Source organism: Vipera berus (genome assembly GCF_964194415.1).
Source record: "Vipera berus genome assembly, chromosome: Z".
NCBI classification, from domain to species: domain Eukaryota; kingdom Metazoa; phylum Chordata; class Lepidosauria; order Squamata; family Viperidae; genus Vipera; species Vipera berus.
The window spans coordinates 30,419-95,801 of NC_138205.1; the positions used below are offsets into that span (position 1 = coordinate 30,419).

The 65,383-nt window shown below is 58.7% G+C and overlaps 9 protein-coding genes across 10 annotated transcripts; 6 read left to right on the plus strand and 3 right to left on the minus strand.

The window, feature by feature from the left end:
- Positions 1–5,762: 5,762 nt before the first annotated feature.
- LOC308677309 (galactose-3-O-sulfotransferase 4-like) lies at positions 5,763–7,884 on the plus strand (the record flags this gene model as incomplete). The annotated part of the gene is made up of 3 exons (XM_081343577.1): positions 5,763–5,893; positions 6,275–6,608; positions 7,033–7,884. The coding sequence occupies 3 exons, from the start codon at positions 5,763–5,765 to the stop codon at positions 7,882–7,884; spliced, it is 1,317 nt and encodes a 438-aa protein (XP_081199703.1).
- Positions 7,885–11,376: 3,492 nt separating this feature from the next.
- On the plus strand, positions 11,377–18,205 carry LOC308678515 (trafficking protein particle complex subunit 14-like). Its single transcript, XM_081345733.1, has 11 exons — positions 11,377–11,982; positions 12,062–12,157; positions 12,236–12,365; positions 12,459–12,545; positions 12,662–12,782; positions 13,635–13,782; positions 13,882–13,964; positions 16,319–16,482; positions 16,721–16,878; positions 17,050–17,243; positions 17,387–18,205. Exons 1-11 carry the CDS (start codon positions 11,596–11,598, stop codon positions 17,538–17,540), a joined length of 1,722 nt encoding a protein of 573 aa, XP_081201859.1. The 5' UTR covers positions 11,377–11,595; the 3' UTR covers positions 17,541–18,205.
- On the minus strand, positions 18,083–19,482 carry LOC308678517 (ragulator complex protein LAMTOR4-like). The gene is made up of 4 exons (XM_081345736.1): positions 19,278–19,482; positions 19,109–19,198; positions 18,921–19,038; positions 18,083–18,809 (listed from the first exon to the last, which is right to left on the minus strand). The coding sequence occupies exons 1-4, from the start codon at positions 19,278–19,280 to the stop codon at positions 18,712–18,714; spliced, it is 309 nt and encodes a 102-aa protein (XP_081201862.1). The 5' UTR covers positions 19,281–19,482; the 3' UTR covers positions 18,083–18,711.
- Positions 19,483–19,832: 350 nt separating this feature from the next.
- LOC308677466 (transmembrane protein 272-like) lies at positions 19,833–22,676 on the minus strand. Its single transcript, XM_081343904.1, has 4 exons — positions 21,637–22,676; positions 21,499–21,549; positions 20,498–20,689; positions 19,833–20,174 (listed from the first exon to the last, which is right to left on the minus strand). The coding sequence occupies exons 1-4, from the start codon at positions 21,716–21,718 to the stop codon at positions 19,951–19,953; spliced, it is 549 nt and encodes a 182-aa protein (XP_081200030.1). The 5' UTR covers positions 21,719–22,676; the 3' UTR covers positions 19,833–19,950.
- A 1,903-nt stretch (positions 22,677–24,579) lies between these two features.
- Positions 24,580–25,882, minus strand: LOC308677339 (metallo-beta-lactamase domain-containing protein 1-like). The gene has a single exon (XM_081343607.1). The coding sequence runs from the start codon at positions 25,829–25,831 to the stop codon at positions 25,184–25,186; it is 648 nt and encodes a 215-aa protein (XP_081199733.1). The 5' UTR covers positions 25,832–25,882; the 3' UTR covers positions 24,580–25,183.
- Positions 25,883–25,956: 74 nt separating this feature from the next.
- On the plus strand, positions 25,957–31,842 carry TAF6 (TATA-box binding protein associated factor 6). 2 transcript variants are annotated; one of them, XM_081343606.1, is made up of 14 exons: positions 25,957–26,136; positions 26,237–26,323; positions 26,434–26,587; positions 27,462–27,518; positions 27,644–27,763; positions 28,321–28,463; positions 28,814–28,891; positions 29,710–29,811; positions 29,910–30,092; positions 30,186–30,260; positions 30,347–30,472; positions 30,649–30,822; positions 30,931–31,137; positions 31,210–31,842. In XM_081343606.1, exons 1-14 carry the CDS (start codon positions 25,981–25,983, stop codon positions 31,588–31,590), a joined length of 2,043 nt encoding a protein of 680 aa, XP_081199732.1. In that variant the 5' UTR covers positions 25,957–25,980; the 3' UTR covers positions 31,591–31,842. The 2 variants fall into 2 exon arrangements, with proteins under 2 accessions (XP_081199732.1, XP_081199731.1); XM_081343605.1 differs by having other exon boundaries at positions 25,966–26,106.
- A 5,424-nt stretch (positions 31,843–37,266) lies between these two features.
- LOC308678471 (2-acylglycerol O-acyltransferase 2-B-like) lies at positions 37,267–41,752 on the plus strand. The gene is made up of 6 exons (XM_081345681.1): positions 37,267–37,440; positions 37,836–38,014; positions 39,651–39,855; positions 39,955–40,129; positions 40,255–40,454; positions 41,231–41,752. Exons 1-6 carry the CDS (start codon positions 37,347–37,349, stop codon positions 41,383–41,385), a joined length of 1,008 nt encoding a protein of 335 aa, XP_081201807.1. The 5' UTR covers positions 37,267–37,346; the 3' UTR covers positions 41,386–41,752.
- Positions 41,753–45,260: 3,508 nt separating this feature from the next.
- LOC308677837 (2-acylglycerol O-acyltransferase 3-like) lies at positions 45,261–48,513 on the plus strand (the record flags this gene model as incomplete). Its single annotated transcript, XM_081344534.1, has 8 exons — positions 45,261–45,297; positions 45,495–45,575; positions 45,743–45,910; positions 46,355–46,425; positions 46,845–47,049; positions 47,570–47,741; positions 47,931–48,133; positions 48,268–48,513. The coding sequence occupies 8 exons, from the start codon at positions 45,261–45,263 to the stop codon at positions 48,420–48,422; spliced, it is 1,092 nt and encodes a 363-aa protein (XP_081200660.1). The 3' UTR covers positions 48,423–48,513.
- Positions 48,514–54,318: 5,805 nt separating this feature from the next.
- Positions 54,319–57,203, plus strand: LOC308679066 (putative N-acetyltransferase 16; the record flags this gene model as incomplete). Its single annotated transcript, XM_081346301.1, has 3 exons — positions 54,319–54,504; positions 55,556–55,780; positions 56,655–57,203. 3 exons carry the CDS (start codon positions 54,319–54,321, stop codon positions 57,201–57,203), a joined length of 960 nt encoding a protein of 319 aa, XP_081202427.1.
- Between the last annotated feature and the right edge of the window lie 8,180 nt (positions 57,204–65,383).

Consider the following 65,383-nt stretch of genomic DNA (forward strand, 5'->3'; position numbering starts at 1 on the left):
AGCCCCCTCAGCCCTCGGGGTGCTTTCATGTCAATGGGGCTTTGGGCTTTGGAGTGCTCTGGTGAATATCGGGCAAGGCCTATCTTTAGAGTTCCTGTCTCTTCTTGGTTCTTATTCTAATGCTCAGCTGTTGGTTTTGTAGGCATAGATATTTATTCTGAAAAACCCATTTGCTCAAATCTAAATCTCAGAGTTGTGCAGATGGTGGTGATTTTGAGTCTGCTCATAGTAAATAAATGAATATGGTAGGGCCAGCTCAGCTCTACTCCTGCAGAGTTTTGGCCCTAGGACACAAAGCTCCAGGGTTTGCACACCCAGCCCTGACCGGCTGCTACACCTTCATGCCCCAAATGCCATCTGCTCCTACCATCCTACCCTGCCCTCAATGCGACAAGCCTTCACACGTTTGCAGAGCCTTAGGCTGGGGTGCAATGGCTCTGGAGGGTTTTCTAGCTCTGAGCAGAGAAGCTGGCCAGGTGAGCACCAATGGTGCCGGTACTGGGAGGCCGAGCCCAACCCCCTCCCCGTGCCAGCCCCTCCAGGGACCCTGGAGCCCCCCTCTCATCGCCTGCTGCTTGCTGGTTGCATTCAGACAAAAGGGCCCTCAGAAGACGAATGTAAGCCACAGAGAAACACCCCCATCCCGTCACTCACCATGACCAGCTGTCGCTGCATGACTGTCGCTGCAGGGAGGGTGATTTTGGGGTACCAAATAGGCAACGTCACGCACTCCAGATTTTCCACTGCCACTCTAAGGTGGCTCCCCTGAACCATGTCCCAGGTCAATCATTCCCAACTTTCCTTGATGGGTTGATGCACAGGGTGCTTATTTATCCCCTTCACTTAAGGGTTGTGAAGATCCAGAAGCAGGGAAGGCCTACAAATCTCTGCTGTTTGATGGGAGCGGAAAAGGAGATGGGACAATTTTTCGGAGGAAAAAAAAATCAGTGGGGCTGGCAGAACGTGAGTTCAGCCTTCCAGACCCACTCTAGACCCACAGCGGCCGTTTCCAGTGTCCACTGCGGGCCTTGAAACAGGAGAGCAAAAAGCCGGCTTTATTCCACCCCACGGAGAACTCATGGGGGGGCAGCGGGTCAGGGAAAGAGACTGAGCAGGGCCCTGCTTCAGGGAAGGGAGGCTGGCGTGGGGGGAATTACGGACGCGCCTGAAGCGACTGGCGCGCCTTTCGAGTCCAAGGGCGGAGCCGGACGGACAGACGGATGGATGGATGCGGTTAGCGGCCGCTTCGGCTTCGCCCGTCCATCCGCCTGTACTTTAGGCCGGGGGGGGAGGGCGTTTTACGGAGCGGGGGACAAAGAGAAGCACGCTGGGCGGGGCAAATGTGATTGGGGAGCGGGAGGCCCACGGAAAGCCGCGGAGGCGGGCAGAAAGCGCGAGTGGCCAAAAAAGTTTGAGACAGAAAAGGGGCGGAGGGAGAACGCCAGAAGGGAGGAGGAGAGGAGGGGGTCGAGGAGAGCCGGCGGCGGAAGCGCCCCCCCCCCCGGCTCCGGATTACTCTCGTCTGTCGGCGCCGTGGCGCTGATCGCACCCGTTCCCTCGCCCTTCCCCGAATGGGTGAACTGGGCAGCCGCGGGAAGGGCAGGGATCGGGCTTAGACCTCCGACTCTTTCTCGGTAAGGCAGACACGGAAAAGTTTGGAGACGCCGAAGGATCCGCGGGCTGAGGGGCTGAGGCGGGGACGCCCCTCCCCCCAATTCGGAGCGGCTGGTGATCGAGCGCGCACGGGGGGGGGGGCTCCCGAGTCGGTGGGACAGCCGGCCGCGAAGACCTTCCACAAGGTGTGCGGAGATTGGCGGGCTGAGGCTGCTCCAGAGAGGCGCTCTGCACGTTCTCCGGAGGCGCTGGGTTTGGTTACGCGTTCAGAGCTCTCGCATTCCAACGAGTCCCACGCGGGGCTGGGTTTGGCGGCTGGTGGGCGCAGGCGTCCAGCCCGGCTGCGAAGTCGGCCTCATCCCTGCTGGAGTCCGGTAGCGAACGGCCGAAAGGCAGGCAGAAGTAGTCCGATGGATGCGGGGGAGGGGGCCCTGGTGTGGTGGGTTGCCAAGCTTGCTTGGGCAAGCTGTAGGCGGCTGAGAAGTCTGCACAACCGTAAGCCTTCCCCGCCCTCACCTATACTGGGGTCAAACCCCACCAATTAAAAACCTGGGGGCTACATTCCGACAAATTCCAGGGTTGACTGCTTTCTGCTCTCTTGATTTTGCCTGAAAATGTCGCTGCCCAGTGATGAGGGGCAGAATAATAATAATAATAATAATAATAATAATAATAATAATAATAATAATAATAATAATAATAATAATAATAATAATAATAATAATAATAATAATAATAATAAAGTTGGAAGGGACCTTGGAGGTCATCTAGTCCAACCCCCTGCTCAGGCACGAAACCTTATACCATTTCAGACAAATGGCTGTCCAGTCTCTTCTTAAAAACTTCCAGTGTTGGAGCATTCACCACTTCTGGAGGCAGGTTGTTCCACTGGTTGATTGTTCTAACTGTCAGGAAGTTTCTCCTGACAGTTGCTTCTCTCCTTGACTAGTTTCCATCCGTTGCTTCTTGTCCTGCTTTCAGGTGCTTTGGAGAATAGCTTGGCTCCATCTTCTTTGTGGTAGCCCCTGAGATATTGGAACACTGCTATCATGTCACCCCTCACCCTTCTCTTCATTAAACTACACATACCCAATTCCAGCAACCGTTCCCTATATGTTTTAGCCTCCAGCCCCCTAATCATCTTTGTTGCTCTTCTCTGTACCCTTTCTAGAGTCTCAACATCTTTTTTACATCGTGGTGCCCAAAACTGGATGCAGGATTCCAGGTGTGGCCTTACCAAAGCATTGTAAAGTGGTATTAGTACTTCACTTGATCTTGATTCTACCCCTCTGTTAATGCAGCCTAGCACTGTGTTGGCTTTTTTGGCAGCTGCAGCACACTGCTGGCTCATATTGAAGTGATTGTCTACTAAGACTCCGAGATCCCTCTCACAGTTACTACTATTGAACAGTTACTACTACTATACCTATGCATTTGATTTTTCCTGCCTAAGTGTAGAACCTTACTTTTTTCACCATTGAATTTCATTTTGTTAGATAGTGCCCAGTGTTCGAGTCTGTCCAGATCCTTCTGTATCTTAAGCCTATCTTCTGGAGTATTGGCTATTCCTGCCAGCTTGGTGTCGTCTGCAAATTTGATGAGTTCCCCATCTATCCCCTCATCCAAATCATTAATGAAGATATTGAAGAGCACTGGTCCCAGAACAGAGCCCTGGGGCACCCTACTACACACTTCCTTCCATGTAGATGTGGTTCCATTGAGGACCACACGCTGAGTACGGCCTGTCAGCCAGCTACGAATCCATCTGGTGGTAATGCTATCTAACCCACATTTTTCTATCTTATCAAGTAGTAGGTTGTGATCTACTTTATCAAATGCCTTACTGAAGTCCAAGTAAATTATATCTACAGCATTCCTCTGGTCCACTAGTTTTGTCACTTGGTCAAAGAATGTAATAAGATTTGTCTGGCATGATCTGATTTTGACAAACCCATGTTGACTTTTAGTGATGACTTTGTTTGCATCAAGGTGTTCGCTGATTTGTTGTTTGATTATCTTTTCCAGAATCTTCCCAGGTATTGAGGTCAGGCTGATAGGTCTGTAGTTTCCTGGATCTATTTTTTTCCCTTTTTTGAAGATGGGAACTATTCCTCTGGTAGTTCCCCAGTGCTCCAGGATCTTTGAAAAATATAGTTCAGTGGTTCTGAGATCACGTCTGCCAGTTCCTTGAGAACCTTGGGGTGTAATCCATCTGGTCCTGGTGATTTGAACTCGTCTAGGCTGGACAGGTGCTCACTTACCATTTTCTTGCCTATATTAACTTGCGTTTCTATTCTGTTTTATATGGCACTGGTTTGGGTAGGTTGGACTGTTTTTTCCCTTTGTGTAAAGACAGATGCAAAAAACGAATTAAATAGTTCTGCTTTCTCCCTATTGCTTGTCACCTTCTTGCCACTTTCACCCACTAATGGACCAATCATTTCCTTAACTTTTTTCTTGTTTTTTATATGTTGAAAGAAGCATTTTTTGTTATTTTTGACTTTGGTCGCAAGCCTTAGTTCATTTTGAGCCTTAGCTTTCCTCACTTCATCTTTGCAGGCACGGGCTATTTGCTGATATTCTGCCTTAGTTATGTGCCCCTCTTTCCAATTCTTATACTTGTCCTTTTTATCTTTCAATTTATCAGAGAGTTCTTTATGCAGTCATGCTGGTTTCTTTTGAGAGCTGTTATTTTTCTTCTTTGTTGGTATTGTACTAGACTGGGCCTTTATTATCTCACTTTTCAAAATTTCCCAAGCTTCTTGAGTTGTTTTCCCCTTTAGGATTCTCATCCATGGAATTCTTCCCATGGTCTCTCTAAGTTTATTGAAATTAGCTCTTTTAAAGTCCAAGACTCTAGTTTGGCTGTGTTCTATTGCTTGTGCCTCCAGAATGTTGAATTCCAATATTGCATGATCACTTCCCCCCAAGGTTCCTGTGGCTTCGACACCTTCTATCATTTCATCTCTGTTTGTGAGAATTAAATCCAATATGGCTAATCCCCTAGTTCCCTTCTCTACTTTTTGGGAGAGAAAGTTGTCTGCTAGGTTTGACAGGAATCTGTTTGATCTTCCACTTGGTGCAGAGTTTGTCTCCCAGTTGATATCAGGGTAATTAAAGTCCCCCATTACTATTGTGATGCGCTTCTTATATACCTTAGTTAGCTGACTAGCAAAAAGTTCATCTATTTCCTCTGCTTGGTTGGGCGGCCTATAGTATACACCTATGGCAATGTCATTTCCCCCCCCTTTTATATTGACCCAAATGCTTTCAAGTTTACAGTTTTCGTCATTGTTGTGCTCTATTTCTGTAGAGATAAAGTTATTTCTTAATAGTCAGAGTCCTGCTGCGTTCCGGTTGTCCCCGGGAGGTACTGCCATCTGTCCACTCCTGCCCCATGTCCCATCCTGCCCCTTGGAAAAGAAGGCCCTGAATGCAGCTCCACAGCGGTGGTGCATTCGCAGAGCACCGTGTTAGGCATCCTGCACAGCTCAACCCCAAAGGCCTGAGCACGCTGTTCCGCCCGCTGTTGTTTTGGGGAGAAGGAGGGGGGGGAATGGACACAGAGGGCCTTGAGACTGAGGAGGAACCTCCCCTCCATTCAGCAGTTTGGCTTTGCTGCGGGCCCCCCACGAAATACTCCTCCAAGGACCCCCTTAGGGATCATGCCATTTGCCCCTGGTGAGGCAGGCATTCCCCACTGCTTCCCCCTCCCCCCAAAATCTGGGAGTGACCAGAGGGGCATCCAGGTGCCCCTCTGTCTTTTCTCCGGCCAGGTCACCTCGAGAATCAGGCCTCGGCTGTGCCTGGGCAGTGGGGGTGGGGAGTTCCAGGCAGGGGATCAGAGGGTGAGGCCAGGGCAGGCCAGGAGGATCTGAACTGGTGGGGTGCTTTCTCCCAGCACCTGACCTCAGCCCAGGTGACCCCTGTAAGATGGGGACAGGTCCAAAAGGCAGCCGCGGAACTTCCTCCCCTGCAGGTGAGCCAGAGGACCGGCTCCCTGTGCGGGCCCTTGGGGGTGGTGGAGGAGGGGGGCACGTGCAAGGCCTTGGCGGGGCTCCCACTGAGGGCCCAGGGTCGGGCTCTGCCAAGCACAGAGGGTCTTCCACCACTGCTGTCTCTCTGTCTCCCGCCCCTCAAGGTGAAGGATGGGGAGCCTTCCCAGGTGGCAGCGGTGCTGCTGCTGCTGCTGTCGGCTGCCTTTGCTTTGGGTCGCGCTGGCCGTCTGCACCATGATTGGCTTCACTGTTCAGCTCCTGGGCATCTCCCTTCCGAAGAGGTAATAACGCCTCCCCCCCTCCCTCCAGTTCAGCCGTGGCCAGAGGCCCAACTGGGCGGGGGAGGGGAGGGGAGGGGGGGCTGGGTGCAGGGAGATTGCTAGGTTGAGTGGGCGGGAAGCCACCAGGCAGAAGGTGGCCAGGCAGCAGGGGAGAGCCGGGAAGAGGGTCAACGCAGGATCGTATTCTGCCCTTGCGGGATTCAGGCCTAGTTGGGTGGGAGACCCCCAGAGGGGAATCCCAAGGCCAAAATGGAAGTGGAAAATCTCCCCAGAGGAGACGCTGGCCAGCCCCTTTCACCCTCTGGCCGAGACTTCTCGAAAGCCACGGGAGGGGAGCTGTTGCCGTTGCTAGCTGCCTCATCCTTTTGCAAACTCTCCCAGCAGGGTGTCCTCACCTCCGCTGCTCCCCCCCACACACGCTCCAGTCCCCTCGGCAGAACCTTTGGGGCTGCGGGAGGAAGAACCTGTCAGCCACCTCCTCTCCTGCCAGCCGCGGCAACACCTGGTCTTCCTGAAGACCCACAAGACCGCCAGCAGCACCCTCATCAACATCCTGCACCGCTTTGGGGACACCAGATCGCTGCGGTTTGCCCTGCCGGCTGGCTACCAGTTCAGCTACCCCAGGCTCTTCCAGGCGCGGCACGTGAAAGGGTGGCGCCCCTCGGGGCCCCCATTCGACATCCTTTGCCACCACATGCGCTTCAACTTGCTTGAGGTGGGTGGCAGGAGTCGGAAGCAGCCAGGCTGGATTCAGGAGGGGGGAAGGAGGGGAGGGGGGCACACGCGGAGAGCGCTTGAGGCTCTCCCTCTAGGGGGCTTTTGTGAGCTGCTGCAAGCAGCCGGGAGCAGCCCCACTTCTGGCTTGGGTTGTGAGGCATCACATCTCCCAAGATGCTGCCGGCTGTGGCTCCTCCAGAGTGGGAATTAGCAGGGGAAGGCGTGGAGCAGGCGGAAAGGGCCGCCTAGGAAGGGGAATGGGTGCCGGGAGAGGGAGTGACCTGAGGGAAGAGGGCTGTGCCCAACGCTTCTTCCTTAGCTGATGGCCTGGGCTGCAACTTCCACCAAGGAGACAGGCCATCTTTTCCGTGGGCACCAGCTATGGTGGGCATCAGCGCTAACCTCCGCATATTCCCCTCCAGGTCCAGAAGGTGATGCCCACAGACAGTTTCTATTTCTCCATAGTGCGGGATCCGGCTTCCTTGGCTGAATCGGCTTTCTCCTATTACCGGGGTGTGGTCCCCGCCTTCCGCCGGGCTCGCTCACTGCAAGAGTTCCTGGCTTCTCCACAGAACTTCTACCGACCTGGTGAGCGTGGCAGCCACTATGCCCGCAACCTGCTTTGGTTTGACTTTGGCCTTGATCCGCCAACAAGCCCCGGCTTAGCCCCAATCCATGCTGCCCTGCTGGGACTGGATCGCATTTTCCACCTTGTGCTGCTAACGGAATACATGGATGAGTCACTGATCCTGCTGCGCGACGCCCTCTGCTGGAGCTTTAAGGACGTGGTGGCTTTCCAGCACAACCTGCGCAATCCAGAGGCGGTTCACCAGCTGGGGGCTGCCGACGTAGCTCGGCTCCGCGCTTGGAATCACCTGGACTGGCACCTCTACACTCATTTCAATCGCACTTTCTGGGCACGTGTGAAACACTTTGGCACCGCCCGCATGGCTGGGGAAGTGGCCATTCTCCGAAAGCAGCGGGCAGAGCTTACGCGGCGTTGTTTACAAGGGGGGGGCCCACTGGAGCCAGGCCACATTGCTGATGAACGCATCCGCCCCTTCCAGTTTGGGCAGGTGCCAATCCTGGGTTATGCCCTACAACCCAGCTTGGCATCCGGCCTGCAGGCCGTGTGTCAGCAGCTGGTCACTCCTGAGCTGCAGTACAAGGACCTCCTGGATGCCAAGCAGTTTCCCCACCCCTACAAGGGGGGCGATCTCAGACAGGGAGGGGAAGCACCTCACAACAGCTCTTGGCAGAAGCCATCTGACTGAAGGTCCCCCGTGCTCTGCCGGACACCCCCATCCACGCAGGATGCAACGGGCAGAGGGGCCCTAGGAGAGCTGCAGGGATGTGCAACGCCAGAGGAATGAAGAGATTTCCATGTTTTGAGAGGCAAAAGGCTGTTGATTGTTTTAAACACCTTGGGATTGTTTAAGACTCGGAGAAACAAACAGGGCAACGTGCCCACTCTGACACCAGGCAGCTTGACGAGAGGAGCTTCCATAATTGGATTTCTTATGACTGGGCCAGGGAGAGCATGAACACCCCCCTCCCCCCCTTGGCCCTTTGCTCAGTGTTTTTCCCCCTCCCACCCTAACAAAGCATCTTCCAAGGCCTGGAGGACCAGCATTCTTGGGCGGGGGGGGGAGGCGAAAGGGCTGGGGTGCAAACAACCCCTGGACTGTCTCACCAAAGTGCTCCTGCTGTCTGGCCACGGAGCGCCTCCCTCTCCGGCCACTGTCTCGCCCCAGATGCAGTGGGGCTTGTACCTGGAAGACCAGGGAAGCTGGAGCCGCCGTGGGGCTTCCTGGCTCTTCTCTCCACGTCCTTCTCTGCATGGGGAGAGGAGGCTGCACTACAGAGTTCCCAGGCAGAGAGGCTCTGGCGGCCGTGCGGACGGCTCACGGACATGGGCAGTAGGGCCATATTTGGGGAACCTGTGCCCAGGGTTGGAGTTGGACCCCAAAGTGGAGGATCTGTGGAGACGTTGCTGGCAAACGCTGGGAGAGAATGAAGCTGCCCTGAAGTTGATGAGGACGCCAGCAAGATGCACAACCAACCCAGGATGAGAAGGAAGATGAGGAAGCAATAATCGTTTCAATAATTAATCATTCAGAGTAACATGACCCAATTAGAAGGGTTTAATTTACGTACAGAATAATAAATTGCAACAAATAAAAGGCTTCCTGAGAAGAGGCCCTTCAGCCTCTTTAGCTTTAGCCCAGCTCTACCCTCAGCCTGGACAGCCCAAAGAAGAGTGGCCAGAGCCAGAAGCCAGCGAGTGGGATGACCTGCTGATGGCCTTAATCCAGCTGGGGCATCAGGGCTCGTCAAGGGTGCAGGGATTAGACAGGCTTTGGTCTGTCCACCGCAGGGCTGTTTCCCTTTTTAGCCTGGACAAAAGAGCCGCAAGGAAGAGGGCACAGCCTTCCCCCCACCCCTACCCCCCTTGCTGCCTTCTCCCAGGAGGCCCTGTAGCCCGGCTGTCCCTTGCGTGGGCAGTCCGGCTGCCACTCAGCGGAAAGAAAAGCTGGATTTTGCTGCCCCTTAAGAGCCAGGCTGAACTATGCAGAAGGGTGGGGTGGAGAAACGGATGTCATCTCACACCACCCTGGGAAGCAAACCACGGGTGTTCCCAGTAATCTCTGGCAGGGCCTGGTGGCTGGCGTGGAGCCTCAGAAGCTCCCACCTCCAGACTCTTCCTGTGTGCCGGGGTCAGCTCTTGCCCTCTGCCACCATCCACGGCAGGCTGCAGGACTAGGCCACGGCAGGCGAAGCAGCCCGAGTGCCGTTGAGCTGGGCCTGCCTGAGCGTGCCCGACTCCCCAGTTGGAGAAACCCAGGGAAGCACAGTGCTACCTTGGTCTTCTTGCTGGATGGGGAGGCAGGCCTGAGGCCGGGGCTGGAACCTGGAGCGTCTTCAGCGCCCCCCCCCCCCCCGGAGAGATCAAGGACCTCAGGCTCATCACCTCTGTGGCTACAAGAGTTCGGATCTGTACCTTTGTTCTCTCTATTGGCCCCACTAGCCAGGCCGGCCCCTGCCTCCGCTGGCTCAATCAGCATTCACACTGTGGAGCTCTCAAATTACCATGGCTCTTTCCAGCATTTGCAGCAGTGACACTGTTTAGATGTTTTTCCCATTATGCAATTACTGTGTTCATTTTCAAAAAGGAGAATATCAGTGTAAAAAATTAAAACATTAATTGATTGGGGTAGTCTGAGCCTCGTTTGGTGTTCCTAATGCACCTTTTATCCTTAGGAATCAAGATTCGGCTCTGCAGAAAGGGACATTTCTGCTTTTGAGAAATGCCAATGGCCAGAGAAGCGACCCATTGGTGGCAGGACTGGTCACCTTCAGCCTGGCCTCCCTCTTGTCCAGCTGCATGGCACCGCTTCAGGTCAGGGCTGGGTGGTGCTTCCTCACTGCCCCCCCCCCACACCTTTCTGAGGAAGGAAATGTGTGGGCCAGGCCCTCCTCTTGCTTGCACACAGGATGGCAGGGTGTTCTCTCACAACTTGAACAATTTACTCTGAATCTGGGCACGGTGATTATGGCAAAGAAAAAAATTTCAACTCTCAGGTAGCACCTCCTGACCCCTGTAGCGGGGTGTGGGGGGGTGAGAACCACATGCCTGTCTCCCAAGATGACTAACATCCAAAGCCCTCCTGGCCCCGGAGCAGCTGGAGAGTTGCCAAGATGAGGGAGGGCCTGGGAGCGGGGAAGATACGTGGTTTGAGTGTGTCTGAAAGGCTGTTGTCAGACAAGGAAACAAACAGCCTTCCTTGCCCCATCCAAAAGACTGCACAGAATCTAGAGCCATTGAGAAAGTAAAAACCTCGAAGTCAGCAACTCTGCTGCAAGTTGCCCTCCCTTAACATTCCGACCGACCGGCAGAGGCGCCTGCGTGTTGGTTCCGGAGTTCCGATGGTCGCCCGGTTCTGCAGCCACGTGACGGCAGTCTGGGCGCTAGGCAACTAGCCCCGCGATTTTTGGCAAATTTTGCTCGTTTCCAGTGTTTACTTTTAACTTCTGGCAAAAAAACGTTCTCTGGGTGTAATGGATTTAGCTTAACGACCACAGTGCTTAAAAAAGTTTGTAAAACTGGGCGCGGTCATGTGATGAAAAGCTCAACGACCACCACTGTAATTTATCTGAGATGGTATAGGCTCTCCTGCTTGAGCAGGAGGCTCGACTAGAAGACCTCCAAGGTCCCTTCCAGTTCCGTTCTGTTCTCATTCCGAGCTTACTGCTAGACCGTAGTTGGAACTGTGCCAGGAAGCTGTGCTGGGCCACATTTATGTAGAAATATTGAAAATTCAAACGGGTTCACAATCCTTTAAGGTCCGCCATGTTAAATCCTGGACGATTGTTTAATCACATTAACAGACAGTGCAAAATAACACGTGCAAAACTAGATTTATTAACGCAAAAGCTGTAATAACATCACAACTACTGTACCCGAATCCTCGGCCGAGGAAGGGACGCGCGGCAAGTCCGCCTCCGGCATCTCCACTCTTCCCTCCCGGCGGTCCGTCGCCCAAGCCAAAGGGGCTCCGGGGCAAAGGAAGTTTTCGGGACCGCTCCGCGCTGGAAGGAGCCCGTCTGCGGGGGCTGCGGGGAGGAGCGAAACGCCGAAGGCTCCCGCCGCGCAGCCGTCGAGGAAGAGGCGGGCAGCCAGCAGGGAGACGCCCCCACGGCTTCCTCGCCCCGCCCGCCGCCTCGCTCTCCCGGAGACCCCGGCCCGAGTCCGCCTCCCGCGCGCCTCGCCTCGCGCTCCTCTCCTTCCGTAGCCGCCCGCCCGCAGCCCGACCAGGGGGACCCCAGCCGCCCATGCCGTGCCGCCCCGGCCCCGCCGCCGCGCGCCCCGCCAGCAGCCGCCGCCGCCGCCGCCGCCAGCGCAGCAGCAGCAGCAGCAGCAGGAGAAGCAGCCGCCTCTCGCGGCCCGGCTGGGAGCTCGCCCGCCGCCTGGCCCGCCCGCCGGCATGGAGTCCCAGTGCGACTACTTCATGTATTTCCCGGCTGTGCCCTTCCCGGCCCGCGAGGTGCTCCTGGGGGAGCCAGGCCGGTACCGGGCCTTGCCCCGGAGGAACCATCTCTATCTGGGCGAGACGGTCCGCTTCCTGCTGGTCCTGCGGTGCCGCTCGGGAGCCGGCGGCGCTCCGCGGCCGCCCTGGGGGGAACTGGCAGGCTCGCTCTCGGCCCTGGCCAGCGTTAGCCCGGCTGGCGGCGGCGGCGTTGGAGACGAGGCCCTCCTTGCTGAAGCAGCGGAGGAGGGCGCGGCTGAGGCGGCCGCCAACGGAAGCGTCTTCCGGGAGTGCAGGGCGCTCCTGACCCACGGCCACGGCACCCCGGGAACGACTGCAGTGGCCGTAGGTCCGGGACCGGGGCGGCGGCGGCGGGGCTCGCTGTCCCCCAAGCAGCGTTCTGACCCTCGGCTCCTTCGTGCAGGTCCCCCCCGAGGAGCCCATCGTGTCCACCGACGAAGTCATCTTTCCGCTGACCATTTCTCTGGACAGGCTGCCCCCCAGCACCCTCAAAGCAAAAGTAAGGCCCCGCCCTTGCCCTCCCCTGCCCTCCCCGCGCCCTCCAGGCGGTCCAGGGGTGATGCCTGTTCTTCCGCAGATCGTGGCAACCGTATGGAGACGCGACCAAGAGAGAGGCGAGGTCCGGGAGCGCGGCTACCTCAGCATCTTGCAGGATCGGGCCCCTTCCCAGATCTTCCGTGAAGAGCAGGGCGCCTTCAAGGCGCAAGGTGAGCCTGACCCACGGGCCGCCTACTGCGCCTGCTCCCACCGCAGCAAGGCAGTGCGGAGCTGATGCCTCCATCTCTGCCCTTGGTTTGCAGTGAGCACCATGCTGACTGTGCTGCCCCCGCCGGAGCTGAAGTGCCAGCAGCTGAACGTGTCCGGGAAGCACTTGACGGTGCTCAAAGGTGTGTGGCTTGGCAGGGAGGGGAGGGTCCCTCTGCAGGTGCCCGGAGGGCAAGATGGTTGGCCTGCCCTCCCTTATGCACTCCCCTCCCCCGCTTTGCCCCGGCTCCCTTCCCAGTTCTGAACGCTGCCTCCCAGGATGAGCTCTCGGTGTGGGATGTGCGGATCCTGCCCAACTTGAATGCCAGTTACCTTCCCATGATGCCAGACGGCTCTGTCTTGCTAGTTGATGATATCTGGTAAGAGGGCAAAGGGTGGGGAGGGACAGGAAGCATTTAACCGACATTGACATTCCCTGCTCTTCAAAACATGCTTGGAGCTGTTTGCTTTTGAACAGCCCAAATCCTGCCATGGCTGAGCTGAACTTCCCTGAATGCCAGTTGCAGGGCTGGCATTTGGATGAACCACAGCAGGGCCTGAGCTACAGCCAGTTTGTCTAGTGGTTAAAGCACCAGGTGAGAAGCCAGGAGGCGCCGAGTTCTGGAGCCACCACAGGCATGAAAAGCAGCTGGCAGACTTTGGGCCAGTCCCCCCCTCTCAGCCCCACACACCTCACAGGGTTGTTGTTTTGTTGTGGGGAAAATAGGAGGAAGAAGGTAGGTTGGATATGTTTGCCACCTTATTTTTAAAACAATAAAGGTGGAATAAATAAATATACTTCTCCCTCACCTTACACCTCGGGTGATCTTGCTCCGTGGGGAGTGGGAGGGAGGCTGCTTTGCAGAAAGTTGTGCGTGGCTGCTGGAGCCCTTCAGAGGTCTCCTTCCTGGGGAGCCCCCTTGGGCTGCCCCAAAGGGGCACAAGGAGAAGCTGCCTCAAGGAAGGCAGAAGCCAGGCACCAAGGTGACCTCAAGGGGTGCCACCTGCGTGCCCACGAGCTTGGAAGGGAGCTTCTTGCAGGCATGGCAGAGCCTGGTGTGGAATCCTTTTCTCCCAGCCATGGTTGGCTGTGGTCAGAGGCAGTGCTCCACTCCCCCCCCCCTGCATACAATTGCTGTGTGCCAGAAAAGCATGTGTGTGCGCGCACGTGTGTGAGGCGGGGGCTGGATGGCAGGTTTTTCTTATGCTGCTTCTGTTCCCCCTCCCCACAGCCACCAATCCGGCGAAGTCTCCATGGCCTCCTTTTGCCAGGTGCCCTCGGCCACTTCCGCTTGGCCCTGCTCCCTCCGGGCACTGGAGGAGCAAAACTTCCTTTTCCAGCTGCAGGCACCAGAGCAGCCCCCTGACAGCACCAAAGAGGTGAGATTCCCCCCCCCCGGGCTCTGGGGGCTTGCCTGGGCACCTGCAGCGCAGAGTGGGAGAGGGAGGCAGCTGTTCATTCTGCCCTGGCACTTGCAGGGCCTGGAGGTTCCTCTTATTGCGGTGGTGCAGTGGTCGACCCCCAAGCTGCCATTCACAAGCAGCATCTACACGCACTACAGGTGAGCAAGCCCTCTTTCAGGCTGGACAGGACACAGCCAGCCCCAGAGTGCCCAGGAGGGGAGGAGGGCCCCTTGGCCTGCCTGGCGCAGAAGGACAAGACAGCCCCAAAGTCCTGTGTAGCGGGATTAGGGCAGCCCAGAATGTTGTTTGTCTTCGCAGCTGCCCGGCCACACTGTCTACGCATTTTGCAGTCATTTGCTATAAGCACCCCTAAATTCTTTCCTTCTGGGGTACTGTCTAACACTGTACCCCCAATACTGCCAGAGGTTTTTTTTCCTCAAGTGGATGATCTTAACATTCAGAAACACTGAACTGCAGTCTCTACGTTTTTGACTAATTATGCAGCAGTGCCAAATTGTTTTGCATGTTATGAATACTCGAGGAACATCAACTCTACTACACACCTTTATGTCATCAGCAAAAAGACAAAGCTTACTCAGCAATCCTTCTCTTATACCCCTTACAAACACTTGGAAGAGAACAGGGTCGGGGTGGGGGCTGGGCCTTGTGATAGGCTGCTTGTGACCGGTCTCTGTTCAGGCAGCAGCACGTTAACCATTGCGCACTGGGATTTACCACTGATCTAGCTTACCATCCACTGGACCACCCAGGGGTTAAGCCCTCACCTGCACAAGCATCTAGGAGTTCAGTATAATGGAACTGTATCATGCAGCTGTCAGCATAAGTGTAATGTAAAGGTTGGCAGATATGAACCTCTCAAGAGCATATATATACGTGTGTAGTGGGAGACATCTGTATTTGGCGGGTCGAATCCCGAGTGCCGCGTAGCAGAGTGAGCGCCTGTTACTTGTCCCAGCTTCTGCCAACCTAGCAGTTTGAAAGCACGTAAAAATGCAAGTAGAAGAATAGGGACCGCTACGGTGGGAAGGTAACAGCGTTCCGTGCGCCTTTGGCGTCTAGTCATGCTGGCCACATGACCACGGAGACGTCCTCGGACAAGCACTGGCTCTTCGGCTTTGAAACGGAGATGAGCACCGGCCCCTAGAATCGGAAACGACTAGCACGCATGTGCGGGGGAGCCTTTACCTTTTTACTATACACACACACACACCACACACACACACACCCCTCTTAGCGGGTAGCCCATTTCAGATTCTGCCATTTTTCTTGGAAGCCCACCCTTGCTTTGGATCTTTTGTTCTTCCAACAATTTGTAAGTACAGACGGTGGCATACTTTGGCCTTCATCAAGTTCTCTCCGTGTCTTCAGTTCATTCATGGGATCCGAATACCTGCATGTGTAAAGGAGAGGCTAGCAGCAAAATTATTAGACTTCAGGTTCCATCCTTACATTATTCTTTTATAGTGTGTCCTTTTCTATTTTTGCCCACCTTTCTGTCCCTGTATCAGAAACACCCACAAAACCCCTTAGCTCGGCCGACTCCTTCCAGTATTATTTTATATTTTCCATCATCTGGGACAGACAGCCATGCAACGTTTGGAAGAGCCAGATCAGATCTCTTTTCTATCTTATAGAATTCTGAATTTTACTGTTTTTCCCTACTCAGTATAATACATCTACTAACATTTATTACCATTTTTTATTTATTTATTTTCCTGGTATAGGGGTTGGTGCCATTTGAAGCATAGTCACAGTTCATCCCGCCCAAGACAGCCTTTAAGTTTTTTCACATTAAGAGGTTTTTCCCATAGTTTAACATAATTGTTTTGCTATATTTCTTGATTGTTCCCTGTCGGATACAATGCCAGATGTGTCACTGATTGTATTATCTGGTACCTTCCACAGGAAATTTTCTTGGATAAAGTATCTTCTAATTTTTCTTACTTTTTGAATATCATTTTTTATCTCAAGAAGTCTCCAAAGCCTTTGATTATTTTCGTCAGTTATCTCCTTGCATTCTGTTCTCCGTTGCCCACCTAACATTTAAGCTTGTGTTTCCAGGCTGTTGAGGCCCAGTGTAAGCCATCACCCTGAAGCCTTCTAGTTTTCCAGGGTGAAGAAAAATCCTGGAGAAGATTCAAAGCCTGGTTTAGAAGTGTATATATAGACCACTTTTTTAGCCTCTTTGCGTACGTAGACATTGCTCTCTGCTGGGGTGGGCGGGGGGGGGAGAGAAATATGTTTAGAGGCCAAGGGAGGGTCAAGGCTGAGGGGACCCAGCGCCACAGAGGGGTGGCGTTCTCTGGCCTACCTTGGCAGCCAAAGCTCCGGGAGTGACTTGGGGCCCATCTCACTCACTGCAGGGAGGAAAAAGACGGAGGACAGAGTGCCCCTTCAACCCCGGAGATGCCAAGGGAAGCTGGCATCAAAACCAGGAGCTCCAGGGCTCTGGAGGTCGTGCCACGCGTTGTCTTCTCGCTTTCCCTCCTAGGTTGCCCAGCATCCGCCTTGCTCGTCCCAGGTTTGTGATGACTGCAGAATGCGAGTCGCCAGTTGTCTTGCATCGGCGCTTTGTAGTTACGTACACACTCATCAATAACTTGCAGGACTTTCTGGCAGTGCGCCTGGTCTGGACACCAGAAAGTGCTGCTGCAGGTGAGGGGGGGAGGGGAGGATGGCCGCTGGGACGCAGCTCCGTTTCAGGCAGAGGGGATGAGCAGCTGCTCCCTCTTCCATGCTTGGCTGATTTGCAGCTCCTGGTGGTGGGGTGGGGGAGGGGCAGGCCAGGAGCTGCATAGACCTCTTCCCCCTCCCCTGGCATTGGTTGGGTTTGGGAGCATGCTGGGTCTTTGGGCCCCTCTTAACCACGCTTGGTCTCTTCCCCCCCCCTTAGGGAAGAAGCCAAATGTCTGCGATGAATGCCGTGCCACACCAGACCCTCAAGACTCCATTGTGTGCCAGACCCCCCTCAATAACCTGGGATTCTCCCGCAAGGGCAGTGCCCGCACCTTCTGTGTCACCTTCCAGGCTCTGCGTGCTGGCTTGTTTGAGGTAAGTGTCTGCACATGCTGCATAAAGACAAGCATGGATTAGTTGGCAACAACCTAGGATCCTCCTGCCAACTGCGGACGATTTAACTTGGTTACATCTAGTTTCAGCACTGCATAGAACACACACACACTGACCAAGAGGACTATCCTCTCTTCTCCCCCCACCCCGCAGCTGTCCCAGCACATGAAGCTGAAACTCCAGTTCACAGCTAGTGTGTCCAACCCCCCTCCAGAGGCCCGGCCCGTCTCCCGCAAAAGCAGCCCTGGGAGCCCAGCCGTGCGGGAGCTTGTGGGCCGTCATCAGGCCAGCCTCGGGCGCTCTCAGAGCTTCTCACACCAGCAGCCGGCACGGGGACACCTTCTGAGGTGGGTGCTGCAGAGGAAGCTGGGGGGATGGGGAGGAAGCGGCTGGAGAGACCCAGCGCTGCGCTTCGCAGACATCAGTTGGCAGGAGAAGGGAGGGTCTCTTGCTTCTCCCTGCCAATCTCTCTCTCCTTTCCTCCTAATAGGTCAGGAAGCGTCATGGAGCGCCGGGCCATAACCCCCCCTGTGGGCTCCCCAGTGGGCCGCCCTCTTTACTTGCCCCCGGACAAGGCTGCTCTTTCCCTTGACAAAATTGCCAAACGAGAGTGCAAGGTGCTGGTGCTCGCGCCCGTCACATGACAGAGGGGCCCCTCCCCCTCCCCAGAAAGGGCAGTGCTGGCTGCATTCAGCCTACCCACAGTATGTGCCACCCAGTCTCGGAACAAGATCTGCTCCAGACACCTAAACTTCACAGGATAACCCCCTCCTCACCCAACCAGCTCGGTCTCCTCAGACTGACTCCTCAGCTGCACCCTTGCTGGCTGTGCCCCAGTTCATCCTTCCAGGGACCCAGGCCCCTCTCACCCACCCTTCATTTCCTTCAGCTGAGCAGCAAGATTTTCACTCTGGGGGAAGGGAAAACTGTCTGAAAGCCAAGAGGAAAGAGCAGCTACATCAAAACCCCCCCCCCATTAAAAGGCAAAGCAACTCCAGCCCCAGCTGGTAGAAGGGTACTTTTAACTGCTGGACATTTCCAAATCGATTCTTCCTTTTCACCCTGGATTAGGCCATGGGATGTGACCTGGAAGTTTCCCAGTATCTGCTATATTCCTAGATGGGAGAGGGCCAGTCTCTAGCCCCCCCCCAAAAAAAAATAATAAAAAATCATCCCAGGTCCAGGCCACTTTCCATTGCACTTTATTTAATTTTTGTTATTTATATTTTTTATTTGCTCAGAAGCAACTTGAACTCTGTCTGTATCTTATGTGCTTACAAATAAACTGCACTGGCTGGCCGGCAAATAACATGCTTAGTGGATCTCTTTGGTGTCCTCTGGCACGGTCCTTCTTTCTTCCTCTTCTTCTGATGAATTCACCTGATCTCAAGGCATGGTCAGATTTAACAGTCACCGCTGCATCCAGTAACAGGGAGCCCAAAGCAGCCAGCAAACATACGTTGAGCAAACTGGTTTGCTTCGCTCCCCTTTGGAACAGCAAACGGCATACAAAATGCCCGGCAGATGCTTTTCCACAGGCTGACTCCTGGCAAAGCATCACTTTCCTGGGATGATCAGGCAGCGAAATACTTTGCCATATTTCACCAACATGCCAGGTGCCAGGAAGGAGAGGGCAGGTGGTGGGAAGGCCCATTCATGGGGGGGGGGGAGAGGAGGAAGAGAGAGAGAGAAGAAGGGGGCCGTTTGCCTCCCTCTCCTCCTTGACTGCTGCTGCGGGGGGGGCAGGAGTGACTCGGGGAGGGGGGCTCGCGGGCCCCTCCGCAGGCAGGCACGAACTGGCGCCCTCGGCCCCGCTCAGACCACCACGGGCTCCGGGACGCTGTTGAGCCGCTTCACCACGAAGAGCTTCTGGCCGGAGACGGTCGCCAGCAGGGAATGTTCCCCGAAGACCACTGCGGGGGGAGGGAGGAGGAGGAGGAGAGGCGGCGGCGGCGGCGCCGGTCAGCGGAGCCCCCCCCAGCGCCCCCTCCCCCCAGCGCCCCCTCCCCTCCCCCCTCGCTCACCGGAGACGCGGCGGAAGGGCAGCTCCGGGCCCCGCGGCAGCCGGAAGGCGCAGGCCGTGCTCACCAGCTCCGCCATCGCGCCCGCCGTGCGCTCGTCGTTCTCCAAGTCGCCGGCCGACTGCGGGGAGAGGGAGGTCAGCCCCCGCCGCCGCCCCCTCCCCCTCCCCCTCCGCCCGGAGGCTCCTCACCGCCAGGACGGCGCCGTCGCTGATGACCAGGTAGCCCGTCTGCTCCGGGATGCGCTCCAGGCCCTGCGTGAGCGCCGCCGCCGCCGCCGCCTGTCGGGAAAGCCGCGCTCGGTCAGCGGGGCCGCCGCCGCCTCCTCCCCCTCCCCCTCCCGCCCCCGCCGAGGCTCACCATGCCCGGCCGGAGTCGCGAGCAGACGCGGGCGGAAACCGAGCCCGGCCCGCTGACCGCTGCGGAAACGGAAGAAGCCGTCCTCTGGAGAGTCCGCAGGGCGCTTCCTTCCGGTGAGGGAGGTCCGGGCGGAAGAGGCTTCAGCTCGGGATTCGCGCGAGATCTGCGGGTGACGCCCGCGCAAGGCGCGCCGGGAGGGGAGCGGCCCCGCCTTCTCCCTCCTCCCTCTCCCGCGGGCGCTGCGCCCCCCCCCCCGGGTTGAGCCCCCTCCCTTCGGCTCCCTTCCCGGGGGGGCCGTTCTGCCGCCGCCGCCGCCGCCGCTCGGCCGTTCGGGCTGCAGAGGCCGTCAATGCTCCGCCGAGCCTGGTTCCTCCCGGGCCTGAGCGGCGACTGGGGGGGGGGCTTCTCCGCTGGGGAAGGGCGGGGGGGAGGGAGCCCCCCGCAATCTTGCAACCTCCTTCGGGCTTCGGGAGGACCCGCGTCGAGGAGGCTCGGCGAAGAGCTCCGTCGGCCAGAGCGCTTCCGGCCACCCGGAGGAGTTCGGCCTCTCCCCAAGCCCCCGCCCCACCGAGCGGCCTTTGGCGCGGACGCGGGCCAGAGAAAGGAGGCGGCTTAGCAACATCCAGGTTTATTAGCAAAGAGCTCCGCTAAGGAAACGGGCGCCGCAGGGCTGCTAGAGCCCCCCGCTGCAGCCGCCGCGCCTGCGGCCGGAGACCACGGCGTTCAGGACGAGGATGCCGACGAGGATGCTCAGAGCCAGCAGCAGGGCGACGGCCAAGGCCGCGTGGATGGCGGTGGTGACCCCGAAGGCGAAGAGGAAGAGAGTCTGCTGGCAGAAGCCAGGCTGGCCAAAGTCCTCGTAGTCGGGGGGGTAGATGGAATAGACCCACACGTTGCCTGTTGCGGGGAAAGCGAGGAAAGTGACCAGGAAGGGCTACGGGCTACCCTGATGCCCCACATCCAGCTCCTCTAAACTCCTGCTTAGTCTGGGCTCAGAAACAGCTGTTCCTAAGGCGCTGTTGCCGCGGGCAGGGGAGCCTCTTCCTCCCGTCAGCCCCAGAAGCCACCTCAAAGCCGGCTGGAGCTCAATTAACAGCCTTCAGCCCAGCAAACCACCACGAGGACCGTCACAGCCAGGCGGCTCGGCCAGTTAAAGGCTGCAGAGGCCAGGCAGCTCTGTGCTCCCGGCTGGCCCCTCCCCATCAGTAGCCCCCCCCTACCTGCGATGAACCAGGCACAGAGGAAGAGGAAGCCCGTTCCCTGCAAACAGTTGAGTAGCTTGCTTGGTCGGTTGGTGCCGTCCCCGCAGGGAATACAGCTGAGGAACAGGAGCAGGAGTGTGACGGCACTCAGGATGATCAAGTAAATGGGAAGGAGAGGCTGCCGGGGACATTGGCCGAGATAGACTGCTCCTGGGGATGGAGGAGCAAAGATTAGCACCTTAGATTCTTGGACCTTCTTTCAACGAGGTGCCCAGAATGCGGATCCCTCTCGCTGGCCCCCGGCCCCGAGTACTTCCCTGTGTCAAGAGGAGCCCACATGGGTTAAGCTGAAGATGAAGACCCCTTCTTCAAATTTGGGAGTCAGCTTGGCAGCCTGGGTCACCTCCCAATTAGAGACTCTCAAACTGGCCATGGCTCTAATTGGTATCTGCACCCCAACCCAGGGAGATGTGCAAACTGCAGGTATAGGTGGAAGGAAGGCTCGGGAGAAAAAGCCCAGCCCAGTCTCCATTGCCCCATTCAGCCCAGCCCCACAGCCCAACAGCAAGGATGGCCTGCAAAGCTGCCTCAGTTCCAGAGCCCCCAGCCAGGAGCGACGAGCCTGGGAGGGAGGGAACGAGGGGCCTGCGGCCGAGGCAGGTGGCCAAGTGGGCTCCTCAGGGCCTTGCCTGGCACTGGTGTCTTGGGAAGGGCAGCCCGCTGGCCCTTTTGAGCACCACACCCTGCAGGCCTGCTTCACCCAGCGCACCCAGGCACAATGCCGGCAGTGCTTTGTAAGGCAGGGCTTGGGCCGCTACAGTTTCCTCAGCAAAGTAGGACTGATAGCTTCGCAGAGCGTACACAGCAGGCTATCCAGAGCTCTGCTCTTCAAGGAGCCCCTGCAGGAGCTGACGACTTCAGGGCGGGCCCAGCAAAGGACTGGGCACCACCAGAGCAGGGGCGACAGACGAGCCGAAGGGGCTGTGGGGAGGCAGGGACAGGGTGAGGATTCCGCTCACCGATGGCGATTCCTGCCAGAGGCAACGCAGCCAAGAGAACTTTTCCTAGGACTGGAGGAGGAAGAGGGAGAGATTAGGCCACTCTAGAGATGGGGGAGTACCAGCAAAGCCAAGGTGTGGGGAGCAAGAGCAGCCTACCAATCAGGACGGAGTGCATGGAGGAGGGAGGCTCTTCAGTGGCCCTTAGGAGAGGCCTCTCGGGCTGGGATTCCTCGGCCATGGCGGCTGCTGCTGAAGCCAAGGGGAGAACTGAAGGTGCCGACTGCCCTTCCCCGCCTGCCCCACATCTTAAGTAGCCTCTGTCTCTGGCCTCCTGACCCAGGTGTGGCCCACCCTCAGCAATTACATTGGAGGTGGGAGGGTGTGCAAAGTTGGGCTCCTCCCTCCTTTAGGCTCTAGTTTGTGTGTCTGTGTAAAGCAAGGAATTGCTTGGGTGGGAGGGCCCGGGCCCTCTCTTCCCTCACTTGCCTCTCAGCTGACGGGAGGGCTGCAGGCCAGGCTCTCAAACGACCAAGCAGGATGAAACAACCAAAGCAAAACAGAATAATGCTTGGAAAGTAGGAAACTGAGCCGGGGACAGGGAGGTGCTTTGGACAGCTCTGCACCGTCCTGTGGGGGGGTGGGGGTGGGCAGGGGAGTTGCTTGATCTGTAGCTCTCAGTGGACAGGCAGGAAATTAATCAGATTGTCCTTCACCCTCCTAAGCCTCACAGGGCGCTTCCCTCAAATGAAAAGGACACAGAAGCCAGCTATGGGTTGGGGTAATCCTCCCACTGGGCCCGCCCTGGACAACATGCTCAGTTGCTGACTGGGCTCAGCCTGAGGGCCTGGTTGAGCTTGCCCCAGCGCCAAGCAGGAGCGAGATGGGCGAGCACCACAAAACCCCAGTGGTCTGCCAGTGGCAGCAGACCCTCGTACTGCTTGGTCCCCAAGATCAGGACCAGGGCATCTGCAGGAGCAGGAGGCACTGACTGGCCTGAGGACCCCGCCTGCTGGCTCTGGCCTGACCCAGCACAGCCCTCTGGAGTTGCTGGAGGCCCAGGGGGCAGGCCCTTTGCAGCACCCCTGCCAGGCCATAAAATGTGTCCTCTGGGGGAGGGGTGTTACTTTGCCCCCCCCCCTAGTATCGATAGATGTACAACTTCCTTTCCCAGGCGTTTAATTATCAGTTGATGTTTTATCTCATAAACTTTGCATTTAACTTTTCCCACTGTTTGGGTTCCTTTGTTACCAGAGCCAGGTCTCCCACTGCAATTGGCCCAAGCTGATGTGACTGAAGCTGCCCCCCCAGCAAAAACATTGGGGTAACAGTGGGGCTAGGAGAGGCCTCTGCACAGGGATGCCTTCAGCCTCTCCCATCCCAGAGGCATCACCGCTTTGGCTGCCCCAGCTGAGCAACGTGCCTGGCCAATCCCAGAGGCCAGGCCAAGGCAGGGATGTCCCCTCTGTTGCTCAGCCAGGGTAAGAGGTAAAGGGGGAGGGGAGATTAGGGGGTGGGTGTGCTGGACCCGAGGCTCTCCCTGCCCCTCCCCATTTCCCAAACCAACGCAGACCTCAGTCCAGGGAGCAGGAGCACAGCCCAAATGGGAGCCTTCGCTGGGAGGCAAGAGAACACAGGGCTCCCTCAGCAGGGAGAGGACAGGAATGGATGAGCAGCTGTTCTGACGCCAACTCACTCTTCCTTTCCAGCCCGCAAAGAGCAGCTGACTCCTCACTTCCTCCTGCTGTAGCTGCCCCTCCGGCCCCACCCTGCTTGACTGCACCAAGGCCGGAGTTGCTGAGGAGATGACCCCCTCCCACTTGCCGGATCTTTCCCCAGCCAGGACCCTTCACGTTTGTGTGGCACGTAACTCAAGCTGAGGTTACATGAGGCACACAAGTCACCCGGCTAGTGGACTACACTCAAACCTCAAGCTCAGTTTAGCAATAGACCAAACAGTTGCCAGCTGAGTGCAAAGCAGCTTTTCTGCATGCTTCTGGTTCCTGGGAGGGGAGGAAGGGGGTGCCCGGAAGACCAGATGGGCAGAATACTGTGAAACAGCAGGAATGATTAGTTGCCCCTCCCCCACTCAACAGCCCTCCCCTCCCAGGTGCGTGCAGCCCAAGGAGATTTAATGGGCACTTGGGTTAAGGTCACCGATGAACTAACCCGTTTTCTGCTGGGCTGCACAGCACAGTGAGCCAGCCACCGATTTGGCCCCAGCAGCTGCAGGACGATCGCCAGGGATTCACTTGCACCTTCTGTCCGGTGCTGTCCTCCAAGGCCTGGTAGGGGTTCATTTTGGCTCTGTGCCCATCCTTCCTGCAACAGCCTTCTGGACATGCTCAAAAGCACTGTCATCAGGTTCACCTACCAGGAAACCAAGGGGAGCTTTAAGCTCTGTTGTCAGAACTGCCACCTCCCTGCCAGCCTGCTATGAACCGTGGAGGGGGGGGGAGCTGGATGGGAGGGGGGAGGGCCTGGGGGAGAGTGAAACTTCTCCAGTCCAGAGTCTTCAAGGTGCTTTCCCTGGGAGGAAGAGGAGGAGGAGATGTAGAGCGACTGTTTCCAAAGCATCTTGTTTAAATGTGATTGGAAAATGAGAGATAAGGACTGACGGAGGGAACTTAACGGGCAAAAATCTGGTGCAAACTCTCACTCCTGGCTTTACACTGCTGCAATTCATTTGACTTATGCTAAACTATACCTTTCTCAGCAAATGGATTCCAGGATCATTTTTACTTAGAAGCCGAAATTGAGACAGGTGTGACCTCTGTTGTCCAGATGCCTTCCATTGCAGACAAGCCCACTAGGCAAGGGGTCCGGATGGAGGTCAGTAGCCCATCCTCCAGTCCTCCTTCCCCCTCTAGGCAGGCCTCCCTGAGAAACATAGCTGCTCTGGAAAGATCAGGTGTGTGTGTGTGTGTGTGTGTGTGTGTGTGTGTTTTCCTTTTTCCTTTACTCTCTCTGCCTCAGCAGAAGATCCCAGCGGGACGAAGCGGATACTGGAGGCTGGCACTGAGCTTGGCTCCTTAGGACGCTCTGAGCTTGGCAGTTTTCTTGCAGTGGTTTCATTACCAAAGTAGGTAGCACCATCAGCGCCAGTAGGGAGTGGGGTTTGCTCTCCTTTTTTACACTAGTGGGAGGATGGTCTGACCCACCCAGACCACCAGGGCAGAAAAGGGTCTCTCCACAGATGAGCCAAGGCGGCTAATCCATTTCTCCTGATCGGTCCCTTCACGCCACTCCTATCCTTAAATCCTTTTGCGCTCTTAGCTAACCTGGACGCAACCGTCTGCAAAGGGATCCCCGACTTCCCTGGAGGCAAACCTCCAACCCAGAGCCTGCCCCAAAGCTGCAACTCTTCTTAGCTGGTCATTTTGGACTGGACCATCGTTTCAAGGAAACCGTTCTGACTCAGAGATTTTTATTTCCCCTCCACTGAGCCTTATTGGTCGCTGGTCCCTGCTAGGGAATGAGCCTGAAAAAGGCCCAGGAAAGGAACGGTGCCCTTCGCTCAGCAACCAAGGGAGGAGCTGTCCTGATAGAAGTCTCCAAGCCCAGCTGCCCCCCCAACCCCGCTGCTTTGGGGATCAATAAACGCGCCCGCCCCGCCCCCCCCCCGGTCGGGCAGGGAGGGGGGCAGCCCTTTAGCCAGGAACGATCCACCACTCGCCCTGATTCAACCCTTTATTGAAGGCCGCCATCAGCTCGCACCGCCGGCTCCTTCCCTCAACACCTGGAACGGGGCTCCGTGGCCCGGCACGACGACGTCGGCGATGGCCAGGACGCGGGCCCGGCTCTCGGCCTGCCGGGCGGGGTCTTCGCTCAGGGCCGCCCACTCCTCCTCGTCGTCCCGGTGCTCGAAAAGGTCTCCGGCCACCACCACGCTGCCCAGGGCGGTGCCCAGCACCAGCAGGCTGACGTCGCTCCCCGTGTGGCCCGGAGTGGGCAGCACCTCCAGGTGCCCCGCGTGGATCGGGTAGGGGGCTCCCCGGCGCAGCCCCGTGGGCAGGTAGCGGCCCCCCGGCTGGCAGACGTCCGTGCCCACGATCAGCTCGGCCCGCGGGAAGAGGTTGAGGTTGCCGGCGTGGTCCGAGTGGCCGTGCGTGCACACCACGTGGCGGACGTCGCCCGGGGACACCCCCCGCTCCGCCAGGCCGGCCAGCAGCCGCTCCCGAGCCCAGGGCCCGCCCGTGTCCACCAGGGTCAGCCGCGGGCCCAGCACCAGCGACACCGTCCCGTCCGCCAGCGTGGAGCCGTCCGCCTGCGCCCGGCAGTAGCCCTCCTGCACCACCGACACCGAGTACGGGCAGCCGGGCAGGGTCAGCGGGGCCGCCCTCCGACGGGCCATGGATGGAGGGGGGAGGGGGGGGCGCCTTCGCCGAAGAACCGCCGGGCGGGCAGAGGCGGAGCGGAGCCCCGCCCCGCCGGACCGCGCATGCGCCGGCCGAGCCCGGCGGGTGGTGACGTCAGGCGGGCGCCGCGCCCGGCCCGGGCCCGATGGCGGAGGAGAAGAAGCCGAAGGTGGGCAGCGCGCAGCTGCCCACCGAGTCCATGAAGGTGATGGCCGAGTCGGTGGGCATCGGGCAAGTGCCCGAGGAGACGTGCCAGCTGCTGGCGGACGAGGTCAGCTACCGCATCAAGGAGATCGCGCAGGTAGGCGGGGGAGGGGGGAGAGGGGGGGTCCTCCTCCTCCTCCCCCCCCCGCGGCGCCCACCCTCCCCCTCTCCCTCCCCCTCTCCCTCTCCCTCCGCAGGAGGCGCTGAAGTTCATGCGGCTGGGCAAGCGGCAGCTGCTGACCATGGGCGACGTCGACCTGGCCCTGAAGCTGAAGAACGTGGAGGTGCCTGGGGAGGGGGTGGGCTGGGCGCGGGGAGTGGGGGGGTGGGCTCGGCCGTTCCGCCCCTCCCCCCTCACCTCCCCCTCCCCCCTCCCCTCCTCTTCCTCCTCCAGCCGCTCTACGGGCTCCACGCGCAGGAGTTCATCCCCTTCCGCTACGCCAGCGGGGGAGGCCGCGAGCTCTACTTCTACGAGGAGAAGGAGATGGACCTGAGCGACATCATCAACACGCCCCTGCCCCGCGTCCCGCTCGACGTTTGCCTCAAGGGTGAGGGGGCGCTTGTGGGTCTCCCGCGGCTCTCCTCCTCGGGGCACGACCCCAGCCCCCCCCCCCTCCAGCCGCCAAAGGCCTTTGCCGGAGTATGGGCCAATCGGGGCAGCCCCCCCCATGCAACAAAGGGAGCTCTTTGCGGCAGAGGTTTACCCCCCAGATCTGAAAGTCCTGAGTTCTCCGGTCCTGATTAGACGGTTTCCTTTGCTTCTCACCTCCCCCTGAAAGGCACACGTGGGGATACAGAGGTCTGGCTCTCAAGATGGGTGACCTCCTGCCAGGGGACGGAGCACAGCATCCCTCCCCAGGAGCGAAGCTGCTCGTGTGCTGTGTATTCTCTTTCCCCGGGAGGGGGGTGGTGGTGTTCCGTAGTGGCTTTGGAAGGAACCAGCTGGAAAGGGGCCACAGCCATCAAGCCCGCAGGCTCCCCAGTGTGGAAAGATCCCTGTTTAAGGAAATGCCCTGGCAGACACACCCACACGGTCTGTGCAATCTCTTGCACCTATATGGAAGTATTTGGGGAGGGTGCCCCAATAGACATAGTCAGAGCATGCGGGGCTTCTCTTGCCTCTTCCCACCCTCTTGTCATCTTGGAGGTTCCTCCCCCCCCCTTTCATTTGGCCACAGCAAGAGGGCAGGTGGCACACGCAGCATCCAGCTGTATTTATGCCATTGAGCAGAGCAGCTGCTGACGCAGAAGCAGGCAGACCGGAAGGCATTGAAATATCCTGGAGTTTGTGCTGCTTTATGTTTATAAGCTGTTAACTTTTGTCCCTCCTGACCTCTCTTCCAATCTGACTCTGTCACACTGCCAGGGTTTTGCACACCAGTTATCTCCCTCTCTTTGAAGCTTCTCCCCTTTTTCTAACAGCACACTGGCTGAGCATTGAGGGAGTTCAACCGGCAATCCCAGAAAATCCACCTCCGGGTGAGTGACAAACCCCGGGGTGGAAAGGCCAAGCAGGGCAGGCGGCTTCCTGCCTCAAGCAAGAGAATTGGTTTGGAAGCTGTTGCTGCTGAGCCTCGACCCCAGTCCGTCTCTTCCCTTTGCAGCCCCCAAGGAGCAGCAGAAAGCCGAGGCCACCGAGCCTTTGAAGGGAGCCAAGCCGGGCCAGGAGGAGGAAGGTGCTCTTAAGGGCAAAGGACAGAGTGCCAGCCCAGCTGATAGCAAAGGTCAGTCTGAGTCCAGTTGGGGCGGGATGGAGATTAAGGGGCAAAGATTAAGCCCCCTTGCTTGGCACCCATGCAGGAGGTTTGCCATCCCAGAGTGAGGCACTCTTTTGCTCCCTGGGCCTTCAGGAAAGTACCAGTGGTCACCCTTGACCATTCCAGCCAGAGCTTGCAAACTATTGGTTAAGAATGTGGCTTTGCCAGGCACCCAAACCTCTATGCCGGGGGTGCTCCATGGAGGAGTGGTGGGCAGCTGCTGGTCAGGAAGCGTTTCATAGCGATGGGAGCAAGCGGGCATCTCCCACAGGTCAGCAGCAGCCCTCTCCCCCCTCTGCCCTCCCTGGAGGAACCCCTGACTATCACAGTGGCATCGGGCACCGAGTTGCACCTGTTGGTCTTGGACTCCGAGCCACGCACCATTTGCTTCCCGTGGCTTCGTGGGCTAAGGCTGTGTGTCCTCTCAGTGGTCCCTGGAAGTTCCCTCGGAGTAGGGAGGGGAGGCGAAGATAATGCACGCCCAGGGCCCAGTCTTTGCCTTTACCTTCTCTTCATCTGCACAGGCAAAGAGAAGAAGGGGCCCCTTCTGGAAGGAGCCCCTCTGAAGTTGAAGCCACGCAGCATCCACGAGCTCTCCGTGGAGCAACAGCTGTACTACAAGGAGATCACCGAAGCCTGTGTGGGGTCTTGTGAAGCAAAGCGTGCGGTGAGCATCCAGGAGCACTCCCTCTGCCGACAACGCTCCCTCCCCCTTGGCTAGCCACACGCTGGAGAAAAGGGCGAGGTGGCCTGGGAGCCGTCTCCAGGCCAGGCTTGGACAGCGCCTGCCTCGGCCAAGTCCAGGTTCCTGTCCCTTGACCTTTGACAAGAATGGGCGGAATCTCCCTCGCCTGCCTGAAAAGTGGTGTTCGAACATCATCTCCCCTGGAACTGGCCAGGCTTCTTGCCAAAGCTCTGTGTGTGTGGTGGTGGGGAAACTGCCCTTTTCCATCTGGTAGTCTGCATAATACCCCAGTTCTGCTCTTACCCCCCCACCCCCAACTTTTCTCTCCCCAGGAAGCCCTTCAAAGCATTGCCACAGACCCCGGCCTGTACCAGATGTTGCCCCGATTCAGCACATTCATTTCTGAAGGGGTAAGGGGAAAGGGTGGGGACTCCCGGTCCCTTCGCCAGATCCTTGCTGTCGCTCCAAACCACGGGGGGTTGGTTGAAGGATGAGGTAGCCTGCCAGCCTCTGCCTTTCCATCTGCGGCCTTCCGTGTCCTCAGCTCTTTAAGGTGGGGGGGGGGCTGTTCCTATATCTAGGGGGCTGGAAGAGTTGCACTGAGCCAGCATACTTGAGTGACTTCGGGAGGAGGAAATAGTTCTGCCTGCTATTAAGCTCTTGGGAATAAGTCAACCCTTCGGATCCTCGGGGATCCCAAGGTTGCCAAGTGCCTGCTTGAAGATGCTCGGAAGCCAGCCCTGGAGCAAAGTCCTTGACCTCCTGGTTGACTCTTGGCAAAGGCAGAAAAAGCTCTTTTCCCTCCTCCTTCACAGGGTGGCCCCGAGCCTTGGAGAGCGATGGGTTTCTGCAGTTGGGAAGGGTGCAGCCTGGGACACTGTGCACCCGATGGGCCAGTGTTCTGGCTCCGAGATGTAGCTTGGTTATAAATTGCTCAGCTCAGATGCGGGGGGCCTTTTAGTTGGGAAGCCCCCGCAGCAAAGATGGGTCAGTTTGTATTCATAGTCGGGCCTGACCATATTCAGAATTCCTCACAATCTTCCATCCGGCCCAGCATCCAGGCAGTTTAGACCACGTAAGAAGTAATGGCACCTTGGAACTGCCCTGGACTCAGCCTGGCCAGCTCCTCAGCTCCTCCACCGGATGAGAGGCCTTCGCTGGGGGAAAGTGGACACGGAGCAGCATCTGCCAGGAGACTCATCTCACAGTCACCTTCCTGTCCCTCCAGGTGCGGGTCAACGTGGTGCAGAACAACCTGGCCCTTCTGATCTACCTCATGCGAATGGTCAAGGCCCTGATGGACAATCCAACCCTGTATTTGGAGAAATACGTGAGCGGCAGAGGCTTCCCTAGCACTGGGGCAGGGGGAGGGGAGGGAGGGAGGGGACTGGCGCTGAGGGGCCTCCGCGGTCCTGTCCGTTGCTGCAGCTGCACGAGATCATCCCGGCAGTCATGACCTGCATCGTCAGCCGCCAGCTCTGCCTCAGGCCAGACGTGGACAACCACTGGGCCCTGAGAGACTTTGCCGCTCGCCTCATCGCCCAGATCTGCAAGAACTTCAGCACCACCACCAACAACATCCAGTCGCGCATCACCAAAACCTTCACCAAGGTCAGGGCCCGGGGAGGCCCAGGGCATTTTGCAGCCCCGCCTTCTGCTGCTCCTGCTCCTCCTCACGCCTCTTTCCCTTCCTTTGCTCACCAGAGCTGGGTGGACGAGAAGACGCCCTGGACTACGCGGTATGGGTCCATCGCTGGCCTGGCGGAGCTGGGGCCTGATGTGAGTGGACGCCCGGGTGGAGCCAGGAGGGGCCTGCTTGGGCCAGCTTGGCCGGGGGCCCAGACTGCTTCCGATCTTCTCTCCAGGTGATCAAGACGCTCATCCTGCCGCGGCTGCAGGTGGAGGGGGAGCGTGTCCGCAGCGTCTTGGAGGGTCCTGTGGTCAGCAATATTGACAAGATCGGGGCCGACCATGTTCAGAGTCTCCTGCTGGTAAGGGAAGGGACCCCTCCCCCGAGCAGTGCCTATGAAGAGGCTGAATTGTCTCGTCCGGAGGGGGCCTGCTTTCCCTCTGGAGAAAAGGGTCCAGCCGTGTGTGCTGGGGGTGTGTGTGTCTTTCCTTGGGAGTTTGGCTACCTATCTTTTCCCTTCTCACCCCCACCCCACAGAAGCACTGTGCTCCCGTCCTAGCCAAGCTGCGCCCCCCACCAGACAACCAGGAGGCCTATCGAGCCGAGTATGGCGCCTTGGGGCCCCTCCTCTGCACCAACGTGGTAAAGGCACGGGCCCAGGCAGCCGTGCAGGCTCAGCAGGTGAACCGCACCACGCTGACCATCACCCAGGTAGATCAACTGTCACTCGTCTCCCCTGGCTTTCCCAAACGTGGCAGGAGGCAGGGCTAACCGTCTGCTCCTCTCCTCTCCTCTCCTCTCCTCTCCTCTCCTGCACAGCCCCGTCCAACGCTGACCCTCTCCCAGGCAGCCCAAGGAGGCAGCAGCGCCACACGGGCACCCAGCATCATCAAGGTGCCCGGCTCTATCACCCTCCCTGTGCAGACCCTCGTCTCAACCCGGCCGGCCACCCCAACGCAGCCCTCGCCTCCGCCCACCAAATTCATTGTCATGTCTTCTGCCTCTGGCACCTCCACTTCCCAGCAGGTACGTTGTGGGAGGGGGTGGGGGGGCAGGCGGGCAGGCGGGCTCTTTTCTGACCTCCTCTTGCTCTCACAGGTGATCACACTCAGCGGTGGCCAAGCCAGCACCTCCACTTCGCCCGTCACCAGCACAGTGCCCAGCACGCAACCCCTTGTGAAGTTGGTTTCTGGTGCGCAGGCAGCCCCCAGTCCCCCCATCTCAGGCAGCGTCCAGAAGTACATTGTGGTTTCTCTGCCGCCTGCCACAGAGGGCAAAGGGGGGGCCTCCCAGCTCTCCCCCTCGTCCTCTGCTCCGCCCAGCCTGGGACTCGCCAGCGGAGCCCTCAAGCAGGAACGCAGCAGCAGCCCCCAGTTGCCAGGTGGTGCCAGCACCACCACCGGTGCCACCGCCTTCCTCACCAAAGCCACCAATGGGGGGCAGGGCTTGGTGCCCGAGTCCCCACAGCCCTCCCGCTAGAATTCACAACCTGCCATCTGTGGGTGGGCTACAGTCCCACGCCTCAGCTTTCAATGCTATGGGAGAGCGCCGCTATGGGCCAAGCTTGCCCTGAACCGAGGACTGACCTTTCGTCCTGCCCACCTATGGAGAGAAAGGGGGTGATGGTGGTTCCCCATTGCATGAGTAGCAAGGGTGCTCCTTCCACTGCCTTTGACAAAATATGTTTGCTGTAAATACTTTCCAGTACTTAATAAACATGCCTGTTCAACAGCATGGGGGTGGGGGTCTTGTTCGGGGACTAGCAGGGGGCATAACCTGAGTGGCGGGAGAGGGTTCTAGAAGCTGAGCCCAATGTGCTGCTAAGGCCTTTGCTCCCTGGTAGGGGGCTGCACTGGTGTGGGATGCAGGACGTCAATGCAAGTTTGGAAGAGCCTGGGGAGCTTCAGGCCTGCTGGAGGGGCTGGGTCTGCCAAGGGGAGCTGTCTCCCCACTCCAGCTGAGGATCCTGCTGCTGCCGCTCCTGAAGGGCCAATCTTGGGGGGCAGGCAGAGCCCAAGCTCCCCACCCATCCGCCCTGGGCGTTGGCTCTGGGGGAAGGTAAGCCCTGGAAAGGGGTGTGGTAGAACTGGGAAGCGGCCTTGGTGCAGATTGCACCGGGTGAGCAGAGGGAGTCCAGCCACGGGTCCCGCCCCCCACAGCGGACCCCAGAAAGACACGCGGCCTGCTTGGCCTTTGCAGGTGGTGTCTTTACTGCCCTCCGGGCGGCCCGGCAGTAAGCGCCCTCTGCCTTGGAAGCGACCCCATCTCCCGGAGTCTCGGCTTGTGCAACGGGCGGGTGTCAGCGGTCGCTTGGGCCGGTTTATCGGGGTCGGGAGGCCAGAGGCTGCCCGCTGTCTGGGAAGTGCGACTGGGAAGCCGTTCGGGGACGAAGAAGACCATCGGCCGCCTCTGCTCCGCCCAGGCGGTGCCTAACCAGCTGCTGGGGCCGCTGCCGCTTCTCTGTCCCGCCGTCGGTCGCCTGCGGTCTGTCGAGGGGGCCTCGCTGCGCTGCTCCGCGGGTGAGGCGTGCTGGGCGGCCGAACCGCCTTCTGGGGAGGGAGAGGGGCCAGGAGGCGCGCGTCAATCCGCCCTTCCTGGCGGTCGGCGCTTTTCTCTCCGCCGGCAAGGCTGCGGCTCCCGCCTCCCGCTTTTCTCCCCGCCGTCCCTCGAGCCTCACGGCTACCCCCTTACAAAGTCCCGGCTCCCGAACCTCGGCAGTCTGCGGGCTGACGACTCTCGCTCCTTTGCGCCTGGCTCCGGCCGTCCGAGCGCCGACTGCGCCTGGAGGGCAGGTAGAACTGGGGAGAGAAAGAGCGGCACGTCGGGGCCTGGCAGCACGCGCGCTCCCCGGTTCTTTCCGCTGAGGCGGAGAGGCCCTCCCCGTTCCAAGAGGGGCGCCTCTCTCCGGCAGGCCAAGGCAGTAAGGCGAGCCTCGCTGCCCGCCCGCCCGCGCCCCTTCCTCACCAGAAAGACGGCGTTGCTGACCACGCAGAGCAGGACCGCGCCGCCCAAGAGCCGGGCCACCACGTCGCCGACCTCTCGACAGAGGCTTTGCTGCCAGGACATAGCTGCCGGTGCCCGCTCTCCGGCGGGCTGGAGCGCCACGGGGGACGGGGAGGCATTGTGAGCCCGCGTGAGCTCACAGGGCGAGGGGAGGCAAGAAAGCCGGCCCACCCGCCGGACCGCCTCGCCCCGCCGCAACGGAAGGAGCTGCTGCACCTCCCGGGCACAAGGGATCCGGGCTTATCATTGATCGAATCACTGAATCAAATGAAGATTCGAATCACTGGATTAAGATCCCAGGCGGGGCCACTTCTTCGTGGCACACCCACACCCCTCGGCTCACGCCTTCCAAGTCAGCGGTATCAGCCCTGAAATGAGGCTTCCTTCGGACAGGGACCCTGTTCGGGAACCCCGAATTTCCCGACAGCAGCGCCTCCCTCGTTTACCGCCTAGGGCCCCGGGAGGGGGACCTCTGGTGAATTCCAGACGGGGAAGGAAGATCCATTTGGAGCCCTTGGCGAGCTCCGACTCCCCGCTCCCGGCCCTCCCCGCTTTCCCGATTCGTGTCGGGTTTGGCGAGCCTGCGGGCGGAGCCTCTTGAAATCAGTACCCCAGACGACCCCCTCCCTTCCGGAAAGGCCCTACTGGCTGCCCGCTACCGCCCCGCGCTTCGTAGCGTCCGACAGAGCGGTTGGAGGCGTAGCCGTCGAAGAACCACTCCGGGTGCATCAGCCCAGAACCCCCGGGAAGGGGAGCAAGCAGGCGTAACCTCGGCAGCAACAGGACGGGAGACGAAAACGTCTGGCCAGGAAGGAAAAAAACCTCTATTGGGGGTTAATTGGGGTTGGGGATCCCTGGGACCCCGCTGGGGGGAGCTGATCTCCACCCTCTTTCACCTTCTGCTGAGCTCCTGCATCCTCTGTTGCCACCAGACGATTTGGGGTTTCGGAGTGGTGGTGTAAATTAACATTACTCCTGGCACCGAGATTTAACAAAAGCTGCCTCTGCCTTGATGGGAGCCAGTGCCAAGATGGCACCACGAAAAGCAGAGGCCCCCCTCCTGGCACTCTGCCCTCCCCCCCTTCCTCCAGCCCCAGGCATCTACCTGTAAAGAAGCAGAAGCTGTGTTCTTGTTTTCCCAGGACCTCCACCCCTGCTTCAGGCCATTTTCTGATACTGCTGACCCATCACCCCACCTGCATTTTAGTAGCACGGTGCACAGGTGTTGGTGCTGGCCAGAGACCCCCAGTCCTACTCTTTGGCTTCCACCCTTTTGCACCAGCTCTGACCACTTGGCCCTGTGAGTGTGGGAACAGGCAAGGATGTCCATGAAGACAGCGCAGTCCATGTGCAACTCCCGTTCTGCAAAAAAAAAAGCATCCCCCCCAGTAAGCAGGCAGGTGATGCAGACTAGAGGGTGGGGTTAGGGTGTCCTGCCCCTCTTTTCCAGAGGTGCCTCCCCTGATGGATGGTTCAGGCTATTTGCAGAATGCTGGGCAGAAGAGAAAGCACAGGGGTCTGTATTAGGAAGCACATTCAGAAAAACACATGGCAGCCACCAAACAATTGTCTTCTGGTCTCTCTCACACACACATACCCCCCACACCCTCCTAATGCCCGCTTTGGGGGTGCCTGCCTCCCTGAAGAACCAGCTTTTTACAAGTCTAGGTTACACAGAAGCGTTCCTGTCACAAAAAAGAATGCAAATGTTTAGTATTTTTTTAAAAAAAGAAACTTGACAATGAAGCTTCCAGAGTATGGTCTTAAAAGCTGTCCTAGTTTAAAATTAGATTTCACTTTATAATTTTTCTAAACTGCAGCCTTCTACAATTGTAATTTGTACTATTCTGCAGTATTCTACTACAGTAGATAGATGATAGATAGATAGATAGATAGATAGATAGATAGATAGATAGATAGATAGATGATAGATATAGATTCCGTTTGTTCTTAATAAAGCTAATCACACATTTTTGCAAGCAATTTCTGCTGATTTTTCTTGAAAGACATCTTCTGCTTTCTGCCCTGGTGCTGGTGCTGCTGCAGCTGCTTCAAGTCTGCTCAGGAAGGAGCAAGGGAGAAGCTCCGGAGAGCAGCAGCAGCAGCAGCGGCAGCAGCCAGGGAGGCCCCTCCCTCCAGTGTCTGTGGCCTCCTCACGGGTCCCACTCCCTGGCTGGGGAAAGTGCTGTGAGATCCCTTGGGGAGAGGCTTCCAGGAGCGCCACAGCAATCTTCATGCCACTCTTGCAACACCTCTGGCAGGAGAGAGTCAACCTCTTCTTGCTGGCCTTAAGAGACCGTTGTGTGGCCATACAGAAAGAGCCTGTCATTGCCCAGAATGCAGAAGTTGCCTGAAGTTGCCTGTCTGGCTCCCCTCTTCCTACCCCAAGGCTCATGTTCCACAGCAACTACTCCCAAGACCTTTGATCCTGGAGAGAACATTCTGCCCAGCAACCATGATTTCCACTCTTTTTCAAAGAGGTGGCCAAGGACAAGGGATCCCCCTGAAAAGGGGCAGATCCTCTCCAGCCAGGAGCAGCTGTCATGATGGGAGGGGCGGCAGAGGAGTGGTGTTCTCCCTGAGTGACAGGGAGCAGCTAAGTGTTTAGAATCCCTCCCTCTGCCAAGTATGGGGCCCGCCTGGCTGCCACTTCCTCTTGTGCAGTTCCCCCTCTGGATGCACTCAGCTTCAGGCTCCGAGAGGCACAGGATTGCTCCGTGGCCCAGCTGGCCTGCTTCCCACAGACTATCAGCTGCCGCAAGGGGGGGGGAGCAGCATTGAGCCCCTTGCAAAATCTCCAGCCCACAGCAGCTGCCCCTGGGCAGGGCAGCAGGCAGTGTGGTCCAGTGTGGAACTCATGGGCTGCCCCAGTTCCTGCAAGGGAGCGCCACTCGAAGTCCATCACAGGAGGAGCTGCAGCTTCTGGTCCAAATTCATTCCCAGTCTTTGGAGCTGCTCCCCATGTGTGGGTGGGGATTTCTAAGAGGGTCTCCCTTCCACTTCCCACAAGGGGTCAGCAGAGAGATCCAGGAAGGTCAGAGGACTAGGCCTCTTGCAGGCATTTATTTTATTTATTTATTTTATTTTAATTCCATTTATATCCCGCCCTTCTCCAAAGACTCAGGGCGGCTTACAAGCTTAGCAGTAGCCTTCATTCTATGTATATGCCTGCTTATTAGGGCTTTCACACACACCCCAAGCGGCATTATTACAAAGTCAGCTTAATTGCCCCCAACAATCTGGGTCCTCATTTTACCTACCTCGGAAGGATGGAAGGCTGAGTCAACCTTGAGCCTGGTGGGATGCGAACCTGCACTAATTGCAGGCAGCTGGTGTTACTTAAGGAGGCATTAGCCCACTGCTCCACCAAGGCTCTTTAGGAGAGAGGGAGAGAGGGAGAGAGGGAGAGAGAGAGAGAGAGAGAGAGCCCAATCCTGGCTACGAGCCAGGAAGGACCCTGGCCTTGCACTGGAGCTGACGGCCCTTGGACTCCCCCACAAGCCTCTGCAGGGGAATCTCTGCAAGGCTGGAACCAAGCGGGGGCTGGGCTAGTGAAAGACTTTCTTGGAAGCCCCGTGGATCAAATCTGCTGGTGACCAAACCAAGCCTGGCCAGCACTCGGCATGGATTGCGACCTCCTCTGGAGTGGTGCAAGGAAAGGGGTGAGCGACACGGAGCACACACTCAAGATAGGTGTTCATGGATTGGGAACTTTGTATCTGCTCCCACCTGTGCCGTCTTGGGGGACCCTCCTGTAAGAGATACAGCAGTGAGATCCAGGCCTCCCTGGCAAAAAGTCGGAGGCTCCCTGGAGGGAGAGAACAGAAGCCCCAGCAGAAAACCTCCAGGCTGCCGGCAAAGACCCCAAAAACGGAGGCGGGGAAGGAAGACGCCACCGCCCGCCAGGCCTGGGGCGGGAGAAGCCAGAAATAGCAGCGGCCGCCCTCAGACCCATCTCTCCTCCACGCGTGCGGGGCGGCGGGAGGGGGGGCTGGGCGAAGGTCAGCGGCTTGCTTGGAGCCCTTCCCGGTGGGTTTGGGGCCAGTCCAGGCCACTCCCCCACCCTGCGCCGACTCGTTTGACCGGCTCCGATTCGCCTAGACCAGCCAGCTTACGGGCGGCCGGGGCGGGGCCTCGCGGAGGGGGGGAGGAGGGGGAGCTCGTCTCTCCGTGATAAGCTGCAGCTGCCCTCGGCGGCCAACCTGTAGGAGCCCGACCCCGTCGCGCTGGCCATGTGGCTGCGGTTCGCCCCGCTGCGCCTGCCGCTCCGGCGGCGCCTCCAAACGGCCGCCGTCCTCCAGTGGGTCTTCTCCTTCCTGGCGCTGGGTGAGGACGGGACGGTGCCGGCGGCAGCGACAAACTTGGCTGTGTCCCGGCCGCGGGGGAGGTCGCAGGAGAGGCAGCGCTGGCCGGCGGTCGTGGCCAGTGCGGGGCGGCGGGCCGACGGCCGCGAAGGGAGCCCGAGGCGGGGGCGGGCGGGCAGTTGCAGCGCCCGGCTCGGCTCTTGCGGGCGGCGGCTCGCCTTGCTTCGCGCGGGTCTGTCTTCCCAAACCCCGACTGCTCCAGCCCCGCAGGACACAGCCACTTCCTCTCAGCTGGGGCTGTCCGCGGGCGGGAGTAGCAGTAGCGGCGGGCTCCTGAGCATGTTCAGAGTGCCGCAGCTGCCGCTGCTCGGGGGCTGGCGAGGCGGAGAAGAGGGTCACCCGCTGCCTCTCTCGTAGCCCAGTGCTGCCTGGGGCTTTACCTAGTGCTGCTGCTCGGGGACGGCTGGCTGCTGGCGCTCGGCTACGCGGCCTGGCTCTACCTGGACTGGGAGACGCCGTCTCGAGGAGGGCGCCGCTCCGCCTGGGTCCGCGGCTGGGCCGTCTGGCGATACTTCCGGGACTATTTCCCCATCACGGTGAGCAGAGGAACCAGGAGGCTCCTGGTGCTAGCGGGGGGGGGGTCGGGCTTGGCGGGACACCCACTTTCTCTCTTCGAGGGGCGCCGGCTCCACCAACACGGCCTTGGCAACAAACCGCTGCGGGCCGTGAGAACGCGGGGCTCGAAGCGGTGCTGGAACTCCTTGGGGAGAACCACCCAAGCGCGGTGCGGGTCGCCCTTCTTTAAGCGCACGACCTAATCCTCGGCTCCTCCCCCATTGTCAAGCTGGTGTTGCTCCGTAGCCCCCCTTCCGCAAATGCCATCCTTTCTGCGTCCCCTTTTTAGACTAAGCTTATATTAAAAGGCATAAACCTTACATTAAAAGGCAATTTGCGGGCGGGCGGGGGGGGGTAGACTTCCGTCCCTGGACAGCTTAGCTGGGCCTGGAGAAGGAGGGGTGAGACAGAAGGGGACCTGGGTTGGCCCAGACGGGGTGCCTGGCGAGGAGGATGTATCACACACACACACCCTGCCAGGTAGCTGCCGGAGAGTGGATGAAAAGCCTCCAAAGAGAGCGGAGCCAGGAAGGGAGTTTAAAAGGTCTTGGTTTAATAGGCAAACAGGGACCATGAAAATCTGATATGAAGTGATCCACTGATTTCATGATTTGGGAATCATTTGCAGTAGAATAAAACACCACATCCCATGAAGCAGTTTGGATGGCAGCTTTAATAATTAGGCCACCCTTGAAGAGCATAGTTCTCTGACCTTTTGCATTTTCTTGGGCTGTTAGTTTTCACTTGTGTATAAATGTTGTAGTAAATATTGTTTTGCTTATAAATATTCTAAAATAAATAGTGCCATTTTTTAAATTGGTAGCCTTAAGATGTAACTAACAGCCAGTGAGAATTCAGGCAGCTGTGCTGCTGGATTGTCAAATTTACTAATTTCCTTGATCCTCCTCTTCTGCATCCGTTTTCGCAGATCTAGACCGTCCTGTCTGTAACTGCATCATGAATGTGCTAGCCCCAAATGTTTTATTGGCATGAAATTTCCTCCTGTTTGGGCAGATCAGGATGTGTTTTTATTCTGAACGTTTTTTGTTGGTGGTAGTGTCTCCCACTAAGTCCGCCAAAGCTTTTGTGAACTTCAGTTGCCTTCCAAGTGCTCCTAGAGAGAGAACCCCGAGGCAGTCTTGAAAATGACTTTTGGCTGAAGCTGCCCCCCCCAAAGTATTTGGGGTCCACCCCTCATCTCTTTCAGGCCTATTGAGCTTAAGGTTGTGCTTCCAGATCTTTTATTTTCTGCATCCTTAAAGGCAGAGCTTGGTTCAGCTATGCTCCCCAGTCACACACCTCCGCCCACCTGCCAGGCTGAATGGCATCCAGAGGGGGAAGCTGGGCAGAGCGGAGAAGCAGTCCTGGGTGTTGGGCCCCGGCCTTAGTCTTTGCGGCCTCCCTGTGGGGACATCTCTTTCCTTTCAACCTTTTTGGCTTGGAAAAATGCAAGCAGCCTCGGCAACTCCCCGGGGGTGTGTGTGTGTCATCCTGGGGTGGAGCGCTGCAGGGTCCGTCACCTGTGGGGCCACTGCCTCAATTCCAGTAATGCCTCAGTAATCTCAGCACTCATCTTTGACTGACTGTTTCTGCTCTGCTTTCTTTCCCCGCTGGCAGCTGGTGAAGACGGCAAAGCTGGACCCCTCCCACAATTATATCTTTGGTTTCCACCCCCACGGGATCCTGGTAGCTGGCGCCTTTGGGAACTTCTGCACCGAAGCCACGGGGTTCTCCCAACTCTTCCCAGGGCTAACCCCCCATCTCCTGATGCTGCCCTTCTGGTTCAAGGTCCCCTTCTTCCGCGACTACATCATGAGCGGGGGTGAGCTCTTTAGGGGGCATCTGGGTGCAAAGGGGCTGCAAGGCAGCGAGGATGGCCAGAACCATCACACTCTGAGCCCCTCTGCGTTTTTCGTTCTAGGACTGATCTCTTCAGATAAGGCCAGCACTTCCTACCTCCTTGGTTATGAAGGGGGCGGGCAGGTGGCCGTCATCGCCGTGGGTGGCCCGCCTGAGTCACTGGACGCTCGCCCGGGGGCTCTGACCCTTCAGCTCCACAGCCGCAAAGGCTTCATCAAGATGGCCCTACGACACGGGTGAGGGGCAGGGGGCCTCTGGGAACACTGCAAGGTGGGGGTGGGAGACCTGGGCATGGTCAGGACTGGGTCCAACTAGCAGGACGGTCCTCCCTCTGACCAAGGCTCGGCCCTCCTCCTTGCAGAGCAGCGTTGGTGCCAGTCTTCTCCTTCGGGGAGAACGAGCTCTTCAATCAAGTGTCCAACCCGCGAGGCTCCCTCATCCGCAGGCTGCAGGAAGGGCTGCAGAAGGTCATGGGGCTGGCCCTGCCCCTCTTCCACGCTCGGGGCGTTTTCCAATACAGCTTTGGCCTGCTGCCCTTCCGGAGACCCATCTACACAGTTGGTGAGTGTGTCTGTTGCGGCTCTTGGCGCCGAGAGGATGCTGGGCTGGTCAGTTGCCAGGGAACTGTTTGGATCCATCAATCGTGGCTGCCCATGACAGAAAGGAGCCCCTCTGGGGTGGGTTTGCCCCCGCCTTGGGCAACCGTCTGTCTCCTAGCACTTTGCCCCATATATGCCAGCATTTCTCCCAGTTGGAGGTCAGACAAACTGACTTCCCTTGGGGGATGCAACCGCCAGCTGCTGGACTGTGTGTTGCAATTTGCTCAGGGCCAGCCCCTCACTAGGGCAGCAGCCTTGGACTTTGGTTGGGGAGGAGGGCTGGAGATTGGTTCTCTCTCCCTGTTGCAATGCTGTGGGACAAGGCAGCTCAGGCGCTTGACCACGTGAAGTGGCAGTGCTGATGTGGCTGGCCATTTCCAGCAGACACTCTGCTCCGTGCCCTCTCGCTAATTCTGTGGGGTGTAAGGCCCATTCTGGGCCACGTGGCACTCTCCAGGATCCCTCAAGACTGAACGCTGGCCTTGCCTGCCTGGGCTGAGGCTCTTCGCAGTGATGGGGGGAAGCCCTGCTCAGTAGGTCTTCCCTGTGCATGGGAGGCTGGTGCTCCTGCAGCCCAAGCCTCTTCGGAGGGAGGAGGGGGCTACGGCTACTGAGAGGAGCGGGGGAGGAGGAAGGAGCATTGGGGCTGCTTAGCCCCCTTGGCTGCAAGAACTGGCACTCCTGGGTCTCTGCCACCCCTCATTCAATTTTTCATGTCTTGCCTGCCCCCCCCGTCAGTGGGAGCTCCGATTATGGTGCCCAAGATGCCGCACCCAACCCGGGAAGCCATTGATGAGCTGCATGAGACGTACCTGGAGAAGCTGACTCAGCTCTTTGAGGAGCACAAGGCCAAGTATGGGCTGCCCCAAGACAAGCACCTGACGCTCACCTAGCCCGCCACGCAGGGCCAGCCTGGGCCACGGAGGGGCAACACCTGGGCCAGGCGAAAGGACTGCGCAGCTGCAGGAGGAGCTGGCTTTCACCAAAGATGCTCTGGAGCTGTTGGGTTAAAGCTTCCCTCGTGGCCAGGCAGCATCGGAGTAGTGCCCAGAGGATGGCTGGGAGCAGAGCTCTTGACCCTGCAGAATTGGCATCAAAGGGTGCTGATGCCAAAGCACGGAGGGCAGGCACAAGGCCCGCCTTAAAAGCAGCCTTGTTCTCGGGACTCTTGCGTGGAGGAGGCTGAACTCCTGGGTTGCTGCCGCACAAACAGTGTTGTGTGTCGTGCACTCGACTGTGGCATTTCCTTTGGAAGAAATAAAGTGGAGCACTCAATGCTGTGAAGGGTAGATGAAGCCCGGGGATGGCGGGGCTTGGGGGGGGCAGGAGCCAGGGAGATCTTCAGCCTTCCTCCCGCCTGCATTCGGGGCTGCCGGAGAGCAAGAACCGCCACCGGTAGCCAAAGCCGTGAGAGCCAGAAGGAAGAGGGCGGGTCTGGGATAGATGAGGGCATCTGAGCCGGGGCTGACCTAGCGGGCGTTGAAGGGCAGGGATCCAGACGGGAGAGGCCGGGGCTGGTTTTTCATCTAGCCCTGGTGCTTGCAGCCATCCTGGTAGGAAGAGGCCACCCTGCTGAAACCCCTCAGAGAAAGGAGTGGGGCTCCTATGGGCCTGTTTGGGATCGGCTGCTCCGGAGCTGCTGCACCAGCCAGTGCAGGAGAACTTGCTGGGCTGCTGGCATCTTGGGCATCTGGCAGGAGGAGGAGCGCCCGCTGGGCGGGGCAGCGCCAGAGAGGCAGCCAGCAGGTGTGGCCTGGACCTGGGCAAATGAGTCCCAGAGCTCTCTTGCTTACCTTTTCCAGCCAGGCTGCCTCTTACGAACTGAGCACCTCAGCTTCCCAGAAAAACCATGAAAAGTGGGGAGGGGGCTATTGAAAGGGGAGCAGCCAGGGCCTGTGAAAGGGCTCCAGCAGGTAGGAGCCAGCCCAAGAGCAGCTTCCAGAATTAGCCATGCTCTTCATCTCTGGCAAGTCAGCGGTCAGTGATCGTGGGGGGGGGGGGGCTTGCCATCTGGCAGGCAGTCTCCATGCCTTCATGAGGAATGCCCTGTCCTGCGATCCTGGCTTGGTGGCAGCAGTCCAGCCCCACAGAAAGGTGTCTGAGCCAAGGCCCTCTCAAACTGCTGTGCCTGCCCCCCCCCGGTTGTTTCCAGGATCCCCTGACATAGGAGGAGACCAGCCTCGAAGCCCCCTCCTCAGAGCAAGCACAGGAAAGAGCTTGGCTCCGTTTCTTGTCCAAGGGGGCCTGTCTCCCCCTTGGTCAGAGAGGTTGGGTGACCTGTGTGGCAGGAACTGGGGGGGGAAAGAGACGCTTAGCCTGCACAGAACTGCAGGGAATAATTGGAAGAGGGGGGGCAATGCAGAGTTGCAAGGGGCATTTGAGGGCCTTGGCAGGACTGGGGGCAGGGAAGCACCCGTGAAGCCAAAAACCTGGGGCGAGGGCAGAATCTCCAGTGGGAGCCCAGGGAGGGGGGTTGATGGCAGGCTTGGCAGCTACACACACACATCCTCTGCTCCCCACAGGCCTCAGGAGGAGGAAGAACCCTGGTTGTTCTGGGAGGCAAGGAGAGATCGGGGAGGGGATGTCTGCTTGGCCAGCAAGGAAGGAAGAGGGTTGTTGGGGTGCACGGAGGCCCTTAAGGGGCAGCCCAGTTGTCCCAGAGCCCAGGAGTTTGGCCTTGTGGGGCTTCAAGTGAGTCCCTGAGCTATGCTGCTGGGAGGGGGGGGCGGGTTAGTCCCTGCATCAGCATGGAGCTTGCTTGGGGTGCCAGAGACTAAACGGGGTGGCGGGAGGAATGTGGGGCACCGCCCCCTATGGGGATCTGCTGTGGATGGGCCTTTGGGGAGCCGTGGTTCTGCCTGGCCTTGGGGCAGGGGCTCCCCAGGCGCTCTGTCGTGGCCCAGCGGGGGGAAGACCTTGGCAGCCACGGAGGAAGCCACCGGGCTGGGTGGGCAGAACTGCAGGGCTGGGCCGAGGCTGGCCGACTTGCTGGGAAAGGTGGCCAATGCGGGGTGGGGGGGTGGGGTCCCCTTTTCTTGTCCTCTGCCTCTCAGACAATCTTGGAGGGGTGCAGCAGTGCAGGGGAGACAGAAGGCTTTGATCCAGATGCCTCCCCCCTCCCCTCTTGACAGCTGCAGCTGACTTGCTGCTGGTGTCCTGGGCTGCACCGCTCGGCAGCAGCCAGGGCTGGGTGTCCAGAAGAGGCATCTGGGGCGCCTTTGGCGACCACATCCATGGGATTCCCAGCCCTGCGTCCGGCTGGCCGGAGCCATTTCCACAGCCAGGCTGAGTGACCCCCAGGGCGGGGAGGGGGGTGCTCAGCTGCTGCTGCTCCCCCCTCTGGCCAGATTTTGCAATTACGTTCGCCCTGGGGGAAGTCCACTCTCCAGGCGTCCTGGGGCAGAGCATTATGGTGCCTCATCCCGGGTGCAGCACAGCCTCTGTGGAAGAGTGGCTCAAGGTGCTCTTTGGGAGCCCCACCTGTCTCTGGAGAGCAGGACAGCTGCAGCAGCCCCGGGCGGGCGGGCTGGCTGGCTGTGGTGATTCCGATTATTTTTATTTATTTTTATTTTAATCCCATTTATATCCCGCCCTTCTCCGAAGACTCAGGGCGGCTTACAATTTAAAGTACAAATCAATGTGCTTAGCAATAGCCTTCATTCTATGTATATGCCTGCTTATTAGGGCTTTCCCCCCCCCCAGTGGCATTATTACAAAGTCAGCTTATTGCCCCCAACAATCCATTATGGCCATCCAATTTTTTTTAACTCCCGGCTACTCCCTAGGGGGACATCTGATGGATTTCTTTGGGATCCGGAATCCTAGGGATCTGATTGGCTGGCCAGTCTGGGGAAGCCGGCTGAATCCATGTGTCTGGGGTGGGTTATGTTGTGGGGCCTTTCAAGAGGGAGCATGGGAGGGGGCAAAGCCTCTTTAGAAGGAGGTGGGGGTGGGGGGTGGAGGTCCCCAGTGATGGGCTTTCTCTGGGTCGCATTTGTGGGGCTGCCCTGGATTGAGAGGCGACTGCAGGGGGGGGTGTCAATTGGGGTCTGATGGGATGGGACAAAGAGAGCAACCGCGTTTGGCCAGGAGGGGGCGCAGTCTCCCTTGTACGGGCTGGCCCAGAGCAGACGGGGCCCAGCCGAGGGAGGGTTTGGGATCTGTCCCTGCCTCAAGGCCGGGGCTGCTGCCTCCGCTGCTGCAGGGTTCCCCCTCCCCCCAAAACCCAGGCCGGCTTGGGTGCGAAGGAAGGCAAGGGAACCTTTCAGCATGTGCGGCATGCGCTCCCACCTTGGACTCCATAAAGCCGTTGGCCGTCTCAGGTGCTAAAAATTAAATGGAGGTAGGACTATGGGAACGGGGGGGGGGGCAATCTTTAACTCACACCACATTGGAGAAGTGAGGAGTCTCATCTCCAGCTTAGACTTTGGGTGGGTGGGGGGGGGAAACCTGGGCATGAAGGTGTCTCCGCCCAGCCCTGAGCCTTGCTGGCGGCTGACCTTTGACCCCCCCTTCTGAGCCCATCCGACCTTCAGGGACTGCATGGAGGAGTCCTGGTTCCTTGAAGGGAGCTAAGTGGGGGACGAGTGGTGGGGGGCAGGCAGCCCAGCTCCCCGCAGGGCCCGGGCGGCAGGGAGGCGGGCCTTGTGTGGTGGCCTGACCCTGCCTCCCTCCTTATCTGCTGGCGGCACCTGCTCTCCCAGGTCGCCTGCCTGCCTGCCTGGAGGCCAAAGTTCAGCTGCGGTTGTCTGGAGGACGTGGAGCCACGATGGAGGGGCGGGTGGGCGCCTTTCTCCCCCCCAGGGGTAGGTCCTTCCCCTGCAGCTAGGCGGAAGGAGCAGGCAGGCTCTGGACAGCCTGGGCAGCGACCCAGAGCCTGGCCCGGGGACTCCACCCAGCCATCCCCCCCCGCATGGCCGCTTCCATGTTCCACCGCCCAGATCAAGGGGGGGGGGCGTCGTGGCTGCTCCGGGACTGGTGATCCTTTTGTATCCCCCCACAGGTCAGCTGGAGAAGATGACCCTGCGCAGGCAGCTGGAGGCCCTCAGCGTCCTCCAGTGGGTGCTGACCTTCCTCTTCTTCGGTAGGAGCGGGTGGGGGGAGCCTGTGGGCACAGGCTACCTTCCTTCCTTTTGGGGGGAAGGTGGCCCCTCAGAGCAAAGGGGCCTGAGGTCTCATGCTTCCCGGGGGCCGGCCCAAGGACTTTCTGAGCTCGGGGGCCCTCACCTACTTTCTCAGTCTTGCCTCTAGGAGGGAGGCATGTGGGCGGGGTAGGGGGCCCATGTGAAGCCTGCCCTTCCCCCACCCCAGGCCTCTTCTTCACCCTGCTTCTTATCTACCTGCTCTTCACCTCCTTCTGGTCCCTGAGCGTGCTCTACTTCATCTGGTGGATTGTGGACTTGGACACCCCCGTGCAAGGTGCTGAGCTCCCCCCGGAGTCCCCCCCCTCTTCCCCAGCCCAGGGCTGCCCACCTGGCCTTCTAGCTGCCAGGCCCCTTCCTGGTTCTCCTGCAGAAAGGCGGGGGCCCTTGCTGTGTCTCCCCAGGGGGGCAGCATTCGAGCTGGGACCCCAGATCCCCTTTCCTATGGGATGCGGTTGTGGAGGGTGGGAGGAGGGGGCAGGGAAAAACAAGAACTACAGTGCTCTGCGAGGGCTTTTAGCCACGCCAGTTCCCCTGGGGGAAGCTGGGTCTGGACCAAAGTCAGTCCCCCTCGCCCCCCCCCGCCCCGGTCCAGCAAACCCAGCCTCCTCCCTCCATCAGAAGGCCAACACGGAGAGGCAGGACTTGTGGGGAGCCAGACCCCACTGTTCCCCTTGCAGGACCACCCACCCACGCTCGGCCGCTGTGCTTGTCCTGGCAGGAGGCCGTCGTAGTGACTGGATGAGGCGCTGGAAGATCTGGGAGCTGCACAGGGACTATTTCCCCATCAAGGTAGGAGGAGGCGGGGTGGTGGCGCAGCGGCTGGTCTACTTCGAAGGGACCCAGCCCCGTGCAGCCCCCCCAAAAGAGCTGCTTCCCGCTGGACCCAGTTTAAGGGGCTGGCGTGCCTTTGGCCAGTGTCCGAAAAGCCAAGCAGGGTGCCTCTGGCGGGGCGGGAGAGCACCAGGAAAGGCCCCAGCTAAAAACCTGCCCCAGCCAGCAGCACAGGTGCGGGTGGAGAAAGGGCCACAAGACCAGCTTCTTGATTTCTTGGAAAATGGGGAGCAGATTAAGGGTGGGACAGTTAGCCTGTGGAACTCATTGCCACTTGCACTGAGGGAGGCTCCGCCCGTGGGTGGCTGGCCACCAGTGCGGGAAAGACCAGGCAGCCCGACAGCGGTCCTCTTCTCCCCCTGCTCTCTTCTCCCCAGCTGGTGAAGACTGCCGAACTGCCGCCCACCAAGAATTACGTCCTGGGCTCCCACCCCCACGGCATCATCTGTGCGGGAGCCTTTTCTGCCTTCAGCACGGAGGCCTGTGGCATCTCCCGGGCCTTTCCCGGCCTGACCTGCAGCCTGGCCCTCCTGGCTGGTCTCTTCTACCTGCCCGTGTACCGCGAGTACATGATGAGCGCAGGTGGGAAACCTTTCTCGCCCCAGCCCGAGACCCCCCCCCCCCGTCTGGTTTCTCGGCCAATGTTTGAGGGCCACGTCCTTTAAACCTCCAAGGCCAGGGGCCATCTGTTCTGGCATTTTGTGGTTTGGGAGATTTTTTTTGGGGGGGGGCTGCTGCAGTGACCCTCTCTTTGGTGTATTTGGGTCACAACCTTGAGCTAAGAGAGGACCCGTCCCCCGCCTTGGACCTTTCTGCTTTTGACCAGGATGTTTGTCCTTGGGAAGGCCGACTAAGGGAATCTCCTTGGTGGGAGGGGAGGGGAGGGAGGGAGGGAGGGAGGGGGAGGTCAGGAGCCCCCTAAGCTGGCAGGCAGAGGGCAAAGACGGCTCCAGGTGCCCCGTTTGTCCTCCAGAGGCCTTGGTTGGCCCAGGGTGGGGAATGCAGCCACCATGGGAAGGGGCACTAGTGTCATGCAATGAAGTGGATCTTCCCCCCCCCCAACTTAGGGATCGCCCCTCCCACCTTCCTTGTCCCATTCCAGGGATGGTGCCAGTCAGCAAGAAGTCCCTGGACTTCCTGCTCCGAACGGGGCCTGGACACGCGGTGGTCATTGTGGTGGGCGGGGCCTCAGAGGCCCTGGACTGCAACCTGGGCCAGCAGCGGCTGCATCTTTCAGGCAGACGAGGCTTCGTGCGGCTGGCACTGCAGCACGGGTGAGGGTCTCCTTGCAGCCTCGGCTCCTGGAATGGGCGGGCTGGGGGCACATTTTGGGGGGTCCCCGACTTCTTCACCTATTGGAGGAAGAGGTCTCTTCTCTAGGCTGAGAGAGCCCAAAGTGCAGAGCCCCACTCGGGGCGCACGGGGGGGGCCCTGTGCAGAATCTCCCCATTTTCTGTTTCCAGCGCAGACCTCGTCCCCGTTTTCTCCTTTGGAGAGAATGACATTTTCCGGCAGCTGCAGTTCCCCGAGGGCAGCCTCCTCCGGCGTCTCCAGCTTGGCTTCAAGCAGCTGACCGGCTTCGCTCCCTGCCTTTTCGTGGGGCGCAGCCTCTTCTTCAGCCGCTGCTGGGGGCTCCTGCCCCATCCATCCCCCATCACGGTTGTGGGTGAGCCTGGGATCTCCTCCCCCTCTCCGGGCTGTGGGAAGACAGCCTGCGCTGGCAAGGCAGAGCCAGCCTTCGGCTGCACTCTCTCTCTCACACAGACACACAAACGCACACATTTTCTCTCTCATTTGCAGTGGGGAAGCCGATCCCTGTCCCTTTGCGCCCACACCCCAACCCGGAGGAGGTGGACCACTACCACGCCCTCTATGTCCAGGCACTGCAGCGACTCTTCGAGGAGCACAAGGGCCACAGCGGCCTCTCCCCCTCGCAGCAGCTCTTCATCACCTAGGGACCCCTCCCCGGCAGGGGAGCCAGGCGCCTGTCTCTGCTGCAGGCTCAGGCGGGGGTCCCCTCTTCCGCTCCCCAGTCCCAATAAAGAGTGTTACACACCTTGTGCCACCCACGTCTGGTTTCTGCATACAGTGGGTGTGGGGCTGCTCTGGAACCCAGCGGCCGTGCCAGTTGTCAGAAGTGGACACGGGGAGCTTGGGCCAAAGGAGGCTACGGAGGAGGCCAGAGGCCAGGTGCCCCTCCTCTTGGCTGGAGACTTTGCTGGATGGGGAGGGCAAGCTGCATGTCAGCCGGGCCTCACCCAAGTGGACTTCAGCAAGGCATTTGGCAAAGTACATCACAGCTTCTTGGTAAGAAAGAACAATATGGGGTAGGCAGGATCATCACCAGATGGATTCGTAGCTAGCTGACCAATCACACTCAACGTATAATCCTCAATGGAACTACATCTACATGGAAGGAAGCATGCAGTGGGGAACCCCAAGTTTACCTCTTGAGCCCAGTTCTCTTCAACATCTTCATCAATGATTTAGATGAGGGGATAGGGACTCGTCAAATTTGCAGACCGCACCAAGCAGGGTGGGGGTGGGGATCACTAACTCTTTGGAACATAGATTCGAGTTTGAGAAGGATCTTGACAAACATAAACACTGGACCCTATCAAAACACAATTCGGCCATGAGAAAAGTGAGGTTTTACACTTAGGCCAGAAAAGCCAAATGCACAGACACAAGGTGGTGCCTGGCTCAACAGCAGCAACTGTGAGAGAGATCTAGGAGTCCTAGTGAAGAAACAATTAGATATGAGCCACCAATGTGCTACAGCTGCGAAAAAGGCTGACGCTGTCCTGGGCTGACTCAACAGAGGGATAGCCTGATCACAAGAAGCGATGACAGGGCTTTATACTGCACTAGTGAGGCCACACGTGGAAAACTACATACGGATCTGGTCACCACAATATAAAAAAGATGCTGAGCTCCAGAAAAAGTGCAGGAAGGAACCATAGAGAAGATAAAGGGTCTGGAGGACGAATCGCACAATGAAGGGTTGAGGGAATGAGAGCTATGTGTAGCCAATCAAAGAAAACATTTTTGGGGGGTGGGGACACGATAACTGTCTTCCAGTATTCGAAAGGCTATCACCCAAAAGAAGAGGCTGACTTACACTCCCCCTACCAGAGAGCAGGAAAAGAGCTAATGGGTGGAAGGTTATTAAAGAGAGACGCAACCTAGAAGGAGGGGAAAGATTTCTGACAGAACAATCCCTGGAATGGTGGGTGCCCCATCGCTGGAGGTGTTCAGAAATAGACCGGGCAAACCATTTGACCGGGATGGTGGTACACACCCTGCCTTGAGCAGGGGGTTGGACTAGAAGGCCTCCAAGGTCCCTTCCACCCCAGGATTGCATGTTCTTTGTTCTAAGTGGGGGACCCAGGAGAGAGGCACAGCCGACGGGTAGGGATCAGCAGACATCCCCCGCCTGCCACGCGCTCCATTCTCGTTGACCCCTGGAGGGCAGCGGGGGGGCATCATTGGGGGGGCTCTTCCCTTTGACCCGCTAACCGCTAACCCTTCGGCCGCGCTACCGTGCTGTCAATCGGCAGGCGCTTTGCCCCGCGGTGTCTCTGCAGGGTTTGAATCTGAGCCAACGCGAAAGGGCCGCCCTCAAGGGATGCCCTGCGGGGGGAAGGGCCGTCGCCCCCGCTGTCTTCTTCCGCAGCGTTTGGGGCCGGCCGGGAAACATCTGGCGCGTCTCTATTTCCGAGCGCTGCCATCGCTTTGCAGCCAGCGGCGCCGCCGGCCTCCAACCCGCAAAATGAGTCGGCGGCTAGCAAAAGGGGAGAAGATCGCCAAGAAGGCACCGCTGGGATTCGAACCCAGGATCTCCTGTTTACTAGACAGGCGCTTTAACCAACTAAGCCACGGCGCCACCCGCCGGTTTGCATCCGCGCGGTCCGGGCTGTTCAGTGCAAGCTGGCATAAGTATGTCGCAAAACCCGGCCAGGAGTTTTATAGTTGGACGGGACGGAGACGGCCCAATCCTGGAGCGGAGTTTCAAAACCAAGAAGCAAACCGCCCGAGCAGGAAACGGGAGCCGGTATAGGAGGAGGCGGAGGCCCCTTCGAGGGCTGGGGAGCGGGCGCCGCGCGGGGGCCCGACTGCTCGTGGGATCCCCACTTCCCCAGGACCTGAACTTCAGCCCCTCGCAGCTCCCCTGTCGGACGCTTGCGGATCAGGGCTGCTGCTGCTCCTTGATCAAGCGGAGCCGGCTTCCCGTCCCCCCAGCGATACTCTGCAGGCTCCGTCTTTCCCCCGAAGGGCCCAGGAGCGAGCACTCCCCCCTCCTGCCGGTGTCGGCGCAGCCCGGAGTAAAAGGAGGATTTTGACCCCGACGTGATTCGAACACGCAGCCTTCTGATCTGGAGTCAGACGCGCTACCGTTGCGCCACGAGGTCGGCAGCGGGCTTCTTCCGGCAGCCTCCCCTGTGGGCCTGGCACCTCCAGCTCGGGCAGCAGGCGAGGAGCCTCGCGCGGGCCTTGAGCGGAGGCAGCCCGGCTACCCAGCACCCCCCAACGCCCCCCCCCCCGGAACCAGCCCCTGCGGCACCCCCGTCCCGCCTGGAGAGAGGAGCCAGCGGGAGGCGCAGACGCGGCTGCAGAGACCGGCCCAGCGGCTGGAGCGGGAATCGTGGGGGGCTGGTCAGGGGAGACTGCCCGTAGGCGCGCCCGGCGGGACGGAGAAGGCGGCGAGACATAGGGGTATCCTTGGCGCGGGCTCCCCGCCGTCCTCGCGAGGAGCTCCGGTGGCCGCGGCAGACCATGCGGAGATGCTTCGGGGTCGTTTGGCTGCCTCGGTTCATGAAGCGGAGCTGCCAGCCGCTCCCCCACCCCCGGCTACACGAAAGCGGGCGCTCCCGGAGTAACGGACGCCTTCTCTGCTTCGGGAGCCCGGCGCCTCTGTCCGTTCAGCTTCGCCTAGCGGTCTGCGGGGCGGCTTTGGACCTATGGGGACTGGATGGGGGAGGGGCGGATTCCCCGGTGCAAGGAAGCCAGCCGCATATCAACATCCAGGTTCAACCCCCAAAGAATCCGGTGGATTCCGTCCCACCCGGGGTCTCCGTGCAAGTTAATAGTCCGTGGAGTGGCTTTTAACTTACTCGTTAATGCCCTGGAGAACGGCTCACCCAGGAGTTTAAAAACAGCTCTGCCTGTCAGAATCAGGCCAGACCCCCCCGCGCCCCAAATGCGAGGCCGAGGCCACTGTGGGCCCTTCAAACAGGAGCGGGCCACGCCGTCCCCAAGTGCGCCTCTCCGGCAGGTTGGTGGCGCAGCTCCGCGTCCAGGCGCCCCCACGGCAGCCGGATTGCTGTAACGGGCTGTCGTGCGGCTCCCCGGCCTGGATGCGCAGCCTGGTTATTTGGTTATTGATGGACTGTTTACGTGTCAACTCGTTATCGACTCTTGGGTAGCATGTGGACAAATTTTCTCCATGACGCTCTGTCCCTAAACTGATTTTTCAGCCCTTTCAATTTATGTTCCTCCTATCTCCACAGTAAGTGGTGCTCCTCTTCCTCCTCTCGCCCTCTTCCTCCTTTCCCAGCATCCGAGCCCCGCCAGAGGTCGGGCTGGGCCTTCGCCTTCTGTGCCCGGAGTGGGGCCGTTGGTGCCTCCAGTACCAACGGCCCCACTTTGGTGAGCCATCGGTGGCTTTCTGGGCTGCGCAGTCTTCTCATTCTCCCAGACCAAAGTCCGAAATCCCTACCTTGCTTCTGCCCATAAATATAATAAAATAATAATGAATAATGAAATAATGAAATGAAACGCCTGGAATGCGGCTCTGACCCAGCCGTGCAGATGCACCTTGTTTTATTTAGCTGGGCTGAGGCGCTCGACTCAGGTTCCCCCGCTCCTCTCCAGGGCTTGGAGAAAGCAACTTCTCCTCGCTTCCCCCATCCTTGCGCCCAGCGCCGGCTCCGGTCACCAGTTAGGATGCCTTCCGGCCGGGCGAGCGGAGGGCCCAGGCCTCCCAGCCCAGCTAGGCTCCCCACTAGAGCCCGGGGTCATTAGCTCTGCCAGAGGAGGACCCGCTGCCTGCAGTGGGCGCCCTAGCCCTGTTGCGGGGTCCCGCGCCGCTCTGGAGCCTTGAAGGCAGCCGGTGCCCGGCATCTGCCACCTCGTTCGGCCTCCCACGCTCTTCTCTTGCGCCCTCTCCTCCCCCGGCGCTGACGTAGAAGCGCGCACGAGAGGGGGGAGCAGGCGCCCGTCCAAGCCGTCCGTGGGCGGGGCGGAGGGATGTGGGGGGCGAGCTAATCTCCATTCTTCCTGGGAGACGAGAAGGTCTTTGGGCGCAAAGGACCGACGCCGGAGCTTCCGAGCAGGTGCGCCATCGGCTCGAGGCTCGCTCTGCCCTTCTGCGCTTCTTCAGCAGGTATCTTGGCGGCGCCTCCCTGCACCGGCCTGTCGGCCTCCGCGGGCGTTGGGGGAGACGGTTGCGGGGCTCCTGGGGGGATTCGGCGTGAGGCGCTGGCCCCCCTCCCCTCCCTCCTTTCTGCCGCCGAGGCCGGAGTGGAAGTTGGCTGCGGCCGGCAGCTCCAACAAGCGAGGAAGGCCTCGGCGGCGGCGGGGGAGGCAAACGACGGGGGAGGGGGGGCAGCCGGCTTTCTCCTCGCCTCCCGTTCACTCCCCGGGAGGGATCGTCTCCCTCCGGCCGCAACCTCCCGGAGCTCTTTCCCCCGCAAAGGGCCGGCCAGGGGAGGATGGCTGGCTGGAGCGGTGTTTGGTCCGGGGGTCTCCTTGGCTCTCCGAGCCCCGCCCTGCAGGGTTTCCCAAGGAAGGATGACAGCTGCGCTACCCTTCGTGCCTTTTCTGTTTCCAGGGCTCATCACCTGAGCAAGGGAAGGCCCTTCTCCCTCCCCCCCGCCCCCCCTGTGTGTGAGAGAGAGAGAGAAAGAGAGAGAGAATGCAAGGAAAAGGGGGAGGGAAGAGCAATGTAGCCCGCACTCACACCGATTTTGTCAGGCAGGCTTTGTGGGCCAGTTCACCTGCCAGGGAAGGAAGCCTGGAGTGAGGAAGGTGAGGCTGAAGTTCCACTCTTGTCTTAAGAGGGTTTTGACTGAGGGGCTCCGTCAGCCAGGAGAAAATGGTGGGGAAACAGGACAGAGGTCACACCAAGGGCATTGGGCTGACGGCCTCTGCCCAGCTCTGGGGTCAGAAGAGCAGACTTTGGTTGCATCCAGCCATCTCCAGCCAGCGGCTTCTCTCTCTCTCTCTCTCTCTCTCTCTCTCTCTCTCTCTCTCTCTCTCTCTCTCTCTCTCTCTCTCTCTCTCTCTCTCTCTCTCTCTCTCTCCCTCCCTCTCTCTCTCTCTCTCTGAAAGCTCGATGCCCCCCTTCCCTTGGTCCATGCTCTCCCTTTGAGATGGTGGCTGCATGGATAACAAAAAGTAATTTTTGCTGAAGCTTTGACTGTCACAAATTCCCTGGATCTGCCGGATGTAAGGGTGAATATGCTTGCTTCATCCAGATCCCGAGGCTGCGTTTCCCCCAAGGCACAGCCTGTATTGTGACGACGTGTCTCCCTCCCCACTTGGTTGTAGGGCGCCAAGTGGGGCTTCTGTGGAAATCTGCGGGAAGCAGGAAGGACCAGCTATGCAGAGATGACCAGATGACTCACGGGATCATGGAGCCGCCTTCTCTTGCTAGGCTTATGTCCATCCCCAATTCCTCTTCTCCCTCTCCACCCTCCTTCTCCATCCCACCCGAGAGAACCTGTCTGCACCCTACCGGAGGCCAACCGGGCTGCTTGCAGAGGGCTGCTGTGGGACTCCCGTCCGTGGCCCTTCCTTGGGTGTTTATGGAACTCTGTGTCCCTGCAGCCACCGTTGCCTCTGCAAGCCATGAAATTGGAAAGTGCCGCCGACTCGCAGCTGGAGTTCGCCATAGCCACAGAAAGAGATTTTGAGGAGATCCTGGCCATCTCCAAGGGGATCTACGGGGGCCTCGACTACCTCCCAAGCCGCTACCATGCCTGGATCCATGAGCCAAATCGCACCGTTGTGCTGGCCAAGAAGAACGGCGTGGTGGTAAGGGCCCGTGCGAAGCTGGCTCGCTGCCTCTCCTCCCCCAACCCTTCAGCGGGGTGGGTGGGTGGGTGGGAGAGGCTGGTGGGGAGCAGCATTGGTCAGTGGAACAAAGGGACCTGGATCCTTTCCGAGGGAAAGGGGCATGTGGCCTTTGGCTGCCCAACCTACTGCCTCTCCAAGGGGATGGCCCCGGGACCCCTAGCCTCCAGATGTTCAAGGTGCACTGCCACATCCTCCTGTTTCCAAGAGGGCTGGCATTAGAGTGGAGTTGTGGATTTGTCCGCTACTCTTAGGAGGGGTTTACAGAATTTTTGGTGTGCCCCCCTTTTAGTGGAGAGCCCAGCCGAGCTTACAGTCCTGACAAACAACTTGGCCCTAGAATGGGAAGTAGCCCCTAAGGCAGAAGGGGAGACGTGACCTTGCCCTTTCTTATGCGCATATATTGTGTCCAGTAATGGTCCCAATTACTTTTGTCAGGTTATGGAAGGAACAACCTGAATTTGAGAAATAGTTTCTAAACGTGCATTGCCCCAAAAGCATTTGGCTGGAGGCCAGATTGGGTTAGCCCTGGAGTCCCTTTTGTGTTCTTCAAAATGGAAGAAGAGACAGTTCTGAAGCAGAAATCCAGAATGTTTCCAAAGCTGTAATGCGGCTGTTTTACTTTATCTGCCACACTTGAATGCCCCCCAAAAAAACCTTGGGAAGGAATACTCAGGCCAAGGCAGGCACTCGCCAAGCACTGCTTAGATGCCCCCCCATTTCAGAAGCTGGAGAAGAAGGACCCTCAGGAGAAACCCCTTCCCCTCTCCTTCAAAGCAAGCTGTGCTTCCACGTTCACTGGACTTTTCACGTAGGTGCCAGGCGGGGCTCTGGTCCCCATCAAGGAACCTGGGGGGCTTCCTTGGACAAGTGCAGTGGGGCTGATTAGAGTTTGGATCCCGAGTGTCCGTGTTTCATGTGGAGCCAGGGCCTCTCCCATGCTTGCTCCACCCATCGGACCTCTTGGAAGTTGACCCCCTGCTCCTCGCCCCCCCCCGCAATCTGCCCCCAGATAGGGCTCCAGTCGGTCTACATCATTGATGCGGGCGAAACCGCCCTGGTGGAGGGACTGCGCGTGGCACCCTGGGAGCGTGGCAAAGGCGTGGCTGGGGTCTTGCAGCGATTCTGCTCCGCCATGGTGAAGGAGAAGCATCCGGAAGTCAAAGTGTCACGCCTGACCCGGGATGACAAGCTGGGCCCCAAGGACTTGAGGAAGTATCGCATCATTGCGAAACAGGTAAAGGGACACCCTGCTCTGGAACGACCTGTCCCTTCTGGGGGGGGGGGGAGGTTGAGGAGGGGGGCGGGACCAAGTATACCAAAGCGCTGGGGCTCTGTTCCTGAACCAGCTGGGCCTAGGACAGGTGGATGCAGGACCCTTGGGAGAGAGGGTGCCGGTCGCCTGCCCCAGTTGAGAGCGCGGACCTGAGCCCAGGGCTCAAGGCCTTGGGCAGCCTGGCAAGCTGAGGTCGAGCGCTCGGCCCTTCAGCCCAGGCCGGGGGCACGGCCAGCAGGCACACTCCCCAGCCCAAGCCTGCCACCTGATGCTGCGGCCGCCTCAGCTCTTTGGGGAAGAGGCTGGGGTCTCTGTTGGGCCCCAGGCGAGGAGGAGATCCCTGCTGGCAAGCGCACCTCCATGGCCGCCCAGCTTCTCAGCCAGGAAGCCTCAGCAGCTCCTTCCCTGTGGCTGGGCCCATTTCTCTTCGCCCCCTTCTTTCCATTCCTCTTGGAAAAGGCCCTCAAGATCCACTTGGGGGGGGCAATCTACTGGCTGCCTAGGAAGCCCTCCCCAGCTGGTTGCCTTCCCTGCAGACCTGGCTTCCGGGAACGCCCCCCCCCCATTTCTAAGCTGCCTGGAGGGACAAAAGCAAATGGGGATCCAGCCAGACCAGAAGGGCCTGGAGAAAGAGCCCCCTCTCCGGGTCTGTACTGGACGGGACCCCCCTGGAAGCCAAAGGAAGCAGGGCCAGCCCTAGGGGTCTCCTCGGGCAGGATGCCAGCAGGCAGAGAAGGGGCACTTGCCATAGTGGCCCCCCCCAGCAGGCAACGGCTTGGTTGTTGCCCCGCCAGGCTCTTCCCGCCCCCCCTGAAAAACCCTCCTCCCCTTCCAGGGGATCCTTCTGGTGCGCTTCCAGGCCCAGGAGGTGCTGTCGCGGCTGGAGGCTGCAGTGCTGGCGGAGGGCGGCTTCAGCCCGGAGCCTTCGGAGCTGCTCCTGGAGAAGGAGGTGCCGGAGGTCATTCTGAAGGAGGCTTTCCGGAGGGAGGTCCTCCCCAACCAGACCATCATCCAGGACTGGCAGCCCTTCAAGGCCACCCGGAGCAACCTCGGCCTCCTGCAGAAGAAGAGCCTCTGCTGGGTGGTGGATCAGAAGGCCCGCCCGACCGTGGCCACCCTGAGCACTCAGCCCTTCTCCATCCCGCTGGGCAAGGACTGGCACTACCTGAACATCGACGCCTTTGGCCGCAGCCTGGCCCACCTCAAGAGCCAGCTGATCCATCACCTGCGCCTCCAGGTGCCCGCCCTGCGGGGAAGCGTCATGTGCCAGCTGTTCCTGGAGCCCCAGCTGTGGCTGGAGATGGCGGCCTTCTGCCAGGAGGCCCTGGGACTGGAGCTGGCGAAGGACTACACTGAGCAGTACCTGCTGGAGGCCGACATCTGAAAGGCAGAGGGCCCCTCCCTTCCCGAGCCTGCTTTGCCCACCATGGGTCTCCCCTGCCTTTCCGACAGGCCCGGTCTGTCCTCTCAGGTGGGCCCCACAGGCCATCCCGGCGGAGAAGATGCAGGCCCAGGAAGGGGACACCCTGCCCCCCCGCCCCACCCCGTTGGCTCTGCCCGCGAGGCCTGCAGCCACAGCCCTTCCCTAGGGAACAGCCCAGGGGAAGGGGAGGATGGGTGGCCTCTCCAGAGGGCTGGGCCTCAAATTGTGTCCTGAGCACTAAAGCCCCATCAGCGGAGGTTCTCTCTCTCTCTCTCTCTCTCTCCCTCCCTCCCTCCCTCCCTCCCTCCCTCCCTCCCTCTCTCTTTCTCCTCAGTCCTGTTGAGAGGCATCTTGCTTGCCCTCCTCCCTCCCCCAGCTGTTTGCCATATCTATTCAGTCATATTTATTACATTTATACCCCACCACAGCCCTACAGGACTCTTGTCATATTGACAGGAGTTCAAACATGGTGAAAATATCAGTGATTAACATCCATTTAAAACCATCCAACACCTGAAATGCTCAAATCAGAAAACCCGAAAGGGACGCCCATGTCGTCCCAAAGGCCTCTGCCTGTATTTCTGTCCTCCACGCTCCAGGAGCTCCCTGTCCAGTGGGAGGCCATTCCGGAGGTCCTCTGTGCACCCCCCTCCCCCCCGGTCCTCCCAAGTGTGGAAGACCCCCAGCTGCCTTTCCGGCGAGATTGAGCGCAGGGGCTGATTCTGGGGTGGGTGGGTGTCTGTGAAGGCACTCCAGAAGCATCCGGAAGTCAAGCCACGAAAGGGAGCGTCTCTGAGCCCTGGGAGCCGAGGCCGTGGTGGGCGTAAGGTGGCCCCATCAGTGAGCACTGGATAATCGGCAGCCTTTTGCATGTGGGGGCAGCTGAGGCTCCTGCCCTACTCTTAGAGGCAGAACCTTGAACCTTGTGCCAGGAGGCCCTGTGGCCAATCCTCTTGCCCCGAGGAGGCCCACAGCTGGGCACTGGTCAAGCTTTTTGCCTATTGTCCTCCTGGCCATGGGTTCTCTGCCAAGAGCTGCTCCTGGGGCCAACCAGGCACCCCGATGGACAAACCGTAGCTCCTCCTCGCTCCAGAGCTGTGGATACCCTCAGCACACTGACAGTGTTGAACCCCAAACTAACCTATAACTCAGCCGGTGGCTTCATGCAGAGGTAAAACTGGGTTTAGTTGCACCCTCCCTTTCTTTCACCCTGACTGGACCAGCCTTTCTGAGGAGCCCCCAATCCTGACCAAAGTCCCTAAGGATGCCATGTGGAGGGGCTGAAAGCTGCTGAGGGGCCCGAAAGGAGCTGAACCGGGGTGCTCTTCCCATCCAGATCCCAAGAAGCTGCTTCCGTCCCAGGTCTGGGTCTGAATCCTGACCAGGTTCCAGACCTTCTGCTTTATCCGAAGAGGGTGGTTTGCCACCAACGCAACAACCTACTAAGAAAGAAGGGCGACAGACCAGGCAACAGCTATACAGCACCTCCGGGTACAGGGAGACGGGGGAGGCACGCCCCAGGTCCCTTGAAGGCCACCAGGAATGGCCCTTCTGCCTGGAGACACTGGCCGTCTCCCAGCGGAGGGAACAGCCTGCCTTGGCAGCACCACGAAGCCACAAGGGCCCAAGCTGCGGGCAGAGAGGGCATCTGAGAGAGCGCCCTGCCCCCTTCCTAAGGGGGAACCGACCAAGCTTACTGGCAGGTTGAGCGGAGCCAAAACGCAGGTGAAAGTGAGTGACGTTGCTGGCCCAGCATTGGGCTAGCCGGTCACAGGGCCAGCAAGAAGCCCTCTCGACAGGATCAGCCGCTCCAAGAAAGGCCACTGGACAGCAGCCCATGGAGCCCCTGAAGGAGAAAAAGTGTTTGGCCTCTCTTACCGCCACCTAGGAGGGGTGAAGCTGGGCAGGTACCCAGCTCAGCCTGTGGCTCTCTTGCCCATCTGTGCAGGTTCCGGGAGCTGAGTCTGCACCTCCTTTTCTGCAGGTCCTGCCTCAGAGACCAAGGAGCTGCCCAGGGCTGGCCAGTGGAGAGAGGCCATTTGGGGTCAGTTGTACCAAGGGCCTGAGGCACTGCTTATGGCCAGTGGTCTTCCCAGTCAGGTGGTCAAGAAGGTCCCTGGTGCCCCTCAAAGCCAGCCTGATCCGTGAGCATACGGGGCTCACCCTCCAAATGTTGAAACCTTGCAGAGGCAAATGGCCTCAGAAACACTCTGACCACGACGAAGGGGGGAGGACACCCTCCTTGTCCAGACCACAATTGCTGTGCGACGAAAGAGGGTCGTGGGCGTCAGGGCTGAGGCTACTTGAGGGAAGCCATGAACTCCTGGGGTCTAGTAGATCCAGACCAGCCTGCAGAGGGCTTGAAGTCGCCAGAACCACGGGGGGGGGGGACTCAACTGCCAGCTTCCTCCCTAGGTACAGGAGACTAGGAGGGGATCCAGGTGGCCTGATATAACACAAAAACACACACTCACACACACCCTCCCTTTGATCTAGGTTACATACAAAGTCTGTATACATCAACCCTCTATCTCCAACTCTGAAAGGACTACATCCCCACCTTTGGAACACGCCCCAAGGCTGGCTGTTTGTCTACCACAGCAGGCAGTGGGGCAGCTTTGCAGGTTTGGGGCCAAGGCTACATCCAGGTTGGGGGGTGCAACCCCAAGGGGCCCAGCCGCTTCTGCTGCCCCCCACCTCCCTGGCAACAGTTGCATGGCTACGGCGAGGGAGCCTGGCAACGGGGCCGACGTAGGTGGTGCTCCTGGCAATAGTCAATGTGGCCACGTGAGGAGAGAGGAAGAGTGGCACCAGGTCACCACGTCCTATTGCCAGGGCCCCTGTCCAGTTTTCCCAAGAGTCACGTTCAAAGAAGAAGCCTCTGGATACAAATTCATTCCCTCCCACCTGGGCTCTGCCGTTCCCTCGCCAACCCTGCCCCCCAATAGCCTTTCCTCGCCCCTTGTTTTGTTCAGTGGGGAGGCAGAGCGAGCGTTGGCACAGGGCATTGCCAGCCGTCCTTGCAACGTTGTTCATTCTGAGAGCTGTCAGCAGGCCATTTAGAAGCGTGGGGGGGGGGCTGCCTCCGAATTTGATTCCCCTTCAACCACAGCTGCAGCCCCTCTGTCTAATTCTCTGGGGTGGCTTATTCTGGGCCTGCCCCACAGGGGCAGTTTTCTCCCAGAGGCGGGGTGGGGCAGCCAGGTGGCAGAGCTGGAAGTGGCTCCTTCGGCTGGGAACAAAAGGCAAGCAGACTCGCAGCGCCCGTGAGCCAGATTTGCAGACCGTTTGCGGCCTGCTTGTCCTTGGGCTGCCTTTAGGACAGACAATGGGGCAGAAGGGGGACTGTCCTACCGTGGCTGGAAGCTCCACCCCCAAATGCCTCATCAGGCCCTTTTGATAAGCAGCCAATAACTTTTGAGGGATTGTGCAAAAAGGCAAAAGAAACGCCTGAACAAATTGAAGGCGTAAGACAAAAGGGAAATATAGCTCAATCTAGTTGATGCCCTCCGGGACCCTCCAGGCTTCTGCCAGAATCCACACTCCCGTCTGCCATTTCCCTCCTGTTCTTGAAGCGTCCTTTTGAGCAGCTCAGCAGCTCCAGGCTTGCCCCCCGCCCCCGCCTGCTGCGGCTCCCCTCTCCTCCTCCTCCTCCTCCTCCTCCTCCTCCTCCTCCGGCCGGTTGAAGGAGCCGAGAGACTCACTACCGCCCCCAGCAGGGACCCTCCCCGCCCCGCCCCTGCTGGGCTTCTCCTGTGGCGCCGCCGGGACAGTGGGCAGAAGCAGCGAACATTTACACAGCAGGACTGGACTTGACTTACCTGCACCCTGCCTTCCTTATTTTTCATAAATAACTCAGAGCAGAGAACACACAGAGCACTCCTTCCTCCTCCTTCCCCCCCCCCCACAGCAACAACAACCCTGTGAGGTGGATTGGACTGAAAGAAAGGGACTGGCTCAAAGTTGGGCAGCCGACCTTCATGTTTCATTTCAGGTCTAGAACTCGCCGCCTCCCGGTTTCTAGACCAGCACCTGAACTTCAACCAATATTTGTTCCTTGCACCCAGCCGCCATCTATCTTGCTATCGGCATTTGGTGCCCCTAATTTTTCCCCATTTGATATCTTTAGTGAGCATTCTGGCAAAGTCAACTAGCACATCACTTTGTGCTAGTTTTTCATTTACGTATGATTCACAATTATTTGTTCAGCTTGAACACAACTGCCTCGATCTTTGATAGACTAACATCCTCCTCACATTTTTCAATGTAACCAGTGTGGCAGATCATTCACATCTGGAGCAGAACATCTGCCTCAGAATTAGTGGATGTCCTTTCTGGGGAAGTTTCAAGAGGGGCTGGGGTGGCCTCTGTTCCCACCTGGCAAGGAGCTGGGCTGGGTGACCGCCAACCCGCCGGTTCCCATCTGCCCTTCTGTGGCTCTCTGACCCACACACAAAGCTCCTGGCACACCTGCACCCCCAATCAATGCACCCCAAACCTCCCCGCAGCAGTTCCTTCTACAGAGATCATAAATGCATCATGCTAAGAAGAGACATCTCTCTCCTTGGCTTTTATTGTCTGCCCATTCTCGAAACATTTGCACAATGAACTGTTTATTCTCAGACGTGCTCCATCAGTTCCAGAAACGCAGTTTTGTTTGTGTTCACTGTTGTCACCTTTTGCTTTTAGTAAAAGAACAAGAAGCATCCTGTACAGTTGCAACCTTGGCAGATAGGTTGAAAAAGTCACACAGCCGTAAGCAACTCACATCCCACTCTTAACATTTCTCCAGTTATACTGCAGGCTTAACCATTCTCAGTATTCTCACAGTATTTAGGTTTTCATTTTCATTGTTCGTTTTCTGGAAGCTAACAATAATATTAAAAATACTGAATGCCAGCTGTTTGATGGTCTGTTTGTTTGTTGAGTAACATTAATCCAAGTCCACGCTTTCCTTTGCTAACCTCTGAAATACCCCTTCCAGCATTCCCTTACTTTGGTTTTATTCCAAAATTCATGACTTTGATTTTCATTCACCGTTTTCCTTATCCAGTCCCTTGCACTCTCCCAAATGGGAGCAACTTTTATTTCTGTCCACCTCGATTTCTTCTGCCTCACGGGTCCCGCACTGTTTCTGGCGGCCGCCTCTGCTCCCTCTGCACGTGAGGCGGCCCTTTTCTCATCCTCACCTTCTGTAGCAGCCCTTTTTGGAGGGATATTTTTGCCCCTCCCCAGCCTCCTCCTTGCAGTCCCCGTTGGCATCCAACTCCACATTCTTCTGGGCACTTTAATTCTTTTCCTTCAGTTTCAAGCTTCTTCCATTGTTGCCGTGCACTACGTCCCTACGGTAAACCGAGGGTGACAAGTGGCAATACAAACCACTCCGTGACCAAGAGGACCTCATCCTGAACTGAGGAATTTACCCTGCCAAGACCCAATTGAGGGAGAGTTTCCCAACTGGGGCTTCCTCCAAGCATGGGCCAAGCAACTCCCTTCACCAGTAACATCAGCAGAAAAATTGGAAGCCGGGCAGTTTATCTGCTCTGGTGTCCCAAAGTGCTCCCCGCTAAGCAAGTTGTCCCCCTCATTTTGCACCCAGGGCAGTTTTTGAAAGGGGAACGGGGAAGCTAGCAGGGAACATACTGGTTGGTCTCTCCCCAAACAAACCCCAAAGCAAGGTGACCTCAAAGTAAGGGCTGGGCTGAGAGGCCTCTGAGCCTGAGTCATCCTGGAAGAGATTACCTGCTTTTCCTGCAGGAGCCCCACTCTCCTCCTCCTCCCCCCCCCCTTTCTCCCCATAGCAGTCTGGTGAGCGACTGAGGGAGGCCCAGGCCCAGCCAAGCCCTCCAGCCTCTGCACTATCCTGCCCTGGAGAAGACCTCCCTCTCCCCAATCACCTCCCGGGGCTTGGAGAAAACTGCGAACTGAGCCGGGATAAGATACTGTAGGTCCCTAAATGGAACTCCTTCACTGCCTCTTTGTTTTTCTCTCAATGAACCATCGTTCCACCCCAGGACCTTTCGGATCCTCCTTATTAAGCCCGTGAGATGCCACCCTCCTCAGTCAGTCTCTTTGCTATATTCAGCCTCAGGGATGTTCTAGTTCACATCAGTTTATAGAAGGCTGCATCCCACCGGAGCTCTGCTGGGGTGGCTTTTGCTGCCTCTGGCACCGTAATAAATGCCTCAGAGGATCTGTGTGCTGATCCCCATTTCAAAGAAACTCTTGAAGAAATTGGTGGGAATAATGCTGAGGGCAACCTTTCGTCTGGCAAGCAGGCAGTATAAATGCTGCCTGGCATCACGGCCACTGCCAGCTCTCGGCTTCTGCCCCGTCAGGGGCTGCTTGGAGGGCAGGCTGGCCTTCATCGAAACCGGCTGAACTTTCTCATCTGGCTTCCTTGGCTGAGCCAGAGCCCCCTTTTTTATGGTCACCGAGCATTTGGCTGCCTGACGGAAAAAAGAGATGGCAGGCATTCCACTCCACTGCGCCCCACATTCTCCCAGGCTGACACGAGAAGGTGCAGAGCCCGAAGCCTGAACCTTTGTTCAAGATGCCTTCACTGGGGGTTGGGGGGGTGTTCAGCAAATAAAGCCCTGTTGCAGGCCCTGGGAGCAAGGCCAGGATCTGCCCCCCCCCTTGTGCTTCTAGGCAAGCCAAGGGGAGAAAGAGCCGGACCTGGGTTCGCCTCCCTTGCTCAAAGCGGGGTCTCTCCTGCTGTTCCCACAATTCTTGCTGGCAGCGCAGCTCTCTGTCCCGGCTTCTCTTTGGGAAGAAGGCGCAGAGGACACTAAATGCTGCAAGGCAGCAGCTCAGGAGACGTGGTGAGACAGGCTGGGGCTGCGAGGCCAGTCCTTTCCCTGGCAGAATCGGGGCCGGCCCTTGGGCTGGCTGCCTCACTGCTCCCTGGTGCTGGGCCCATTTGAGTGGCTCAGCTTCTAAGTAAAAACTCTAAGAGCACCCACCCACCCCCTTCTCCTGGCCCCCTCCCCAGAAGTGAGGATGGAAAGACATGGTGCCAGGGGAAGGGGGCAGTGTAGCTCTTGAGCTCCAGAAGCTTCCAGGAGGACCTTTTGAGAAGCTGGAGAGAGACTCTCATCCAAGGGCAGCAGGAGAGGAAGCTCCCTCGGTCACTTTCCTTAAAAAGGACATGGACTTGGGGCAGGGGGAGGGGTGGGCTCAGCCATTCGTTCTTGGGCCTCCCCTCGCCTTGCCCCCACCACCACAAAGTTTCCTCCAGGCTGTGGAGAGTGCAAGGCCTGCAATTGGGGAGTGCCAATCTCCCTCCTTAGTGCTCAGCCTTGGAGGAGGAGGAGGTCCCCGCCCCACCGCCCCCAGGCCCCTCCCTCCCCTGATAAACGCCTCCTGTAATGTCCATAAAGATTATCAATGGGGTGGGGGAGTGGGAGAGAGATTCTTTGAAGCAATTCTCGCCTTGAAGGAATGGAGAGGGATGCAGTTGGGAGGGGCTTCTGCCCAGTCGGGGTCGGAGGGCTTACTTACCAAGAGGGGGGATAGACAAACAGCAGTTTCCAGAGGGGGGGTTCAAGGCAAATAAAGAGAAGCTCTTCATTACCATGGAACTGGCTGTCTGGGGGTCCACAGCCCAGATGGTCTTTAAGACAACAGAACGACAGCTCTCTCTCTCTCTCTCTCTCTCTCTCTCTCTCTCTCTGCCCCCACCCCTCACCCCCGCGTTTCTCTCCCTCCACTTGTATCCCGAGCTGGGAAATTGTATTAAGAATGGAGCCTGATTTCCCGATGTGTTCTCAATGCTAATACGGTTGTAAAACAGGCTGCTACTTTCGTGTGGCCACGATGGCTTACTTTTCCTGACATGGCTGAAGATGTTGGGGAATTGGGGAGAGGGAGGGGTGAGGCAGAATAAGCCCGTGTGCCTAACCCCTTAAAAGACGGAGAAGACTGTCAGGCAGTGGGCCAAGAGCTAGGATGGAAACTGACCCAGCTTAACCAATGCACAAGGAGATCGTTGAACAGATCTGGCTGCACGTGTCTTGGGAACCCCAAAGGATCAGGCGGGAAAGAAAGGGACATTTCCCTCCCCCACAGTGACCCCCTTATCTGACGATCCACAGAAGCCCTGGCAGAATCTTTCTGATCCACGAGCTCACTGATCCTTT

Excerpts from the sequence above, each read along its gene's own strand:
- LOC308678515 (XM_081345733.1), top strand. The coding sequence starts at position 11,596 with ATGGAGTCCCAGTGCGACTACTTCATGTATTTCCCGGCTGTGCCCTTC. Across the intron at positions 12,366-12,458 it reads GGGCGCCTTCAAGGCGCAAG|TGAGCACCATGCTGACTGTG; the intron begins GTGAGCCTGACC and ends CTTGGTTTGCAG. Across the intron at positions 13,965-16,318 it reads AGCATCTACACGCACTACAG|GTTGCCCAGCATCCGCCTTG; the intron begins GTGAGCAAGCCC and ends TTTCCCTCCTAG.
- LOC308678517 (XM_081345736.1), bottom strand. Across the intron at positions 19,039-19,108 it reads GCGACGGCGCCGTCCTGGCG|TCGGCCGGCGACTTGGAGAA; the intron begins GTGAGGAGCCTC and ends CTCTCCCCGCAG. Across the intron at positions 18,810-18,920 it reads GCCCTTCCGCCGCGTCTCCG|TGGTCTTCGGGGAACATTCC; the intron begins GTGAGCGAGGGG and ends CTCCCCCCGCAG.
- LOC308677466 (XM_081343904.1), bottom strand. The coding sequence starts at position 21,718 with ATGGCCGAGGAATCCCAGCCCGAGAGGCCTCTCCTAAGGGCCACTGAA. Across the intron at positions 20,690-21,498 it reads TCTGGCAGGAATCGCCATCG|GAGCAGTCTATCTCGGCCAA; the intron begins GTGAGCGGAATC and ends CTCCATCCCCAG. Across the intron at positions 20,175-20,497 it reads CTGTGCCTGGTTCATCGCAG|GCAACGTGTGGGTCTATTCC; the intron begins GTAGGGGGGGGC and ends TCCCCGCAACAG.
- LOC308677339 (XM_081343607.1), bottom strand. The coding sequence starts at position 25,831 with ATGGCCCGTCGGAGGGCGGCCCCGCTGACCCTGCCCGGCTGCCCGTAC.
- TAF6 (XM_081343606.1), top strand. The coding sequence starts at position 25,981 with ATGGCGGAGGAGAAGAAGCCGAAGGTGGGCAGCGCGCAGCTGCCCACC. Across the intron at positions 27,764-28,320 it reads CAGCCCAGCTGATAGCAAAG|GCAAAGAGAAGAAGGGGCCC; the intron begins GTCAGTCTGAGT and ends TCATCTGCACAG. Across the intron at positions 30,093-30,185 it reads TCACCAAAACCTTCACCAAG|AGCTGGGTGGACGAGAAGAC; the intron begins GTCAGGGCCCGG and ends TTTGCTCACCAG.
- LOC308678471 (XM_081345681.1), top strand. The coding sequence starts at position 37,347 with ATGTGGCTGCGGTTCGCCCCGCTGCGCCTGCCGCTCCGGCGGCGCCTC. Across the intron at positions 37,441-37,835 it reads CTTCTCCTTCCTGGCGCTGG|CCCAGTGCTGCCTGGGGCTT; the intron begins GTGAGGACGGGA and ends CCTCTCTCGTAG. Across the intron at positions 39,856-39,954 it reads CGACTACATCATGAGCGGGG|GACTGATCTCTTCAGATAAG; the intron begins GTGAGCTCTTTA and ends TTTTCGTTCTAG.